General features: G+C 36.3%; 1 protein-coding gene across 1 annotated transcript; it reads left to right on the forward strand.

Annotated features, from left to right (window-relative positions):
• Positions 1 to 25,327: 25,327 nt before the first annotated feature.
• Positions 25,328 to 52,581, forward strand: LOC122793697 (nmrA-like family domain-containing protein 1). The gene is made up of 4 exons (XM_044061915.1): positions 25,328 to 25,582; positions 36,536 to 36,785; positions 44,007 to 44,197; positions 52,216 to 52,581. Exons 1-4 carry the CDS (start codon positions 25,328 to 25,330, stop codon positions 52,393 to 52,395), a joined length of 876 nt encoding a protein of 291 aa, XP_043917850.1. The 3' UTR covers positions 52,396 to 52,581.
• The last annotated feature ends 19,508 nt before the right edge of the window (positions 52,582 to 72,089 follow it).

Consider the following 72,089-nt stretch of genomic DNA (forward strand, 5'->3'; position numbering starts at 1 on the left):
CCAGGCTGCCAGCCCTGATGCCCATTCACGCATGTCTCCACGCAGACGACACTCTATCTGGGAATCACACCTACGTACTAGATGACCTCCATGGGCTGCTCCATTGCAACTGGTGCAACATACCCTAGCACTCCTGTGTCCATAATCGCATATCCATAGTTTCTCTAGCACACACGTGTTGAGTTTCCACGCATAACAGCCATTATCCACCTGATATCGCAGCCATGACACACCTTTACACATTGTCCCCTCGAGAGTGTTGGGGCCCTACACACATTTTGTACTGCCTCGTGTATTCACAGGGTCCCCATCCATTCATATTTGCACATACGTGCCTTTCCTGGTGTTATGGATTACGAACGATTTGCGGGTTACAAGTGTAGGTGGTCGCAACATGTACTACATTTTCTGTGTATAATGTTGACGTAGCACTTCAACGATGTTATGGCCACTGGTATAACCCTGCCTCTGGTGTGAATAGTGGTGCTCTACTCACTCTTGTGCAGCTTTATCTGACATACGCTGTGAGCACTTTATAATACCTTACTTGCTCTAGATTCCCTTCAGATTGCTTTCGTCTTTCGGCGTTCATTGTATATATATATATATATATATATATATATAATTGCATATTCCTTTCATGTCTGTCGATATTTATCTATACACACATCTATCTATCTATCTATATATATATGTATATATATATATCTATATATATAAAAGTTACAGCTGTACAAGACAACATACATTTGCTATGCTACAAGCTGATTACACCGGCGCAGGCGCACTTGCACCTACTTATTGTGAGTTACATATGTTTACTGCCACTCCTTTGTGATTAGATGTGCCTTATTCCTTATGAAAGTACCACTTTGATTGATGGAGTCCGGTTAACGGCCCCATACGAGACACACGTTCACCTTTACATGTTTAAATGTTGGCTTTACAGCTCAGAGGCATTCATTACACAATAAATTAATATGTGCTATAGTTGTACTTGAACCGGGAATGCCTTTACACTAGGCGGATGCTCTAACCACTACACTATTGTTGTTATGCTTCATTTATATGTATACCCATGGTTCATAGCTACTCTGACATACGCCTCACCACTTCACTTACACAGCAGGCATCCATTCTCCTGCTGGGAAAAATGCAGTACTACACTTCCGACATTCCCTATTTCATACTGCTCTGGACCCGTGCTGCATGTCTACTCATGCCAAGGATATTCAGAACACCTATGCTTATAGTCCTCGCAAATACGCATGTTTTGTTTGTCAGGGTGTTCATGTGCTGGTCCGGGTTTAGGCTTGTTCGACTGGTGACTAGAACTGCCCTGTACCTGTTCAAATATCAGACGTAGCACATGGACAGAGTTAGTCCAGATTTTAACATTCTACCTGTGTTTACAGACGCAGGTGTTTGGGCACCTCTGACCACATTATTAGGTCGGCACTACATAATATAGGGCAGGGAGTGGTTCCACTACATAATACAGGGGGGGGGTTCCACATGTTTCCCTTCACATTTGACTATTTCATTCATTTATATATATGATGAATATTATTCTGGACATCTGTGATACTCGGGGAATAGTTTCTACAGTGACAGGGACAAGGCTATGACAAATCAGGGACAATCACGGACATTTCTACCATATTAGTACTATTAACTTGGAACGTGTCGACAGATTCGTATTACTACTTATTTTCCACAGTTAAATGCATCTATTACTCTTATTTGTTGTAATTAGTCATTCTCATTCAACACCTTTCCTCCAAAGGTCACTGGCTTTGTGAGTGACTAAGAGCTGGCCAGTTCTTGTGCGAATGCTCTACCCGTTGGTAGGGTTGACACATTGTCATATGTACAGGTTGGGATATATTCTGGGGACACCAGATTGTTTAGGCCAACACATACCCATGGTCAGTGCAGGTTTAGAACATTCATTATTTTCCTAGCTGAGAGCCTATACATTTAGCAGTTTAGTTGTTAGTCTGTTTCTTGTACGAATTACATATTTTCTATCCTGACATGACTGCTTTAGGCAACTGTTACATGCAGTATGGTACATAGTTATTTCCTACAATCACAGGACATTTGGCATTTTATCATTGTTGGTCGGGACACACCTACCCACACAGTGACTGTCCCTCACACAGTGGATCAGGGGGTACCCTGTTTACGTCAGTGCCTGGATCACCCTATTTCCAAGTGCCACTATGCAAATGTGTACAATATATTCTCTCGGTTATTCATGTGGGGACACGTGCGTCACGGGCAGGTGTTTGATCCTGGGTAGTAGGTTCTGCATGACTGTCTAGGGCTGGACAGTCTCGTGCACCACTACTGCACATTCAAACTTGTGTCCAGATGTCTACAGGACTGGACATCGTGTCTTCATACCCATTCTGATGTTTACACATTACTTATCCCATGAGGGATATCCAAAAATTTAACAAGACCAATACCGAACATTCTTTTGGCTTTACGAAAATGTGTTGGGGGTTTTACATGCAAGGGATACATAGTTTGCAATCCTGAAACTGCCTAGGGTGACACTGCCTAGTACATATGAGTAGTGGTCTCTATGTGTAGATGTGGCTGCTCCAAGCTAGTAGGCCAAGTATGGCTGGATTTGGTGGATGTTCAGGTATGGGGGCGGGTTGTGTGCTGTGGGGGGATGCTGGGTATTCAATTATGCATCCAGGTGTGCTGCATTTGAATGGGCCGGTTCCATCAGGACCATTCTGTGGGTATGTGCCGGTGACATTTCTGTACATTTGTATCGCACATTTTAATATTCATATGTTTGTGGGATTGTGTTCTACAGTATAGCCTGTCAGGTTGTATTGCAGATGTGTATACATGTTCTTTGTGTTTCTTTCTAATTCACCCGCTGCTCCCTCATACACCTCAAGTTCACCTATTCTGCATACAACACAGTCTCGCCTTTGAGGATTATACCATTACTCATCACCCCCACACATATATTCCTGACACTCCATCCATCACTGCTTTGGTTGATGGCCCATGACACGGTCAAGATAACACATTGCATACACTACATATGTCAGGTTGTGTGGACTACCCCGGCATGTTTCACCTTCCACATGCTATACATCATGCAGATAGGTACACACCCATACTTCACTATCATGACATGGTTGGTACACCCGGGTAATACCCGTTCAACTGTGACACATCCTGACAAGTACAGCTTGGACCACATATGTGCAGATTTTGGCGACTGCTCTGATCATTGGTAGGGTGCTACCTTTTCCTATGTCCAGGATGGGATATATTACGGACACATATCCAATTGTACTGGACAACACATACCCACAGTCAATGCTATGGATAATACTTTTCCTTTAAGCCTACATCTTGCCTTATTGTTGTAGCAGTTTATATGCTCCTTCTGTTTCGTTTTCTTGCTTATTCTATTTCTTGTCACATATGGTATGTTACATACGGACATACCTATTGTATGTGACTATTACATGCATTGTGGGATATGATTCTGTCATACGGTCGATAGATATTTACATTTATTGTGGTTTTGTTATGGACACATGCCCAGCTGTGTACTCTCCCTCACAATGTGGGACAGCTGGTGACCCTGACCATTGGGCTGGACATAGCTATTGGCGGCGCGCTAACATGATGCGTTTCATTTCCACTTGATATAACTACCTACACTGTGTTGGACTACGGGCACACGGTTTCCAATGTTATTTGTTCGAGGGATGGGGACCCGTTATTCCCTACCGTGCATTTGTGTTTGCTTCTTAATTTTGTGTTCGAAGGAACTGTCTTGCATGCTTTGCATATGTTTCAGTATCCACGGACACTGACAGATGTGATTACTATTGCATGCAAATTGTTATATGCAAGCATTTTAGGTTGCATGTCGACAGCTGACATTTCCACGCCTCCGTGCGGCACTTCGACATGCCCTATGCACTCGCGCTCGTTTCCTATGCACGTGGCTGTGGTGGCAGCGCGCCTTCATTAATATGCATTCGGCGCTACTGCGCCATCTTCACGCCACACGGACAGCGCAAGCCTAACGCCGGCCTTGCGCCGAGCTTCATGAATCCCGGGGATTATCTTTGCAAAGCTCTAAGTTTCAATAAACATGCAATTGATATTTGTTCATTTAATCCGGGCCAGTGAGCTGCATCAAGGTGCACTTGCCACCATAATTCACATTTTTCTAAACCAAGGTCCATTTCTCATTCATCATTAAACTTTCCAAAACAATAAATTTAAAACTATGCCCTTGTTTATCCATACAATGCTTATCCCTAATATTTCTGTCTCTGCAGAATGAAATCATAAAACCAGGGCATCTGAGTCATTCAAATGAAGGCACAGAATGTAACTGTCACCTATAATCTTGCAAAATAAATGCAGTAAGATAAAACATAAAATAAAAAATGCAGTAATTCAAACATAAAATTTAAATATTGTTACAGTATAATGAATAAAAATAATATAACATCGATCATGCAACATAAAACACAGTAAGAAACTTAGGGCAGCAGGCAATATAAAGATCATTAAACCTTTGACAAGATACTGAAGCACAGGTAAGGTCTATTATTACCCATTAGTACATGAATTTTTGAAGCAAGTAGCCAGTCTTCAAAACTGCATTGCAGAGACCAAGATGCATCTTGTAGGGTGAGGTGAGTATATTATACTGATCGTCAATGATGAGAAAATAAACACTTGCAGAATAATCCATCTCACTGCATTTTGAAGAACGTATTCTGCGTTGGTATAGCGGTAGCGTTGTTACCTCACAGCAAGAGGTTCTCCCGTTCGATTCTCGGCTTGGCTTGGGAGTGCCTTCTGTGTGGAGTCTGCATGTCCTCCCCGCAGTTGGGTAGTGTTCGAAAGACATGCGTGCGTAAATGGGCGTGCCTTCATTGAAGGTTGAGTGTCGAGCTGGCACCTCGGTGTTTCGTAAAAAATTTACTGCCAATCATTAGCGGACCGGAGTTCCGCTGTGGCGACCCCTTACCGGGAAAAAGCCGAAAAGACAAACAACAACTGCATTTTGAAGAACAGATCACCAACAATCTATGAAATCAGTTAAAAAGGTTCAGACATCAACATGAAATCCAAGTCTAGAATTAAATGACAGAGCACCATGAGTGCTTGACTTGTCTTCTAACAGATGAAGCAATATTTTCAGTGCCAGTCAGTGTCAACAGTTCCAAAGGTATAAGAGTGTTCACTACACAGAAAGCCATCAAAATTACAATGAAGGACAGGCACTTCTAACATTTGCCTTACCATATTAAGACCAGACAACAGGCAATGGTAAAGGACCAGGTAGATGAAGACATTTAATTAATTAATTTATTTATTTAGGATCATAGGAGGTTATTAGGCTAATGGCCATAGAGCCTTTTTAAGCCTAGCCATTCATTCCCCAGTTTTCCAAATTATGAATGCCCATGGACTAGAGTGGCTTTGGTATATGCCTATGCCTTAGGGCATTTACAAGCTGCTCCTGTCCGTAAAGGCCACAGGCAAGAAGCCAGGGTGAATTTGAGATATCACATCCATTGGTTCAAACTGCATTTGAATAGGTTTAGGGAAGAGCTCTTTATTGTTTTTGTTGACCCAGAAAATCCAAGTTGGTAAAAAAAAAACTTTAAAAATATTGACACGATACATATGAATAGTCAACACACGAACATAGTATAATCATGATACAGGCATTGCAATGATATGAAATATCATTGAAAGGAAGATCAGAATGAGTACTTAATCTAACAAAGTTTAGACACATAGTATTTTATGATAGTAGGGCAATGGTAAAGTGAACTTTCATAACAATGTAAAGTTGAAGAGAGTATGGAACAGTGTATGTGGCCAAGTAGACACAATAGTACAGGATAAGACAGAAGATGATTGACCAAGTAGTGATTTCACAGCAGGATTGGATAAAGTGGATGAGGAGAGTTTAGGGGATTAGCCATATGTGGCATATGAGACCTTTAGGTGTTACTTCAACAGTAACTTAAATGTTTTGGGGGTGTTGGTTTGTCTGAGGTAGATGTGAGTGGAGTTCCAAACTTTAGAGACATGAGAGAAATACAGTGAATCACCTGCATTCATGTTTTATTTGATTGGGTGCAGTAAAAATGTGTCAGTAGAGTGAAGAGTCCTAGATGAGGAATAAGGCTGGATAATATTTTTTTCATGTTAGAAAATTAGACTGTAGACTGTTAAATATTATATAATTTAGGCAATTCTAACCAATTTATTGTTTTAGTACTATGCAGTGATGGGATCTATAAGCCATATCAGCTGTAAGTTTAGTTATTTTGTTGAAGCATTTCTCTTGCATGGTTATTTGGGTAGTTTGCAGGTTGACAGATATAGGAGCAGCATATAGGAAAGTGACCAAAAGCAAAGTAGAGGCCATGGTTTGGCTAGCCTGGTCAGTCATGTAATGTTTAGTTTGCTATAGGGTAACACATTTTTGTGCATTTTGCTGAGAGGTTGCTTTAGTAGTGGTCAGATTTCATGGCATTATCTATGATGACACCATTGAGCTTGATAAGAATTACAAGTTCAGTTTTGTGAGTTTAGCCAAAGTAATGGTGAAGAGTCATTTGTCATATGAGTATTGTTAAGGTGTGAACAGAATTTGTTTGGTCTTCTTAGGGTTTAATAGTAACTGAGAGTTACAAAGACATGTTTCAGTGAAGCTGAATGATTCTTGTGTTTGGGTTTAAAGTGGTTGTAGGTTTTTACAGTTGTTAAAGTAAAAACATATTAATCATGAAATAAAATAACGTCAGCATCTGCAGAGTTTAACTATTTATTAGAACTCACATGTGTGGGAGACAGAACCAAAGTCAGTAATGTCTCCACAAACAAATATGTCCAGGTATTTTTATAAGAAAATACAAGTGAAAATAACAAGTGTTATCTACCACCCCACTGCCAGCATACAATATAAAGTTGTTTACTACTATGCTCTGTAACTGCAGCTATTCATTAAAACAGTAGTAAATATCTAAAATGAAATACGTCAATGTGCTAGAGATAGGTTATTTAAAACATCCTTTTCCCAAGTCAGCATTAGTTACAATGGTGAAATGTTCTCATGAGGAGCTAGAAAGAATGCAGTCTTAAGCAGACTAGCTGATACATTTTAATCCATTCACATGTTTGGCTATCTACCAATTTCAGCAAAATTCATGTCCAGACCATAATATGTCACATGCAGTTTCACTTCCTGCTTAACTTCAGTATGAAGTTTAACCCCTTAGGCAGTGCAGCCATACTAAAAAATGGCAGTATGTTTACTTGCAGTATGTAGGTCACTGATGAAAACATCGAATAGCAAGGGACGAAGAATAGATCCTCAAGTCACCTCTACGTGCACTGAGAGACATGGAGAGATGTCATTTTTTCATTTTGCAGCTTGAAGTCTGTTGCTGAGGCAGCCATTGAACCAGGTGAAAGAGAACTGTTGAAGTCATAAGGTGTATATTTTGTAAGCAGTTTTTTGGTGAGACATAGTGTCAACAGCTTTTGACAAATCAAGAAAAATGTTGCTACTAGGTTCATTACATTCCTTATGCTGTTCACCATAGTAGCAAAACTGACTGGAGCTATTATAGTGCTGTGTGTGTGGCTGGAAACTATGTTGGGTAGGCTTAGTAAGTTGTTTGTGGTAACAAATTTAAGTAGTTGGGATTGGACACATTTTTCTAAGACTTTGGATGGGTGGATAGAATAGCTATGGACCTATAGTTGGAGATATCAGTAGAGAAGATACTTTTGTGTAGGGGAAGGATATACAATTAGTCCACATTTTAGGGATGAATCTTTCTGTAATGAAGCAGTTCATTAAGATGGAGATAAACTAGGGTGCCTGGTGCAAGTTTAATATACTCTGCTGGATTACTGTCGGGGTCAGTTGGCTTTAGTTTGAGAAAGTATTTCCTGATGGTGGATGTGGGAATGGGTTCAAAATCTAATGTGTTGAGATTGTTTGGTGACTCTTAAAGGGTGGAGTGTTACAAGTAGTAGATTTGTTTTAGAAGGAGATACTTTGTTAAAAAATATGCATTGAATTATCTGGCAGTGTTGTAATGAGTGTACTTAGTAGAAGAGTGTAGTTTGGTAGTGTAGCCAGGATATATAAGTTTGTTCATGGAGGACCAGAACATTTTGAAGTTACTTTTCTTATTGTACTGGATGTTTCTAGAGAATGTTTTTTTTTCAGTTTGGTCATATTTTTTGTTTGCTGTGTCTTGAAGTTTTTTTTATTTATTTTTTTATGTTTTGGAGCCTGGAACAAGTTTTAGTTTGTTTCCAAGTATTTCAAGCTCTATCTCTTTCTTTCACTGTCAGTTTTTTTACTTAAGTAAAACATAAACATTTAAACAGGAAAGGATGACCACAAAGCTAAAATTGTAAGCAGGTCTCATAAAAAAAAATCAGCAAAACTATAGTGAAGAAATCAAAAATTAAAGAAGAATATTTAGGCTAGGCAGTCAATAAATATGATTGAGCTCATAGAAATACTATAATTTATGTTCCTCCCAAAGTATTTGGTACTATTAATAGACCCCCTTGTATTACAAACTTTGAAATATTATGGACTCACAAATAAGTACACACAATTTATGAGACAAAAGAAAAGATACAATGATTTTAAATTAAAAGAAACAGCATACAATTATAACTACAGTTGAATAAGGAAGCCTTTGATCCATCATTTACTTATTCTTGGTTTATCCTCATTTTCCTACTCTTCAAAATGTATTGCATAGAATTCTAATCCAAAAACATAAGTATACGTGAATTTTAGATGTAGTTAACTATTTTTGCTTTTACTTAGTTATAAGAAGCCCTTTGGGATGTGGCTAGGATGCTGACCAAGTAGCAGTAGAATTCCTTTGCTCTGCCACTTTATATATTTCTGACAGGAAATTATATTCCTAAATCACCCTAATTGTTTATATGAAGTTAGTTTAAGTAACTTAAAGTGTTCTCTGGGATTGTATCAATGATTCTTTTTTAGTTTTCAAATATTTTCCTGTCAAACATTTATCTGGAAAATCATTCATTCATTCAGTCTGGAAATGAGTCATTTAAAAGCAACTTCACAAGACTCATTCTTTAAAAAGGAGCTTCAGTCAGTCTTTACAAATATCCAGAAGTTATCCTTGAAGATGGATAAAAAGGACTCTAAATTAGATAACTTCAAAGAAAACTGCTGTAAACAAATGGGTCAAATCCAGGAGGATCTACAGCAAAAGAAGTCACAAATCTGGTATCAAGGACTCTTTAAATGACATAGAAGGGAGCCTAAATGAAGATGAAAATAATATAGAATTTTTATTAAAACAAAATACTCTTTTGCTGAACAAAATTGATGAGCTAGAGAATAGGTCCTGTAGAAATAATATCTGTATCTTTGATTTACCAGAACTAGAAAGGAATACTATGGTAAGCCTTTTGTCATCCTGGCTCCATAAGATACTAGACTTACCTGAAGCAATGTCATATGGAATTGAGAGACACAGGTCTTTATCTACATCCTCCTCAAAGAATAATTCCTCTCTGAAATCTACAGTAGTGAGATTTTGTTTCTCCTCAAGACAAGGAATTAATCCTTAAAACTATCTGGGCAAAATCTCCACTCAAAATAGATGACAAAACAATTTGTTTTGACAATGATTAATCTGCAGCAGTCATCTGTAAAAAAAATGTTTCCTTCCCTTAATCAGATAACTTAACAAAGAACAAATTAAAGTTCACTTATTGTTTCCTGCCAGATTGAACATTTTCCTCCCTGATGATACCAAATTTTTCATAGACCCTGATACTGCTTTATTGTTTATACAAATAAAGAATATTTTAAAACAACTGGAAGATATGGACTGGAACAGCATATCCTTAAAGAGACAAGCTGAAAGAACAGGATGGACGGTTAATGAGAAGAAGAAGAAGTTAAGAGACAAATAATTTAACATCACTTATATTTAACCTTGGATAATATTGGTAGTTTTTCTTTCATTTTATTTCTTTCTTTAAAACATGTGAACAAGGTTCATTCAACTGATTTATATGAAGTAAAGAGGACCCGGATCTTCCCAATAATAAGTCAACTTGAGTTTCTTTATATTTTTCTATCTATAGTATTAAATCTTTTACATCTAACTTCAGTAATATTATATCACTTAATATCCAAAACTGTGTTGTTTTATCATGTGTAAAATACAAGTATAATCTTATTCTATTTTATTAGTCTTATTTGAGAACAGATATATAATATATGGGTCCTCTTTGCTTTGCTTTAATTGAGCTATAGCTATTTACCTTTGATTTTGGTAAATTAATGTAATGGGGTATTGTAAACATCTAATCTCGTACTTTTGTCTTGTTGTTTCAGGGTTCATTTTCTGGGTTTCTTCTGTAACTCCCATAATATATATGTTTCTTGGTGTAGCTTGCTTTTGATACTTTACTATTATTATTGGATAGTATAAGATGAACTACTTATTGATGACCCTGTTTATTTGTTTTTATATAAGAAATAGCATCTCAAGCATATAGTGTGCCTTTCATTTTCTTTCCTTTACTTGCTAGGATATTACATGTTATTTACTTGTTATGTTTGTGTTTACACTCTCTGCTGGTGAAGCATGATCATGAAGTGAATGAAAGAAGTTAAAAATTCAGGTATATTGTGTGAAAGGCTAGTTTTATGCTTGCAGTTTACACATGGATATTGCTTGGGTGCTTGCATCTATTTGTGGAAGCTGGATGGTTTCTGTGGGGGTGGCATGGTTTTGCTGTGGCATTTTGAGAGCCTTGTGCATGAGGATTTTTGGCTTGCTGCCATGATGTTACTTTTTGATTTTTTTCCCTCTTTCTCTTTCTGTGTGTTTGAGTGTCTGTGTTTACTGTGGTGGGAGGGTGAGGGTATATTTGTAACCTTGGATCTTTTCTCCTTCTATACATGATTTGTGTTGAATGTTTGATGAGACCATGGCTCGCTTGGCTCATGCTTTCTTTAAAAGTACAGATGTCTGGTATTCGTCTGTGCTGACTTGTCTAAGTTTCCCACCAAAGTTTTGAGTCCTTTATACTGACAGTTGATCCCTGGATATGGTAATGTGCTCTAGCTGTCAATCAAATTACAAAGGGCGGGTCTCATGTTTTATTCAATAGATTGTGAGGATACACCTGGTCTAAACGGTAAAAATAAAAAGAAAGTATTAGAACTTTTTCTTTGCAAAAATGATTTTATTAAAGAATAGCTAATATTAGGAATAAAATAATGTTATACTTAATTCTTTTTCTAATTGACATTTTTATGAAAAATGAGGGATTATGTAGTTGAATTTTTCATTTCATTTTGAATAGATGTTCTTACTGTTTGGCATCTGACTGAGTGAGGCTGAAATTTGTTACTTAACTAATTAGAAGTATAAATCTATGCTATTCATAGTAGTTATTTATTTGAATTATTACAAGCACCTGAATTATAAGGAACTAGATGTAAAAAGATCTGAGTTTGTAATACTACATAGAATTTTGCTTTAAGAAGTGTGGATTTTGATATTATAAGAAACATTTTGGCTTAGGTTAATAGATAACTTATATAACTGCATGTATAAATACATATATACACATATATATATATATATATATATATATATATATATATATGTGTGTGTGTGTGTGTGGTTTTTTTTGTTTTTTTTTGTCTTTTCAACTTTTCTTGGTTAGGGGTCTCCACAGCGGAACTCAGGTCCACTAATGATTGCCAGTAGATTTTTATGGTGCCAAGTTGCCAGCCCGATGCCCAACCTTCAGCGAAGGCATGCCCATTCACGCATGACTTTCAAACGCCACTCGACTGCGGGGAGGACATGCAGACTCCACACAGAAGGCACACCAGCTGAGAATTGAACAGGAGAACCTCTTGCTGTGAGGCAACAATGCTACCACTGCACCACCACAGCTGCACACACACACATACACACATATATGTTTCTATGGGTCTACATCTAAATTTCAAATTTTTTTTTTATTTTTACTTTTTTATGGTCCCCATACTCTGGAATAGACTGCCCATACATGTCAAGCAGAGCACCTCCTTGGCCCTCTTCAAAAGGAACCTTGACAATTGGATGGGAGATAGGAAATTCACCTCGGGGATTTCGTCAGTCACCCTGCTAGACAGGTGTCCAGGGAAGTAAATATTGTGGGAAGAAATATCCAGGGAATTGTTATGGCTAGGCTTGTATAAGCCCTAGGGCCGATAGCCTAGTACCAACCTATGAACCTTTGAACCTATAAGATTGAACTTGAGAAAGTTTGTACCATTTAAATGGAGATCACCATACAGCGTGGAATAGTATATTTGCTGTAATGCGATGTTTGAGTTGGTATATTTAATTAACAAGGGGTGTGGGAGTACAGGGGGGCTTGCCCCCTGCAAAAACATTAAAAAAATATTTTTTATTTTTTTTATTTAAATTTCAAACTTGCACAAGTTTGATCTAATCATTTCAACCATAACAAATCTGAACTTCTGAAAGTTCAAAATTTAGAAATAGACCCATTTCTACGTATGTTTATAATAACTTATAATAAGAAATAGAGCTAATATAGTTAGTGATATAGGATTTCTGCTTGGAATAAATAGGCATATCTGTATTGAGATGTTAATATAGAATATACTAGATACTAAATATTTCATAATCATTTATATGACTGGTAATTAATGGGAATTTCTTAACTGAGGACTTGTTTGCTACTCTGATATCTTTATATATCATCTTATTTCAAAGTAGCAGGGTGGAAGTACTCTCGCACTTGTTAATGGGTGGGAATGCTTGTGATGATTGTATATCCAAACTAGGAATTTTAGACTCCATGTGGAGTTTGAGGGCCTTTAAATCTGTATGTTCAACATTTTGGGAAATATTTTTTGGAGGTGTCTACTACTGTTATTAATATCTATGTAGTTAACAATCTATATCTTACTGACTATATATTTTCTAATATTCAGTTGCTGGTTTTGAAAGTGGTTCAATGTTACTGTTTTTATTTTGAAATTATAAAAACACTCCTAGTATATTTGTTAAACCTTCTAAGGGCCTCCGGGTCAATAGCCTAGTATCATCCTATGAACCTATGAACATGTAATCTCTTAAGTGCATTTCTTTCAACATTGATGGTTTAAATAATAGTTGTAAGAGAGGATGTTTAAATAGGTATTTAAAAATTATTTAATTTTCAACTTATATTTTTACAGGAGACACATTTATTACACGCAGATATAGACAGACTTAATACTAAAACTTATTCTGTGTTAGCTAGTTCTCACTATAATCAGAAAAAGAGAGGGGTGGTTATATTATGGCAAAATACTTTGCCTATAGCCAGTACTTTTTTTTTAAACAAAAAGGTGGCAGTACGTGTACGTTGTGTTTGGGTCAACCCCCCAAGAAACCCAGAAGTCCCCCCGCTCAACCCCCCAAGCAGCAATTCCAGTGTCCCACTATATGGCTATTTCTCCCCAGTTGCCATAGACACTGTTAAAAACTCTCAGTGTGCATACCATTTTCTCCTTTACTTCCACAATGATACAGATATTTGGATTTAAAACTTTTATTTCAAATTTTATAGCACAAACACTGATAGACCTTTGCTAAACAAAGCAATACAGTCTAACAATGAATGCATCTGGCCAGTTGCAGATTAAGCTTACTTTTGGGCTGTTTTCAATCATAGGCCCCTTGCATACATTTTAAGACCATGTAAACATTTTTTTGATTCACCTTCCTGATCGTATTAAATTATATACCTTGTATAATACAGCACTACTTGTTAGAGTGTGTTTAGAATTTATAGTTTTGAACATTTTTCCAGTAAGCAATGACACAAAACATAAACCAATAATGACAAAACTGCTCAGTTCAGAACAGTTCAAGCACAAATGGCCACTCAAATGTCTGTCATTACAATCTACCAGTATCAGTCAATTTGCACACTCTCTGCCAAAGTAAAAGTCATCTGAATAATTCCACATTAAAGAGATCTGTAACTAATGAAAAGGTTACTGCTCCCAAACAACTTTATATTTCAGTGTTTCATCTACAAATTCAGTGCCTGCTGCCCATGAAGAATAAATTGACTATGTTACATTAACAAAATTGTAAGCTGTTAATATTGCAATAGGAATCAGTGGCAAACTGAAAACAGTTTCATAGTTACTACTAGGCATCTCATCCAAAGGAGGACATACTCATGACTGCAGCACCCCACCCCTTAAAATACAAAACAGTATCAGCAATCCATCTACATGCTGTGGAGTAGAACCCATAGCCTTCTGCATGAAGATGCAAGTATGCTACCTGTTGTGCTACTAACACTGCCTTAAAATTCTATACCACAATAGTGATACCATTTGCTAGACAAAATTGTTGCACATTGTAAACAGACTTAACATAATTCACTTCCCCTGATTTTCACAATTCCTTGAAAATGCACTTGAAACTAAATGCCTTGAAAAATGCACCTCAAAGTCAATTCCTTGAAAAATGCAGCTTGGTAGTTGGGGTAGTGGATTCAGGCTCTTGTTTCCTGTAACTAAGGTACAGGGTCTGGGCTTAAGCAAATTACTAACTACCTGCTAACCCTAACTAGGGCATTTCACTCACACATACGCACACACACACACACACACACACACACACACACACACACACACACACACACACACACACACACACACACACCAAACACACACACACCTCGACCTCTTAGTGCAAGAAATCTGGACAAAGACTAAAATAAATAGGGACAGATTATAAATATTGCTCTAGTGAACTTAGAAAATTGCTAGAATAACAGGATTTGTGTTAGTATGCATTTTTCTAAAGGATATGAAACTAAAACTCAAATGTCTGTCATTATTTAGCAACTTCAATTCTTTTTATGAGGAACAGACAAAATATGGGGCAAAAATCTGTACATTCTGCAAAAACCTGGACAGTTGAGGAGTATGATACCTACCTCTTACACACACACACACACACACACACACACACACACACACACACACACACACACACACACACATAGACACACACACACACACACACACACACACACACACACACACACACACACACACACACACACACACACACACACACACACACTCACATATGCACACACACCATACCTCTCAACCTCTTAGTGCAAGAAATCTGGACAAATCCTGTTATAATTGAGGGTGGGGGCAAGACCCAAAACTAGGGACACATTTTAAATATTGCTTTTATAAACTTAGAAAGTTGCTTGAATAACAGGATTTGTGTTAGAATGCATTTTCTGAAGGATATGAACTCTGAAATCCAAATGCATGTCATCATTTAGTAACTTTAACCCTTAGATCATCCCAATGACTTGTCAAAAAAGACAACTTATTTTGAGGAACATACCAAAAATATAAGGCAAAAATGTGGACATTCTGTGAAAATCTGTACAGTTGAGAGGTATGAACACAGATATAGCCCCTACCTCCCTCTTACACCCAGATGTCATTTCAACTTGCAGATCAAATCTAAAACATGCATTTTTACTGCAGTCTAATCCTATATAGCCCCTACCTCCCTCTTACACCCAGATGTCATTTCAACTTGCAGATCATATCTAAAACATGCATTTTTAACTGCAGTCTAATCCATCTATCTCTGTAAATAAATGCAGATCTGCATGATAAAATCAAAGAACCAGGAAAGCAGAAGATGCATCTAGTAAAAGTATTTCTATATTTCATTCAGGTGGTACCCAGAGGAATGACTAAATATAAAAGGGGTAAACCAAGCTTGCTCAGATGGCACATCACAGTTTCAGTTTGTCTATTACTACTTAATATGTGTATATATGACTAGCATTTTTTTTACAGACCTTTGTTTTGATGGGTCAGAAATGATCCTTCCATAATCATGTAGCAAGATCTGCATACCAGCATTTAACATCTGTCATACTACAGTGGATGTGGTAGCTGCTATAACCACAAAGAAGGGGAAAAGACAGAAATATTTAACGTACACCAATACCCCACATTGCCAGTCCCTTACTCTTACAAAATACAGTCCTCTGTTATGTGGATTACATCACAAATAAGTAAAGATAATATGACAGAATCACTAAAACTACAACACTAAAAAACTTTTAACTGAATAGTTAGTAATTCACATATAGCACTATACGCACAAACAATTGTTCTTTCTTTTTGCTCACTTCTTGTTCCACTTTACTTCATTTATATCTTTGAAAGCAAGAGATTTTCTGCTCATGAATTATACAAAATGCTACTATTTAAAAAGGGGAAAAACAGTTTGGATTGTACAATGTCAGCTAGGCTACACTGTTTTATAAAGCCAAGAACACAGTCTTATACCAGTCATTCTTAACAGTACTCCAGAATGACACTCAGGATCATGGAATGGCAACATTTCAAGCATTAAATGCCTTCTTTTTTCCCCTCTGTCATTTATGATTGGCTGATCTACTTCTGATTTTTCTTCTTCTACTGTTCTGGCATCCCCTCCCCATCAGTAGAATGTTATATTAATTTAGACTGTGCCATGACCCTTACTCAGAATATCTTGGCAAGTGCCAAGGTACCCTGGGAACTCAACAATATGGATTGTTATATCCTAACAGCTCATGTCTCTGCAGCTTCTAAACTTCTTTCCACTCTTCTCAGAACTCATGAAATAATGCTTCCTTCTTTCTTAACTGCATTTGGAAGGGTTGGTGCACTCAGCAGCTGAACTTCCAGAATTTACTAAAAATGAGTATAAAAAACCCTAGAATTGCTGAAGTCCTCTAAAAGAAACCCACAGCTTACCACAACAACTTCAGATACTGGAAATGTCATGTTTTGCTGGGAGACGACTGTTAGAATCTTCCCTGTTTGAAATTATTCCGAAACATTGCTAATCCATAAAAAAATGAATTATTTCTTACATAACAAAAAAAATAGATAGATGGATAGACAGCTAGATACACTTACCTACCTACTTCTCATACACACACACACACACACACACACACACACACACACACACACACACACACACACACACACACACACCTACACACCTACTTCTTGCACACATGCACACACATCCCTACCTACCTACTTACACACATGCACACACACGCCACATACCTACTTCTTACACACAAAAACTCCTCTTAAACACTTAAACGCATACTCACACACCTACCTCTCACTTGTCCATTCTTGGTCCACAGTTCAAACATCTTCTGGAAATCAAATCCCGTACGTGGAAGACAAAGACGTAACAATTGGTCGCACATTCGCAACAGGTGTTTGCAACCTGTTTTCATCTTCTGTGTCTGTGTGACTGGAGGCACAGGGCATTCTTAAAGAAAAAAAACATAGTTTTTTTTTTTTAAATTAGAAAAACATTAATGTAGTAAATGCCACGACCAGTTGTCGCAGCCGAGGTGCCGGTATGCCATCTCAGTGTGTACCATCACAAAAAAAAAAAAAAAAGCTCTGCCCATACCCACAATTATTGGATCATCTAATGATGAGAAGGGAATGTTCTGTTCAGTAACATTAGAAATTAATAGATGAATATATACCTTCATTAAGGTATACTGGATCCCAGGAATAGGAACTAGTACTGTTAGAAATCATTTGAACCAAATTGTCCAAATTTCAAAACGTACTGTTATATTAGCAGGAGAGTTTAATTGTATATTAAAAAAAGATTATGATACTAATTCCAGTAGAAAGAGAAAAATATCTGCTGCAGCAAAGGAATTAATAAAGTTTATAGACGTATTTCATATTAAAGGCATAAGTGATTTTTCAGACTCAGAATCACTTTTCTTCACTCATTTTTCAAACAGACATGGAATTCAAGCTAGAACTGATAGAGTATATATCTCTAATGAGTTAACAGATAGATTAAATAAGGTTAAAGTAATATAAAACACAAAAATTCAACTTGCAGTCAAACCACACTAGTAGCCAGGAATAAAAAGTGAATACAGAAAAAAACACTAATGTGGAAACACAGCAGTCACAGTTCAAAATATTCAAAGGTAAAGCAGGCAGCAAACAGCAGGCTGCAGGTAAAATAAAATCCGAGTTTAATGCATATACAAACTGATAAGCACTTTGCTATGGAATCATAGCTTCTTCAGACCCTAATAAAATGGGTCTATATCACATAGTCAAAGTTTTATAACTTCGAACACAGAATGTTCGAACCATTCCGTTCAAAGTTACAAAACTTTGACTAGTGATAAAAAAAAAGTAAAAACAAAATAAACTGTTGTAAGCAGGGGGGCAAGCCCCCCTGCACCCCCTCCCGCTACTTAAATATACCAACTCTGAGATCGAAATGAACAGAAACCTCCCCTTACGGAGATTTCCGTTTAAATGCTCAAACTTGTACAAGTTCAAACTGATGGTCTCGACCATATGGGGTTCGAACTTGTACAAGTTTGACTATGTGATAGGAACCCAATAAAACAACATCTTCACTGAACATTTATATAAAAATGTCTTAATACACAAACCAATCAGAAGCTAAAACTAATAAAACAATTAAATAGTTAAAGCTGAACTCATTGAAGAAGTGAACCCAGCAAAAGGAGGTAAACATTACTTTTTCTTTCTTCTTCTGGCTTTTAAAACATGTTTCAAGTGTACAAATTCATTTAAGCCTAACCCCATATGAGAATGCAGTTTGGCTATCTATCTTGCTTCACATCTCTCTGTTCCATTTTCATTGTTGCCTAACCTAGCATTCTCATATATAACATTTAACACAACAAAAGAAAACACATGTGCATTACCTTGCATCTGAACATGTTTAGCTAAGGATTGACATTGTCACTTTTATTCATACAATATATATATGGTCCCTAATGCGTTCACAAAACCAACAGTTGGTATTGCCAACATAAAATGAGCTGCATTGCTCACAGTTATCTAAATAAACAACATTCATGGTGTCACAGTTAGCCATAACATTTAAAAAAATATTTCTTCCCTGTCTGTGGATGAACAAACTCATTACACTCTCTGATATACTGACAGAAATTAAAAGTGCCACATTTTTTGGTACTCTCTCCCCGTTGTCATTAGCCCAACTTGTCCAGAAAACACAACAACCTCTTTATATTCACTATATTCCTGTAATAAAACTTAGCAGATGTGCCAACTAATGCTTTAATAGATAAATCAAAAGTTAAAATATAATTGTATATATATATTGTTTTAACTACAGTTTTCGTTTGTGGTCTTTATTCATGGCTTACATGGCCAGTGGTCCTTCTGTTAACTTACCCAGAATTTTTCATGAGGAAAGTGGGGATCCAACACAAAGAAGTATAAAAAACTACCTTATTTGTACATGAGAATGCTTGCGAGATCATAGTAATAATTCTATTGGTGGTGAAGGGCTGCCCAAATTTTGGGAAAAGGTTTTGGAAGAAGACCAGAATAAAAGAATTATTAATCCCTTTTCATCAGTGGGTAAGCATGCCACCAATTTTTTTTCTACTGATGTACTTGAACTAATTGAGAAACTGGAACATTTAATGATAATAGAGGCAAGATATGTGGAACTAGACATAACCCCAAGGGGTTTAAGAGCCCTCAAAAATCTATCCATTCCTTTTGACCAGTCAGATGAAAATATCAGAAAATTTCAAGATAGATTGACAGCTGCAGCACATTATTGTGTGATAGCATGGGTGAACATTCTTATTGAAAGAGATTTGCTTATACACCGTAGATTAAAAGAGGAGATTTCTGCAATTTGTCTAACTCTCTCTGTTCAAATGAGTACCTCCCGGTTGGAGTCCCAGTTGGGAGAAATTAATGAAAAACTGTCTAGTTTTGAAAAAGACTTGATGCAAAAGAAAAAAAAATCAAAATTACAGCAAGACATTAGAGATTATAATAACAGAAAAGCATTTCTATGGAGATCTGAAAACAGCAAATGTCAGTGGGAGGTACGTTTCGGTGAATAGGAAGTAGACCAGAGACAACATGTAACTTCACAAGCTTCATTGGAAGCAATGGAAGATTTCACAGCTTGGGATAGTGAAGATAATTCCTATCCCACTTTACCTCCAGCTCAGCAACCACAGTATTTATCTAATCGCTTTCAAAAGGGCAAGAGTTCCACAGACCAGGACGGATTCCAGGATGGGATGTCCAATGAACATCGTGGGACGATTAACAACAGAGGACATTTTCAACAACATAATAAAAAGACTAAATGGTACTAATTTGTTTATGTACTCAAGGGAGGAATGTTGTTCTGATCAAGTTTCAATGCTAAGTCTATTTTCATTGTGATACTGTATTGCTTTGTTTAGCAAATGTCTATCAGTGTTTGTGCTATAAAATTTGAAATAAAAATTTTAAATTAAATCCAAATAATCACAGTAGAGATAAAGCTGAAAACATTATGCAAATATGTTTATGGTAAATGGGGAGAAACAACCAAGTAATGAGACATTGGAATGGTTGTGGGGGGGTGTATGGGGCTGGATTGATCCACTACCCTGCTTAGGGTTCCATTTGACCATGATCCTCCTCTGGATAAATCATAAGTGATGTATAGTGTTTACAACTAAAAATATGTCACTGTGGTTTGTTTTAATGTATATAAATGTATGATTGCCTATACCATAAGTGATAATTTAATAAAGATGTTGCTTATTTTGAAAAAAAAAGAACGCAAAGTGGGATTTTTAGAAAAGGGGAGGGGTAAATTACATACAAAAAATGGAAACTGTGGAAACAATGCATACAGAAAAATGTTTTTTAGAGGAATGAGGTTTAAGACCAAGTAAGAATTGAACAATTTATGTAATGTTGCTTTGACTTTATGATATAAAACAATATATGTGATATATAACATTTGCAAATGTGAACTTTTAATACGGCTTTATTACTTTTATATGAATGTAAATTTACCTATGCCGCAAATGATAATTCAATAAAGGTATTAAAAAAAAAAACAGATGTAGCTGCCCAGATATAATCAAGAGTAAATAAATGATTTTTTTTCTTTAAAATAACCCAGAGCATACTGATATAGTCTTCTACTTTTTTACCAAGAATGGGCAAACATACCTCTATTGAACTTTTTATTTGTGGTAACATTTCAGATACTACCATTTTGCATGATATACTATTAATAATGAAAAACAACACTCTCTAGTGTTTATAAAGTCAGCTTAACACAATCTTCTTTCCCCAATATAGTTGCAATTTGTAATCAACAATCCTTTAATTTAAGGTTAATGTCCAGAGTCAAAACTGTGGGGGTTTCACTACACACACTCTTTATTATCTAACATATCTGTTAAAAAATATAAAGCGATGTATGGTAGGCATATTTATTCTGTGAATTGGTAGCTAGTAAATTATTTACCCACGTCTAATCAAGCAACATATCTTACACAGCATTAGCGCTACTTGTGGACTATAGTAACCAAGCTTGGAATATGAATTTAAACTATGAATAAAATGTGCATGGCTGTCTGAAAAACTCTAAAAAGAAGTGCAATTTATATGTATTTTAGGTACATTGGTTAGTAAAAGGCCTGTATTAGTTAATTATATACTGATTCCATGAACATTCATTTAAATTATGAAATATAAAATTAGCATTCAGAGAAAGTTCCATAATTTCCTTTATCTGTTTTTCCCTTTCTTTCTCTATTTCCCCTTTCCTGATTGTTAACTGGATTATTTCTGAAACATGCTTTACTGAATATAATTTATTATCCAGGTTATTTTCTTTATTTTCATTTTGTTGTTTGCCAGATTTATTCTGTAAAGATTAAAGGAGCTGTATCCATTATATTGCTCCATGCCTGTTTGCACTTCCTCATCCTCTTGTTTTTTAATTGGATAAGCATAAAGACAGACTTGAGTAAAAAGGTACTATGCTTTAGGATTTCAAGATTACTTTAAGCATATCCTGTACTGACAATGAAATATAATTAGGAAACAAGAGTCTAATAATATATATGGCTTTTTGGATAGCAGTAACTATTACAAAACCCTAAGCAGGATTTTGGAATAATCACAGTGAAGAATTCAAAAGGGAGCAATAGATCAAAGTGGTAAGGAAAATGGGGATTTCTGAGGAATTTATGAAGGGGGATAACTAGTAAAAAAAAAGAAGACTTTTTTTTTGCCCAGAAATCAATTTTCACTGAAACATGGACAATCAAACACAATCAGAAAAACAGAATACTTTCATACAGGACAGTTTGTGGTACACTGGTGTACTGGGAACAGTTCTATATATCATACACCCCAAAACAAATATAATTGAAACTTTTAAGAAATTAATAACAAACATTATCCAAATTATGCAGCAAAGATCCTAAGAAGAAATGTGAAGCAAACCAAGAGAAAAGTTTGTTTAATGAAATACATTTTTGAATAGGCAGGACACCACTGGGATGCACTTGATTTTCTGGTTGATTTCTGGTTTGGAATGCCTTACGTACAGAGAGTTCATGGTGTAATTGTGTCCACATGTGTTTTTGTTCCAAATACTGCATCATCCCTCATCCCCCACCATCCCAAAGACATAATGGGAGTGATCAAACTTCCCCTAGATATGTGTGCCATGGTGTGAGTGTGTGTCATGCAGGGAACTGATATCTTATCCAGGATATGTTACTTTCTTAACCTTGTGACTTTTGCTGGGTGAATTAAGCTCCAGATTCCTGCAGCTGTGAACTGGAAATTAAAAATGAAAGGAAGGTGGATTGAATTCAAAGAAAAGGGTATGCAAAGGCTAGGAAGTACAGACTGAGGATAGAAGAATGTCAGTTATGAAAGTTATTATTTCTTCCCAGAAAAGCAACATTTGCATATTAAACATCCTCCCTGAGAAAGTTGTGGAGCCAGTAATAGGACTGTGCATGTCATAGATAAAGAATAAGCATAATATTACACTTTGGTTAGTTGGATTTTAAGTTTTAAATCTTAAATTTGAAGAAAGCTAAATAAACTGCTATATAACATAAGCTTCAGTGTTTATTCTAGAAAATAATAAAAGACACTAAGTCCAAATTAACGATGAACTGTTGTGGTATTAGGTTAAAACACTGTGTGAAACTTATGATAAGCTGATTTCTCATTACGAATGGGAAAAATCTGAGTGGCTTAAAAATTATCAAACATCACAGCACATTTGTGACTAAAAGATGTCACGCAGTTCCCTCCTAATTTTAACTTTTCAGAAGAAACAGTAACTGGTGTACAGTAATGGTAATAGTACGCAATAGTACATAAGGATTTTTAAATGAAATATGGGTCTATATTAGAACATCGAAGTTTCAAAACTTTGAATGTTCTAATATCGACCCCTATTCAGCGAAAGCTGAAAATATCGAAGCAACAGAAAACCAAATTTTTTCCTAGGGAAAGAATTTGGTTGTCCATTTCTGTTGCTTCAGTATTTTCAGCACTGTGGTGAAAAGTTACGGGTCAGGTTCAAGTAAGTCTGTGAATGAGTGCGGGTTAGGTTAGTTAGGGTTAGGGTGCGGGTTAGGTACGTGTGCGATCGTGTGGACATGAGGGTTAGAGCAGGTTAGGTGAGTTAGGGTTAGGGCGCGGGTCAGGTAAGTGTGCGATTCTGTGGACATGAGGGTTAGGGCGGGGTAGGTGAGTTAGGGTTAGGGCGTGGGTGAGGTGAGTGTGCGATAGTGATGGACCTTAGGGTTAGGGTTTAGGTTAAGGTAAGTGGATAGTTAGTGGTGTGTGTATAGTTTAGTGTAGGGTTAGGTGTAAGATTTTAGGTGTATGTGTGTGGACTGCTGTTTGTTTGGTGTGCTTGTGTTGTGTGTATGTGTTTTGGAACAGCAAATTTTTTCCCTAGGAAAAAATTCGCTGTTCTGTATGTTCGATGTTTTCAGCTTTCGCTGAATAGGGGTCGATATTAGAACATTCAAAGTTTTGAAACTTCGATGTTCTAATATAGACCCTGAAATATTAATAAAAGTTAAAAACTTCTTGTGAAAATACCAAAACTACTGCCATGTGAAGGAAAGTTAAAGAATTCTCTGAGTATTCCATATACTTCCCAGACTACATAAATAACTGCTTAATACTCATGTTTTATATCTATTTTTCCACTCTGGATTCTGATTTCCTTAATGCAGGGAAAAAGAGACTAGATCAACAAGAAGTATTTTGAAACACAGGAGCAGGAGTAAACACCACAACTGCTTTCAGATTTGTATGGACTGTGAGCTTTATTTATTATTTATAGCATTTATTAAAACTGTGACATTTATTGATAGGATTTTCAAGGGGAAGTGCCATAACTGTTATATCTGCTGAATATGATTTTCTTCTGGATATAAGTTCCCTTGTTCCTCATGTTCTTGAAGGTCAACCTCAGATCTTGTTAATATAACTGGGCATTTAAGTGGGCTGTATGATTTGCATGCTTTGGTGCATTGCACTAGTCCTGGGCACCTGATGAGCTGTGAAATACAAACATTAGTGTTGTCTGTTCTGACAGTGCTGGTTCATTATGCATTTTCTTATTCTCTAAAATAAATAATGGCACCCTTGTACTGATGGTGGATCAGTTTTATGTTTGAAGGTATATCACTGGACTTCACAACAAATAATTATATTTCACAGCTGGGTGAGCTGATCTTCCATAGTTTTGAAAATATTGCTAGGAAATGTATACACTGGTTTAGCATAACAAACGTCCTTCCCCCTGTAGTCTTTATATTTCTTTGGTTAAGTACACAGACAGAGCCAGCGGAAATCAACTACTGCTTCATTGATTGCCTTAAGTTCACTCATTGCTTAATTATCCTGGTTAGAACAGAATTAGAATGCCTGATCAATATCACCAAATAAGAGTTATTTATTGTCATTATTAAAAATAATTATTTATTTTATTTTTATTGACCAGGTAGCTGGCTTGGACAACATGAGTCCTTTTTTTAGCCATGGCTTTGTTACAATGCAAAGAAACAAACTATCCAAACATATATTACTATGATTATTTTGAAAACTTGAAGTATTATTAGAGATTAATAATTCAACACTAAGCAAAACATTACCCCAGTGAGCTAATAGATGTGTCTAGTTTGGAGGAGATGATTTTTTTTTCATAAGAATTGATAAAATATATGAAGTGTTTCAATAAGTTAGACTAACAATAAAGCCTAACTTTAGATGCATCTATAAATGAACATGCCTTTGTTTTCAGGACTACAAGGCGGAGCTGTTACACGAGGCCTTCTAGCACATTCTAGTTTTAAGGTTAAAGCTGTGACCAGAGACCCAAACAAACCCTCTTCAAAGGCACTTGAAAAACTTGGAGCTGAGGTTGTGAAGGGAGATTTGGATGACAGAGCAGTGGTTGAGTCCATTCTAAAAGGATCATATGGAGCTTTCTTTGTTACCAACTTCTTTGATCATTTCAGCAAGGAAAAAGAAGTCAAGCAGGTAAATGTGTATTTATTTCAGATAAATTCTGTTAAGATGGTTAAAAACATTTTCACTTAAAAAGTATAACCAAGACTAATGATGTTTAGAAAGCTGTTGATGCCACAAAGTCATCTGTGACAATTATGACAGTTTCATACCAACATAGTCGTACCTACATTGTTGTTAAACAAGCTTGTAGCTTGTGCCAATATGAACAGTTGAACCTAATCTGTTGCAGAACATTTCACCAGGAAACACTGCACTGTAAAATACTGAATTAGTTAACCTGATAATGTATGCAACTGACTTTAGCAGAAACAGGCATTTTTGTATGGGAGACAAGCATTCCCTGCTTATCCTATAACCCACACCTCTAAATATACTGACTGCCAGATCATGCAAGTTTGATGGGTGAAGAGAAACGTCCTACTCCCTCAGTTGTCTAATATCATATACTGCAAATATCTGACTAAATTTAGGACTTGATAAAAATGTTTGTCTGTTCTTGTCTCATGTTTAACAGGTGCATTCTTACCCATCTGTCCTAACCCCTCAGTCACGGTATACAATTTTTCATTATCCATGTAAGTACCAAGAGTCTTTTTGAATTCTGATAGTGAAAGGATAAATAAAGCCAGGTTATTCCATAGTTTTACCAACATTTAGTGGGAATTCTGTAAATCTCCTGTCAACAGAAGCCTTTTACCCTTAACACCACTTACCTCTATTCCTATACCCTCCACCTCTTCCATTCTCACTGCCTGTCTTCTCTTTGTAGCCATTGGCTGCTTGGATGCTTCTCCAGGTGGTAGCTGGGTCAGCAGGATAGGTTACACCTTATGTTCATGCCAGTTATACACAGGAAGTCCCATACGACTGGATTCATTCCACAGTCAAATTCCTCCCAGAAGGTTACTTATACTGGAATAACACAGGGGACACTGCCACAGGCTCATACCATTTATCCAAAGCAGGCAATTTAAGAATGGAATCCCCTTCAGTGAGATTCAACCCAGGACACCACTCAATCTAGGTTAAGACTGGGGACACTAAAGGAGTACATATTATCTGCATATATAACCTGCTTCATGCACATATATGATTGCCACACGTATGAGAGATGCAAAGACACTCACAGTAGTAACCTCAAAAGTAATTAATGATAAAGAGTATCTGGTCTCAGAAGTTAAATGCTTTAGTTACAAAAACTTTTTGAAAAAAATATTTTATAGTTCTTTCTGTGAAATGGCCAGGTCCCTGTACGGAGGAAAGAGGGCTGAAGAAGGGATACATGTGAGTTTATAATGATTTATCTAAGACACTTTCCATCTAATCACAAATCAACTAAAAATGTTTCTAATGCACATTTAATCTAAAACACATTCAGTCAAACCACAGCATACCTAAAACTTAATATATAGCAAATGCTTCTTCCAAACTTATTTTTTGCAGGGGAATGTCCCCCTGCAACCCTCCCCTAATTAAATATTCTAACTACACAGTTGCACAACCATGGAGAAAAGAGAAAACTCTCACATAATGATTCACTGGTGCATAAACACCAAACAATTGAAATGTAACATAATGTTGGACATTAGCAAGGCACAAATACTGATTAGCACTAATTTGCATTGTAATTTCAATGATCAAAAAACACACACCAGCAGTCATTTTCTGAACCTTACAAACTTTACTATCAACTGTTATTCAGTCATTTGTGTTTTAGACAAACTGTGTTTTAGATCAATTTTGACACTTTTTTGTAGATAAAATGTACTACACACACACACACACACACACACACACACACACACACACACATATATATATATATATATATATATATATATATATATATAGAGAGAGAGAGAGAGAGAGAGCTGTGGGTAGCACAGGGTTTCCTAATGTTTTGTGTGGATTGATCATGACAGTGTGAGAGAGGTGATGGAGAAGCTAACATCTCCATAGCAGTTTGTCTCTCTCTATTTTTTTTTTTGTCTGAACAGTCAGATGTAAGAAACTCTAATTGTTGGCATTTTTGACTTACAGAAATTCTTAGTAATTTACCAGAAAATCAAAAATTTTACAAACGATAAGACAAAAATATGAGAGAAACCAGAGATGTTCTGCATAACTCTGGAGAGATGATGGCTAAGGTTATCATCAGTACAATTGATCATAGCACCAGTAACCATATCTTTCAACTGTCCAGAATTTTGCAAAACGTTCCTAATTTCTCTCATATTTTGCTCTTAAAATGTTAAGGATGGCCTTACTGAGCATATCCCAGTAAAATGTCCAGCCGTTCAACAATACTTAAGCAGTCAGAAATCTTTCTATTAGTATATAATTGATTTGCATTCGGCACACTGATTGGGCTTTTGGACTGCGGTGGTGGTGCTGCGGTAGCGTTGTCGCCTCACAGTATGACGTTGTCCTGTTCGATTCTCAGCTAGAGCGTCTTCTGTGTGGAGACCTGCATGTATGGGCGTACCTTCATTGAAGGTTGTGCATCAGAGCTGGCAACTCGGCATGTAAAAATCTACTGCCAATCATAAGCGGACCGGAGTTCCGCTGTGGCGACCCCTAACCGGGAAAAGCCGAAAGACACAACAACACTGATTGGGCTTTTGATGAAAGTGCATATTTTTGAATAGTAATGATCCTTTATTGTATAATATCTGTTTAGTCATGATTGCTTGACTAGCTATTCCAGTGAAATTTGCAACCTTCCCCCAAGGTTACATGACTTCGAAGGATACTATATTAAAGATGAACATAGAGGGGACTTTACATAGGTGGTCTGGGAACTTCCCTCCACTTCAAATAGTACAACTAAGTAACTATTTTATTAAATAACAAAAGAAACTTCCACAGCTCTGAGAAGAAAAACAGAAGCACAAACTGATAATCGAGCACTTTCATTCTTTATTATATACAAGAACGTCTTCAGAATGTCTGATCTAGTATTGCACCTCTATAAAAACACTGAGGAAATGCAATGAAATAATCAATTCTCCTATTGGTAAAAGCAAAAGACCCTTACCTGCAATAAAACTAAATGGTGACCGATCTGAGGGGTAAAATATCAGGTGTGACTCACAAAAATCACAGTGTGAGCACACTTAAGCAAATTAGCTATACCAATGCGGTGCATACTTCAAAGTAAGATTATCATTTAAACCAGGTTTAATTTCAGCCACTAAAAGTAGTTGCCATCTAAGCTCTTTAACTTCAAGTAAAGCACTGTAGTCACCAAAAACACATCAATTTGTTCCAACAGAATAACTCTAAACATCTTGAAATCAATACAAAAATCAACATGCTTCCGTAATGTACTTTTGGGATCTTTGTGCCTGACTGCCGTGCAATGTTCCTTCATTCTATTTGAAAGTTTGCGGCTAGTTTTTCCTATATAATAGAATCAGCAGGTGTCACAGATGCTGGCATAAATGACATTGCAACTGTTACAATCAAAATATTTGGCATATTTAATAGTCAGGTTACAGTGTGTAAAAGTATATGTTTTCCCTCTTAAAATATATTTACAACAAATACATTTACCACATCTAAACATGCCCACTGGTTTAACAGTATTGTCCTCACTGTTAATAATAGTGCTGTTAGTAAGGAAAGGAGGGTCTCTGTTCTCAAAGGAGAAACGTAAAATTTTGTTTCTCTTATATGAAAACATCGGGTTACTACCCAAAGTTTTGCTCTAGTCCATACAACTTGAGAAAAACTTCCAGTTTGCATTTATAATATGTTTTATAACATACATTTCACAGCTAATGGGAATCGAGAAACTTGAGCAATGGTTATCTTGAACAGAGTCCTTCATACTATTAGGTGTAAAACCAAATTTTAGTATAGGTTTGAATTTAGAGTTCCTGGCTGCCATGACTTCATTAGCAATCCGCTCTATTAAAGTCATAGGATAATGTCTTTGAAAAAAGAGTTGTTTCAGAACAGCAGATTCCTGTATAAAAGGAATTGTCCTCACTAACAATATGTGAGAGTCTTATGAACTGGCCCCGTACAACATTTACCTTCATGAAGTATGGGTGTTGGCTCATGAAGTCCAAAAAGTTGTTTCTATAGGTTTCTTTTCTGTGTATGGTAGACATGAAACTGTTACCTACCTGGTCAATGGTAATGGTGGTGTCCGAGAAGGAGACAGTGTCTCTATACAACAAACTGTAAAAAGCTGATGCTTTTTGAAAGAGTCTGCATAAAGATGTCAAGTTCCTGTCTTGTTCCAACCCAAGCAAAAATACATTGTCAATATATTGATGATATCAATGTGTGTTGTTAAATCCAGGCAAGTGAATAAGTGTCTCACCTAACCAGGTTTAAAACTAAGTTTGCGTATGCTGGGGTCATCTTAGACCCCATAGCAACACCTTTAATTTGCTGATATATTTTTGAGTTGAAGTGGAAAAAGTTGTTACATTGTACTGCAAAAATAAGTTTATTTAATGTATCTATTTTTCTTTGTGTAAAACCAGTATATTTTTTCAGGTACAACTGCACAAATTCTAACCCCTCTGCAAGCAGTATGTTAGTTTGATGAATGTCCCCTTGGCTCTATTGGTCTCAAGTTTAATGTAGCATATAGATCCACAAGTAGTTACTCGGCTTGCAGTCCAGGAAACAGTTAAGGAGCCTAGCCATATTTCCAGTTGTCCCCAAGCACTATCTGGTTAAGTGACTTAATCAAGGTCACACAGTAAGCAAATGAGGGTTGAGGGAATCAAACCCTGTACCACAGGAACTACAGCTTGCAGTCTTAACTCTCTGCACCAACTGCCATCAAAAATTTAAGTCATACAGAGTATTTACCTTGGTTTGGATTTGAATCACAAGCATCTATGTTTACCTAACCATTGACTGCTGCAATCTTGCATGAGCTAATTATACAGATATGTACAGTTAAATCTAAGAAGGTATTGATAACGGGTCATTGTTCCACTGAACTCAACTGTGATCAGACCAATCACTAAGTACAACACACCCTTTGCAAAGCTCATCCCTAACCATATTCAAATGTAACTTGGACCAATGGATGTGAAATTGTAAATTTGCCCCTGATTTGGCAGCTACGTCCCTAATGGACAAGAGCAGCCTGTGAACGACTGACGTGTACAAGCCTATATTGTAACTGTAAAATTCCTTGGGATAGTGAGACATGTTATCAATATTTTGGTAAATATGGGGTAAGGTTGTCTAAGCTTAAAGTGGCTCTTGGGCCAATAGCCTAGTAATCACCTATAAACCTAAAAGAAACAGGTAGCCCAAAAAAGAAGCCAGCAAGTAAAGTCTACTGCCAGTGTGAACTTTCTAAAATGCAAACTTACTTGCTGTGAAGTGAAATTCATGCATAGTATTTTGTAGCCAATAAATTATGTCAGAGGAAAAACAATTAAAAACTAAACAAGAACTACAAAAAAATTATCGGAATAAAACTCATTTGCTGGATCAAATAAGCAGGTTTAAAATACCTCTTAAAACTAGTGAGCAATAAGGACATTCACAAGCACACAGGTACAAGATTTTAAAGCTGCAATCATTGATAAGAAAAAGAACAGTCACTTGAAGACTGAAGCTGCATACTCAAACCTCCAACAGTCCACCCCCCCCCCCGGGTAGATAAGCATAGGGCAGCAGTAGGCCAATACCAGGCCAGTAGCTCTTTAAGGCAGAAATATCTTAGTCATGGCTTCAGTGTTTGCAAGTCCCATGCCATCCAGTAAAATTCAAGTTCCGCTTGTGATTTAATACACTTATTGGTGTTAAATAAAACATAGTAAATAATTTCTGATATTATACCTTCTACAGCATTTTCAGTTGTTTAATGTTTAAGCTTATTCCTGTATATTTGCTTTATATTATAACGTTTAATTCTTGATTACTACCATATATCTGCTGTACCGTACATTATTCAGATTGATTCTTTTCTTCAATGTGTTGTCAGGTTGTCTTAGTAACTCTAAGTGATGCTTTGTCTTATTTACTGTATATAATTTGTCTTACTTACAGTTTATAATTTACATTTTCTTGATCAACTGTACTTGCCACATTGTCCCAGGTCATGACTAAAAAGAGTACTTGGACCAGCTCACTTACCGGGTTAACAAACTTAGTAAGCAAATAAGTAAATAGGTCTCAGTCCCTTTGCTTTAATTACTGCTTGGAAGACTTGCTCATTAGCCTCTCCTGTACGGCAGGCTAAGGAGAAAGGACATGCAGTACACTGGTCTTTGCTAAGTGGCTATGTGTCATCATATTGCCTCCCCCCAACCAAAAAAAAGGCTGTTTCTTGCAAAATTTCACCCTCCGTATGTGTGTCAGCACTGCCTTCATATGCTGAATCCTTACAGTGGTCCAGTGCCCAGGTAACCCTGCCATGCTCATTTTCGAACCATTTCAGAAGCCACTATGTGTTTTTCAGTCTTGTAAATTACAATAACTATATAATTCCAGAAGCTTATGAAACGGGTCTATATCATAACATCGAAAGGTACAAATCTCGAACAGCTGAAATATTGAAATTGACATTTATCAAAATCACTTTTGTGGGGGGGTGTACCCCCACATCCCCCGCTAATTATTGCACTACAGTGAGGAAAGGGCAAAATTCCCGATCTTCACTGTACTGCAATCTCACAAAAAACAAATCGATGAACGGCAATTTCGATATTTCAGCCGTTTGAGATTTGTTCCTTTCGATGTTATGATATAGACCCTTTGAAACAGTATGTAACAGCAATTGGAAATTAACTCTATGGCATACCTCTCAACTGTTACAAATGTTAGCGCATCATTTTCCTTTACATTTAAGAAGTTTATAACACACATCCAATTTTTCTGTTTTTTTTTCTATCAACTTTCTAAATTAATAGCATTGGTAATAAAAGGTGTCTCTGGGCGGCCACGGTGGTGCAGCAGTTAGCGTTGCCACCTCACAGCAAGAGGTTCTCCAGTTCAATCCTTGGCTGGGGTACCTTCTGTGCAGCGTCTGCATGTCCTCCCTGTGATCACATGGCTTTCCTCCGGGTGCTCCAGTTTCCTCCCACATCCCAAAGACATGCTGTAGGTGGTTTGGACACTCTAAATTGGCCCTAGGCATGAGTGCGTGCATATGTATGCCTTCTGTGAAAGGTTGGGCGCTGAGCTGGCAACTCAACACTATAAAAACTCCACTGCCAATCATGAGTGGATAGGTGATCCGCTGTGGTGACCCGTAACCGGGAAAAGCCGAAAGAAGAAGAATAAGGTAATAAAAGGTGTCTCTAATTTGGATCTATTTTCCCTAATTACTTTTGCATTGATGCTAATTTTGGGGATAAATGGTTGACAGCTATGTAAGGTGGTATTGCATAAAACAAAGAATAACTCGGTGGTGGTAGGTGAAAAGCTTTACATCTGCAACCTTATAAAAATCCATCAGTGTTAGATAAAGTGCTACCAATATCTGACAGAGAACTCAAAATGTATGAATAACAGTTCATATCATGATGACAGTGAAGATCTTGAAGCAGTATCCCTTTACTGTTACAATCTGTTACTCACAAGTAATACATACTAAACACAGGTGTGACTCATTAAGATCACACCCACTGCATTACGTATGAGAAATACAAACACTGACATCTTCACTTATATACAAATGTTGACATTAGAAATGTGTGGGGAGGAGGGAGCTGCACCTGGTCGGCAGCAGACTACGTCAGTACACATTACCTGAATTGATGTACATGTCACACACATAGAGGGCCCAACCTTCCAGTGAAACACAGGCTTGCAAAGTTTTACCTGCACTTTCTTAAATAAAGGGTGAAACAGAGGTCTGAACTGCACAATGTCCTTCTAAGAAGAAGGAAGTTGCATTACATTACAAACTTTACTGTTTAAGTAACTACTTGCTGTTTTGAGATGAAAAAGACTGCCTTTTTTCCCCCCTTCAAGCTGCCCAGGTTTCAGTGCTTACCTGTAAACATATACTTGTAGCATGTTCTAAAGTATTTAAGCAATGTAATACAAGTCATTCCAACAAAAGCCTTTCCAATTATGTCTTTCCACATGAGGCACTCCAACCAGGAAGCAAAAAATAAATAACACCTCTATTGCATCTCACGCAGTTAAGAACTGGGTGATAATGGTGACTATATACTAGACAAATAGACACACAATAAAACCATGTTCTTATTTTTAGAGCTATCCTGGTTTTGGTTTTGAAGTTCCTTTTTGGTTAATCACCAAAGGAAAACACATGCAACAAACTGTACCTTTTTAAGAGGGTCACAAACTTTTACCAAAACAAGAATTAATTTTAAAACTTTATATAGTTGAAATTGCTGATTTTGTAATCATATGTTTGAAAAAGGTACACTTTATCAAAGGTTAACAGAAAGCTTCTATACAACAGTATTAACAATTCAGTTGTTGTACAGGATATAAGTTAACAAGCAACATCCAGGACAACCATGAGTTTCTTTAGTATCAGTTCTGTACTGTAACTATTACTGAATACACACTATTTCAGCCTGGTGTATAAAGCATGCTGTAGTCTGGATACAGTAAATATTTATAGCCCTGAGCTGCCTGCATGCTATCCCCTAGGTGGTAACATGTCTGTAATGTGCATGGCAACCTGAACCAAACATCTGATAACCATGAGGTGGTATACGTCCCTGATATTCCACTATCATGAAGTATCCATGGCTGATATTTCACCAGCACGAGGTATCCATGCCAGATATCTCACCAGCATGAGGTATACATGCTTGATATCTCACCAGCATGAGGTGTCCATGCCTGATATCTCACCAGCATGAGGTATCCATGTCTGATATCTCACCAGCATGAGGTATCCATGCCTGATATCTCACCAGCATGAGGTATCCATGCCTGATATCTCACCAGTAAGGTGAAACTACAAGTCACATAATATTTAGTCAGGTTGCAAAGGCAGGGAGGGTTTCAACTGTTTAAGACAGGTGAGCACAGAAAGATATAACTAGAGTTTCAGTAAGTTAGTAAATACTATGTAATTTCTCCTGATCCTGGCAAATTTAAAACATTTCTTAAGTCTGGCATGCTACACACCATGCTCCACTGGAGTTTCTAAGAAAAAAGATATTTTTCAGTACATAGGTTTAACAATAGGTTCAATGCAATTAATTTAATCTCAAACATTGTTTATACATATGCATTCATATGTGTGTGTGTGTGTGTGTGTGTGTGTGTGTGTGTGTGTGTGTGTGTGTGTGTGTGTGTGTGTGTGTATATATATATATATATATATATATATATATATATATATATATATAGGGTCTACATTAGAAGAACAAAAGATCAAAATCGCGAACAATCTAAAGAGTGAAAATGCCGGACCTCAAATTCCTTATTGTGGGGGGCTGCGCCCCTCACACCCGCTGCTAAATATATATTCCAACTCCGAGATCGCACTACAGTGAGGAAAGGGCAAATATTCCGATCTTCACTGTACTGCTATCTAACAAAAAGCACTTCGAGGTCCAGCGTTTTTGCTCTTTAGAGCATTCGTGATTTTGATCTTTCATTCTTCTATTATAGACCCTATATATATATATATATATATATATATATATATATATATATATATATATAAATATATATATTGGTTTATGATCAAAATGAGGAAATGCAGTTTAACAAAAGCAGGTTGGTCGAACATGTGCTCTACCAATGCCTGTAACGTCAAACTGAAAAATATATGACTTCATATTAGTGAAAGTGAGTAGACATTCACTAATATAAAGTCGACATTTTGAATTGAGATTACAGTACAGGAAATCCTTTTCCTCACTGTAGTGCAGTCTCAGAGTTGGTATATATAATATGCAGGTGGGATGTTGCCCCCCTGAAAAATGTTAACATTAACACGGAATTTGACATTGGAACCTCCGGTCTTCAAATGTCGATTGCCATGGTTACCATTTCTGACATTTGTGGTAATTCAGTATTGCCAAAGTCAGATAAACAAGTTGGTAATTTTGTTGAAAACTGTTTTCATTTTCAACATTTTGATAGTAAACCATATATTTCTATCTATCTATCTATCTATATATCTATATCTATCTATATCTCTCTCTCTCTCTCTATATATATATATATATATATATATATATATATATATATATATATATATATATATACACACACACACACACACACACACACACACACACACACACACTCACACACACACGCACACACACACACATATATGTATAAAGGTTTACCAGGAATGAAGGCAATTTGTAACATCATATAGCAAAAAAGGGGGGCTGGCCGTATACTTTGCAATACTGCAATTAATTGAGCCTGTGGCTTATTCTAGGTGTCATTTATATTATTTTTTACATCTGCAATATTAGAAGTTTAACTGAAAAAAAACAAACAGTCACGCTTTTACAGTTTGTGTTAGGATGCTTGTTATGCTTGCAAGACTAAATTTTATGGTGAATTGTATAGCCTTAGTCTTGAGAAAATCAGATGGTTTACATTTTGTAGTCCTCTTCTTGGTGTTGATGTTAATTCTTGCATTGTAAATGTCTGTGATTTAGTGATCTTTTCATAAATGTTCTAGTAAAAAAGCCTGTTAATTGTTTTTGAGGTACGTTCTGGGTTTTCCATGTTTCCAGGATAAGTAGAGTGTTGTTTAGTGCCGTAAGTGGTGAATGGTGCATCATCAAAGTAAAGCTTCCTCTTAACATGTACAAGTAAGTCAGTGAAGTATGACATAATCTTGCTTCCAATTCAGAACAATTAACGTTGTACTTCGGAGACAGTGTTGTAAATTATGACATGGGATTTACTAACAGGTATCAGTCAGATAGGGAGATAGCCATATGAAGAGAAATAAAAAAAAAGATTATTAATTAAAATGCTGACATCTGTTACTTATGTTTTTCTTGTTTTCAACAGGGTAAAATGCTGGCAGATATATCTAAGGAGCTCGGCTTAAAGCATGTTATCTTCAGTGGTGTGGAAAATGTCAATAAAATAACAGGCGGTAAACTTGAGGTTCTACATTTCGATGGAAAAGGAGAGGTAGAAGAGTATTTCTGGGAACAAAAAGTACCCATGACCAGTGTCAGGATTGCTGCTTACTATGAAAATTTCTTATCCACGTGGAAGCCAGTGAAGGCAATTGATGGAAACTACTATGTACTGGGTAAGGAAAAGGCTTAGACAATACTGGCAGTCATACAGAATGGGAATAAACTTGAACAAAATCATATGAAAGGAGCATTTTCTTTAATAATTTAACAATTGTGTTACTTTTTTCTCATAATAATGTGATAAAGGTTTAAAAATATGTGCATAAGGAAAGCAGATGTTTTAACTGTTGCACTTGGTGGTCAGGAATTCTGAGGTACAATCTATTGCTTGTGCACCATTTTTCATACATTCCTCTGCCCACAGCTTCCCAGTATAAGTTGTTTCCAGAGAAACATGTGAAAGGGGATTTTGTTGCCTTGTTATAATGCAGTATAAGGCATTCTAGGGGCAACTAGAGTAGCCAGATGTCATTCGCTAGATCAAAACTCTAGCAGAGGTATCTGTACTAGCAGCAGTGTTAGCTTTTTTATGTTTTTAAACTGTACTCCTGCATCAGAAACTGTGTCACCCATGAAAGAGTTTAATAAACCTTAAAAATGATAAGCACTTTTGTCTTTTGATTCACTAAGGAATTCTTCAGATAAAATATCCAAAAACATGCAGCCATATAATTTTACTCATATAAATCACGTCAAATGTCATCCTATCAGCAACCTATCAAATCTCAATAAAAATGCTCCAAATAAAAATCTGTATACCAATAAAACAATAAAAACAATTAATATAAAATATATATCATCATGTCTTGTAAAGATGTGTTAATAAGGTATAAAAGTAATAATGTAAAACAATTAAGTTAATACTATACATTAAACTCACATATAAACCGTACTAGTGAAAAACGTAATAATAAAAAAATGTATATTTCTCTTAAACATCCATTAATGTCAATTGCAACAACCCATTCAAAGAGGTCTTATCATTAAGCCCTGGGGAGGATGTCACTTTCAACTTCATTTGCTAATAAAGTTCTTTATTTTCAATAATAGCACCCCAGCTACCTTCCAGCACAGGGATAGGAACTTTCTCTACTATATAAATAAAAATGTATTAAAACCTATACATCAAATAGAATGCTTAAGTAGTGCATTACTAGAATCTTGAGTTTTAATACCATAGTAATGTTTATATATCCTGGTCCTTAACTGCCTGTCAGCTTTACCAACATAAAAATTATCACAAGAAATGCACAAAGTAATGTAAACTACCTGAGTAGTCATACAATTACATTTAAAATTATTTATAATACTTCTAGGATATGTTTTAACTATAATATTTATTTTGTCATATGTAGACCTACTATGAGAACATATGCCGCAATTCACCATACTCTATTGCTGATTTTGCTTATATGGTCTTTCAACAATATTCTTCATGTTCCTACCTCATTTATAAACAAACTTCGTGGTGCCAAGATCCCCAACTGCTCCATCAGCAAACTCTTTAACTAAATTCCAATTTTAATAACAAGTTTTTAACTTGCTCACTCTTATTCGTGTATGCTAACACCATTGTTTTATCAAACCCATTACCCCTATCTAAAACTGTTTTGGTGGTTATTGTCCTTTCCTTTAAAATTGTACAATATCTACTATTCCTTTCACTTAATACACTGTTCTTAATATTATGGATCAGTTTTTCAGGATATCCCCTTTCAATAAACATACCCCATACCTTTTTACATTTTCTCAGAAACATAAATTATTAAATGTTATTTATTTATTTATTTAAGTGAAATATGTATATTTTATTATTACATTTTTCACTAGTACATTTTATATCTGTGTTTAATGTATAGTATTACATATTTCTTTTACTTTTTTACTTGCATATTTTATTAATATATCATTACAGAACACTGATGATGATATATGTTTATATTACTTGTTTTTATTGTTTTATTGGTATATATGTATATATTTATATTTAAATGGAGCATTTGTATTAAAATTTGATAAATCAAGTTAGGTTATGGATTGGACAAATCTTGACATGTGATTTATATGAGTAGACCTATAAGTCTGCTTCTTTTTGTATATTTTTTTTTCCAAAAAATATTTTATTATTCTACCATAGTGTATACATATAAGTTTGATCCATGTAGGTTAGAATCTTTATAAAAAACAACAAAAAACAGATCAATCATGGAAATGTAGAAGTCTAAAACAAGTAAATATAACACAAAATTCAAACAAACTGTATACAATATATATATATATATATATATATATATATATATATACCTCAATAAATCCTCATATTGCTTTCATTACTGAGTCGTGGTGGTCGTTTTCCAGTTTGTCTCTCCACTTGTGTTTCTTGTTTGGGAACACGACCTTTGGACTTAAGTGGTGTTTTTGTATTTGATATATATATATATATATATATATATATATATATATATATATATATATATATATATATATATATATATATCAAGTGCTACATGAACATCTTGATAAAAACAAAATTATATTACAAAGTCACAAGAAGAGAGAGCTATGAAATATTGACCTAAAAGATCCTTATTAATAAAAGAACGTAAGTTTCAATATCTAACTACCATCCTATTTTATTCTTTTAATATGTGTTCAAGAAAAAGTTTCCAATATTTCTGATAATAAGGCATTTATTAGTATTATTTGTTATAAGTTTATGAGAGAATACATATTTAATTGCCACATTTCTGAATCCTTTCCAAGAAAGTTTAGAGCTGTCTAGCCAATTCTGTGTTACATAAAGTTTAACTAATGTAAAAAGAGTAATAAAGATATGCAATTTTTGCTTAAGTAGTTCTTGATCAGTGATATGAAGAATGCCAAACTCCCACAACACTGATTTTTCATAACCCATTTTTTTTAACCTTACCTTAAGAGAGCACCAGAGATTATGTGCACATTTACACTACCATAGAATATGCTACAAATCAGCATTTTTTATATATTTTATCTGAAGAAGTCCTTAGTGTCGCAAAGGACAAAAACACTTATCGTTTTTAAGTTTTAGTAAATTCTTTTGTTGGTGACATCATTTCTAGCATTGTTTTTCTTTTTTGTTTGTTTGTCTTATTCAGTTCTGGCCAGAATTTGATTATTTGGTTAAATTGTACTCTGAATACATGTTGCCCACTATGTGCATAGTTAAAAGGTTGCTGCTTGCACTTCAACCTCATAAATGGCATCAGGAAAGATATTTCATTTAGCTTCTTAAAGAAAGATGAGCTAACCACTTAACATATCACTTTCAGCAGATGGGGAAAGTACTAGGAAAAAAAATGAAACTTACAGTAACAGTGCAATGATTTTATAATATCAGTCATCTTTCTTTCTTTGATTAATTTTCCAAGTAAGGGTCACACGGGAGATGGAGCCTATGCTGATACTCATTTGGTGCCAGGCAGAAAAACTATGCCTGTAAAAGGTGCCAGCCCATCAAAGGATGTACTTGTGTGCGCACGCACACACACGCACACACACACATGCACACAAGCACACACGCACATATGCACACACACACACACACATGCAAACACATACACGTACATACAAGCACACTAACATTCAAGTTGTAATAAGATTTTAAAGTTATTAGGAAATGAATAGCAAGGTATTTGTTTTAATTTTAGCTGCAGGTTATAGAAGACCACTGGGAGAGAATAAGGAATGATCTCTGAGGGTATTTGTTAGAAAGGAGAGTTGTTTAAATCTGTGTGGAATGCCAGTAATAAGTATGTCAATATCAAATGAGTTTTTGGAATCAAGGTTAGGTCTAGTTCCATCATTAATAAGCTATACAAGGTTTTATGAACAGAGTAGTTTACCTCTGATAGATGAGTTCCAACTTACATTAGTATCACCAGAGATGATTAATGTGACTTTTTTAGTTATGGCCATTATTTGTTGTAAGACAGTTTGTAAAATAAGCATTTTAGCTGGGGGAGGAATACATACAGTAGCCGAAAAAGAATTTAGTGTAGCCTCGACTCATTAACTGAATCAGAATCATTAACTGCATCAGAGTCCATTTAGGATCACAGACGTGGAAGCTGTTACATTTAGCAACGAGAGTTGGACAGGAAAAGAATAATCAAAATAAGTATGTCCTTAGTTAACATACTGAAACGGGCTGTATCCAAAGAGTCTGTGCAGCAAAAATAGTCCTATTTCTTTAAGGGAGTTGGAAGGGTGTAGTAAAATGAGGTGTAGTGCAGCTGTTATAAGTTAAGGATGTGGGGACAGGGTGACTGGGAAACCAGAAGCAGGAGAAGAGTAAAGTGGAACACCAGTCAATAAACCAGCAGTAGCCAGTCAGTGCACTGACATACACTGTCAGTCTCTGCTTTCATCAGATTGATACAAAGAAGACTGTACCATAAGTATGAGTTGTTCACACAACTGAAATACCTATCACAGTGCAATAGTCTAAAGTCAATAAGATAAAATAAGGCATGGAAAACAAGAAGGAAATGGAATAAAGGCAAGCTATTCTCAGTTTTGTTCGGTCATTTGTTTATCATTACAATAACAAATGAAGCAGAAGTCCTAAGATACTGCCTGAAGAGATGCAAGACAGTTGTTTAAATTAGCAAAGATAGCAGATAAAATTTATGTACAGTAACCCAAAAGGTTTAAACCCACCTGCCTGGCTAAGGAGTGTGGCAGCAAAATAAGTGTGTTAGTTGAGCTCATTGTTTTTCATTCTGAAATCCTGAACGACTACCCCCAGGGCACTGTACCTTATACACGCTTACAATTTACTTCATTCCCTCTTATTCTGATTACCTGCATGATTTCTGCACTTTGTAGAACTACAATGATGTCTATGGATCAAGCCAGCAGTACTCAACAGTGTTTTTTTTTTCACTTTTCCTGCAGTGGGACTGTGAAGTTTGCTTACATAAGTTAGAGGATGCAGGGAGAACCAAGTACCCCACCATCAGGGTAAAATGCCATTATAATTTCTCAAATCACATAATCTAATCAAGCCATAAGCTCCCACTCGCTGACACCTTCCTTATTTCCCCTACTTTACCATCTTTTTTCTTTAAACTCTTATACTAATGCACTGCTAAAGTACTTCAAACTCTAGTTCTGTGTCAAATGTAGTCTCAGCTATCTATATAACCCTCTGTTAAAAAGATATAAGTTGCATGAAACTGTATGTACTGATGCAATGCATATTTTATAAACCTGTTCAACTGTCTCTATAACTCTGTAAAAAATGTATATATATATATATATATATATATATATATATATATATATGTGTGTGTGTGTGTGTGTGTTTATCTCTATTACAGTTTATAAAACCTGTATATTCTCAACAACTGTATAATTTTATGTATATATATATATATATATATATATATATATATATATATATATATATATATATATACATATACACATAGGTACTAGGCTATCGGTCCTAGGGCCTGTACAAGCATAGCCATAACAATTCCCTGGTTATTTCTTCCCACAATATTTACTTCCCTGGACCTCTGTCTATCAGGGCAACTGACATGATCCCCGGGGTGAATTTCCTATCTCCCATCCAATTGTCAAGGTTCCTTTTGAAGAGGGCCAAAGAGACACTCTGCTTGACATGTATGGGCAGTCTATTCCAGAGTCTGGAGAGTCTCTGGGTCAGGAACCTATCCCTCCGGCATGTTTTGTTCATTGTGATGACAAGGTTTAGATCCCTGTAGTATGTGTCTCTGAGGGATTGGGATTTCTTTAAGTGTAGCATGTCCAACAGCTCTGGGTTTGACATGGCCTATCACTGTAAATGTCAAACCTTAATGCTTTCACAGGCTGAGACTGAAAATGGTAATTTGTAATCAGTGTTCAAACCCAATTAACAAATTTAAATAAAATAAAATAATTTCTACAATAAGATAGATAGATAGATAGATAGATAGATAGATAGATAGATAGACAGATAGATAGATAGATAGCTATTGATATATGGACACATATATAAATATGGGTTCCTGTCATTTGGTTAAATATTTTTTTCTAAAGTCAATTAATCTAAGAGAAAAGGTTGAAAGTCAATTTAACTGAATGGCATTTTGGCTGAACTGCAATTTCAGTGAATGTGGCAGAAGTAGGAATATGTGGAAGTGTATGCAGAAGCTTGTGGTTACCTATCCTTAATCACTGGCTGATGTGGTTTATATGCAGTGGCAGAGATTCCCTGTGTATGGCATTTTTACCTTTCTGCACAGTTGTGCAACTATGGAGTTAGTATGTTAAAGTAAGTGGGTCTGGGGAGTGCATGGGGATTGACCTGCAAAACCCTGTTTTTGAAGAGTGTTCTTTGTGTTTTTAATTGTATCATGTTTCAGTTATTTTATATCAGATTAAATTGTTTTTCAGAGAAATCAACTTTCAATTATTCAGAATGCGTGAGTTTCTTTAGACAAAAATGTCATTCATCCAATTTACCTCTAATCATAATTTCAACAGCAGCTGGCATCATGTCACTTCTTTTATGACAAACATACATAGCAAGTGCCACAGAGATCTTCTCTACTAACCTGTGACTTATCTCAGCCTTGGCATTTGCTTAGGAACCTGGATGTATCTATTAAGGAACTTAATTCATTTCTAGAACTGCTCAAAAACTCAAATTCATTCCCCCAGCCTCCTAAGATGCAAATGTTATTGCTTATGTTTTGGCTTTTATTTGTAAATGCAGGCATGCTGCTTACCATTTTAACTCGGTAATATTGTCATTCTGTTACTACATGTAGCCAGCTACCCCATTCAGCTTGCCTTCTAACTACTCCATCCTAGATTACTGTTACATCCAGTGTCTCTCTGTTAAATTTCTGCTTTTAAGTTGTTCACATCTACCTTTAGCATTTAGCCTAAAAGCATGGAAAATATTTTTTTGACTTTCATCCCATTAAATACGCTTTGTCACATCAACAACTTTGCTTGCAACCTGCTGGAATTGGTTCTACTAGTTTCCCTTATTTAACAAAACTCTGTTACAGGATGCCTCCTTCGTGCAGTATGATATTCCACGTAAATGCTTACTTAGATGGCTTACTACTGATTCCAAGATGCACCAGTAGCTTTAAATGCAATTTGTCTGAAAAATGTATAAATAAATAAACAATTCTATGCAATCAGCTTTTTAGTATTCATTTGCCTGAAAAGAGTTTGTACTGCAATTATGTTGTTTCATTACTAGTAAATAGGAATGCAACCCATTGTATCCAATACTAAGTAATATGCATTTCCTTTTATTATCTTTTTTTCAGCAATCCCAATGGGAGATGTTCCACTGGATGGAATATCTGTAGCAGACATTGGCCCAGCAATAGCCAATATCCTGGACCACCCTTCTGAGTACATTGGGAAATGGGTTGGTTTAAGTGCTGAAGCCCTTACTATAGAACAGTATGCCAGTGTCTTGTCAAAGCACATGGGGAAAACAGTGAAGGATGCCAAGGTAAGATTTAGTACATGTAACAAACATTAACCATTCGAGACACTACATCCAGGTGCATCTGCAGTTATCTCCTACTGCTCCTCTAGGCGTCAAATAGTACTTGCTTATACTTGCATTAATAATTCCAAAACTATGCTACATACATTTCAGAATATTTTATCTTTAAGCATACATGATGGCAAACACAACTGTATTGATATTTGACCTCTGTCTATTTTTAAAGGCTCAGGCCACACCCACTTACTTTTAGGTACACACTCAAAAAAAGGTTAAATGAGTTGCTGAAACTTGTGTTTGCTGTCAGAGCTTAGACTAGTTAATTTGTCCACTTACTCAGTGTTTAGGTGTTTTGACAGTTCCCTTGATTTGTAGTTTCTAGGCTCTCAGTACATCCTGTTCCTATGGTGGACAAAGTGGCTTATGTTCACCCCCGAAGAGAAAAGCTGCCCAGAGCAGCTTGTAGACTAGGACAGACAGAAGGATTAACTGGTTTACATATAAGGAAGGCTGAAGTTTTGTAGTATCTCATGATCCAACTTGAAGCACCTGTGGCCATGGAGTATCTATACTGAGATAGTCAGTACTCAGGAGATGGCCATAACAGGGGCACAGGAACATACACCACTGCACTCCACCCATTACACAACAGCATAGATGTGAGGCTTAGAAAGAAAAACATAAATATAAACCTCATACCTGATAAATAATATCAAGCTGCCAGGTTTTCAGCCACCTGAGTAATGCTGTTCTTCACTGATATGTGTGAAAAAGAGAAGTCTTGTCTTCTCCAACAATTGTTTTATACAATCATGGCCTTCATCTAGTTTGTAGGGCACAGAAGTAAGATAAAGAAAAAATGGAATTGGAGCAGGCAGCCTATATATATAATATAACATATATATATATATATATATATATATATATATATATATATATATATATATATATATATATATAGTCACACATACATGCCCATGCCAGCATGCACATACATATATAATATAAATCTAGAATAGTTTCCTTGCCATTCCTTAAATGCCTCTCTTTTTTAACCGGTAGGTAGGAAAGCACCAGTGTTGTATTTTTACTTCATTGCCTTGCATTTTTATCTTAGTTTTTATTGGTGCATGATCTGAAATAGTTACTGGATGTGTGTCAAAGAAGTAAATGCACATGTTCCTGTGAAGTACAATTCTATCTAGTCTAGCCCAGTTATTATACTTTGGGAAATAATATGTAAATTCTTTCCAAGTTCCTATTACTGAATTCACATCTTCCATAGCAAATATTTTCATAAATTTCTTCAGAAATATACCTTCTTTTGTTATATTTCCCTTCCAGGTCCCCAGATACATCCTCACTGTTGCAGATCAAGTCCCAGTCCCCACCTGTAAGTATTATTCCCTGTTGAAAGATGATTATTTCTCCCAACATTTTCCTAAATGCCATAATAGTAGTTTTTGGTGGAATGTAAACACATGCCATTGTAATCCTCCTCCCTCGCCAATAGCTCCTTACTACTATAAATCCACCATTTTTGTCTTTTTTTTCTCCTTATCTATTACTATTGGAGCCCCTCTAGCAATTAGTATAATTACTCCTTTTTCTTTTGTCCCTGATATTCTGCCAAATATCCAATATTTAAATGTTTTTAAGATTTCACCTAGATTTAAAAATAAATTTTCTGATTGGAAGAAAGCTTGGTTGTTAGTACTGGCAATATCCTAGGGCCCACTGGACAAGGGAGCTTTTTAATTAAAAAAATAAATTACAAGTCTTCTTTAAGAATATCCACTGCATCTGTGCATGCAATGCAGATTTACATCTCTGCATGCATCTTAAGACGTTCCTGCTACAGAATAAAACTGACAAGACAGATGATCGTTCCATCTGTGTGTGTGTGTGTGTGTGTGTGTGTGTGTGTGTGTGTGTGTGTGTGTGTGTGTGTGTGTGTGTGTGTGTGTGTGTGTGTGTGTGTGTGTGTGTGGATGTGTCTGTGTGAAATGCCCAAGTTAGGGATGGTGGCAAGTTAGTTAATTTGCACATGCTCAAACCATGTACCTCATTTACAGGAGACAAGAACTTGAATTCTCTATACAAACTACATGACAACTCAAAAAATATGAGTTTCAGTGATTTTCAAGGACCTGTGAGCTTCAGTGCATTTTCAAGGAATTTTGAGCTTCAAAGGAAGATAAGTTATTGTTGCTCATACTGAGCCTGTTTTCAATGTACAATGTCACTGTTTGCGCTAGAGAATTTGAAAGCATTGTTAGTAGCACAACAGGTGACATACTTGCCTTAGATGCAGAAATCTGTGGGTTTTGCATACACACCATGCAGATGTTGTACTTTAAGGGGGGTGGGGGTGCTGCAGTCCTGAGTGTGTCCTCCTTTGGATGAGCTACCTAGTAACTATGAACCTGTTGTCAGTTCGGCATCCTTTCCCCATTGCAATATTATCAGGTTATCATTTTTTTTAATCTAACTTATGCAATTTATTCTTCAAGGGCAACAGAGACTGAATTTGTAGATGAAACATTAAAATATAAAGTTGTTTGTCAACAGCAACTTCTTCATTAGTTACAAATATCTTTGATGTTTTAATGTGGAATTATTCAGATGGCTTTTACTTCTGCAGAGATTGTGCATATTGACTGATATTGGATTATAATGACAGAAGCTTTAGTGGCCTTGTATGACTGAAATGTACTGAATGGGCAGTTTTGTCAATATTGGTTCATACATTTTGTTTCATTGCTTACTGGAAAAATATTTAAAACTACAAATTTAAAACACACTAACAAGTGGTGCTGTATTATACTAGGAATATAATTTAATACAGTCAGGAAGGTAAATCAAAGAACATATGCATACATATATGCATGGTCTTAAAAATGTGTTGAAGGGGCCTATGGTTTGAAAACAGCCCAAAGGTAAACTTAATCCACCACTGTCCAAGATGCAATTTCTTTGAATGTGGGTTTCAGTGCCATTTCAATGAATGTGAGCTTCAAGGGCGGAGAAGTTTACTGTTCCTGCTAAGTCTGTTTTTATAGTGAAATTTTATTGTTTTGTTTAGCAAATGGACATCGGTGTTTGTGCTATAAAAATTGAAATAGAAGTTTTAAATTAAACCCAAATATCTGTAATTATTGTAGAAGTAAAGAAGAAAATAGTGTGTACACTGAGAGGTCTGAACACTGTTTATGGTAACTAGGGAGAAATCGCCAAGTAATGTGACACTGGAATGGCAGGGGGGGTGGCTTGGGGCTGCTGCATTTTGGGGGGTACCTGCTGCTGTGGGCAGCTGCTACGTGTGTGTGTGTGTGTGTGTGTGTGTGTGTGTGTGTGTGTGTGTGTGTGTGTGTGTGTGTGTGTGTGTGTGTGTGTGTGTGTGTGTGTGTGTGTGTGTGTGTGTGTGTGTGTTTGTATGTAAATGCAGTCTGATGAAAATAATGCAATCTGATTCCATGGCCATTAAATATTAATCAGTCAAACATCTACACCTAATAGAAGCTATAGCAGGTTACATAAGCCAAGACTTGATAAGCAAATCAAAGTCAAGAAAGTTTGCCAATCCAAATCAAAGGCCCGTGCTTACATCATCTTAAATTTTCATTTGTCAGCTGACAGCTGTCAACTGTCAGATGTCATTGATCAGTGAAACAAAGCCAAATTCCCAAAAGAAACATCAGAGAAAAGTAGGCCCAGCCACTCAAAAACAGTCAGAGCAAAAGTGGAAAAAGATTAACCGTGAAAGCCTTGAGCACATAAAATTGGAAGATTCTCAGAACAACAGAAAAGAGAGGAAAACATTAATCAGCATTTTAAATCATCACAGTGAATGGAAAGAATGATAAGTCAACTATAATTGACTCAATCTATAAAAAACAAATAAAAATAAATAAAAGGAAGATTTTGTAAAAACTTAAGATTCAACAGAGATTGACTTCAGGGTTAGGTAACCAACTGCTATTTTCTTGCTCTTTATAATTCCTGTAATAAATCACTTATAGTATCTGCCTTGCATGCACATTGAGAATGCTGGCTATTATATTTCAATAACAGCCTTTGATACTTCAGAATGATGTTTTCTTTTTCCCAAAGTGCCTCTATAGTTTCCTTTTTCCTTCTGTTATTTGTGATAACAGATATCTTTTCATCATACATTTTTGTCCAGCAAACTTCTGTTGTTCTGTTTACAAGCTGCTCTAACTTCATTTTTCTTCTTCTTCTGAAGTACTCTTTACAGTTGTTTGGCTCTATCCACCAGCCTATTTCTCTCTCGCTCTCTCTCTGTCTCTGACTTTCTGTTTTTACATTCTCTTTACAATCCATAGTCGAGTCTCACCAATGTTTATCAAACATTCCCATAAATTATATAAAAATATGCTCATTAAATTGCTCTTTTCAAAGTATTCCATTAATGAGTAAGCCAGATGTGTTTATATCCTGTTGCTTTTTTCAACATGCAGTTCTATTTCCAATAGGTTATGAGCTCTTTTTCTACACCTATTACTATTTTAATATGCTGTTATCATGTACTAGCTGTTTTTATGCTAGGTAGTAATGTTGCAGACATCCAAAAACAGCTGCTGTTACTGAGTGTTTCATGTTGTTCACACAGAAAAGCTGTAAACAGTGATATACACAAGCTGCTATACTGCCACAAAATTTGACATTTGGGCCCACTTTTTCTTTCAGTTGCATTCAAGTATTTTTTGAAGATGCTGTTTGCTGTCTTTCGTGCAGTCAGTTATCCACAGAAGTGTCAGATACAAATTGCGTCTAATATGTTATCACAGTTCATATTTCAGTCTGTTCATTTCTTTTTCACCATTTTCATTCATGCTTGAATTCAGACTGCAATATTTTTTTTTAATTCACTGATTCACCACTGATCAGTATTAACAGTGTCAACTTTGATGTCTATTAACACTCCCACTCAATCTGGACATTATTAAATTCTTAATGTGCCAGAAATTTTAATCTGTGTTTAAGAAATGACAGTAAATCTTTTCTAGGTCAGCACATCTCTCTTGAACTTTCATAAGATTATGTTACATTGCTAATGGTATACTGAGTGTCAGGTAAAGCTCTCAGTAAAACCTCCACCACCATGTGGCAGCACTCTGATACTAATAATTCTGCAGTGGTGTTTGGTTCTCTCTCTTTTGACAACAATCTTCTGTCATCACCATTGGCATTAATGACAGTGAATAGATACAAGTGTTCCATTCAGTCTTTTGGTATATCATGCCTAAGGCTAGCTTATGTTTTTTTTATTCAAAGCTTGTTGGAGATCTAGGTTCCTAACACAGTTCCTAGTCTATGGAATAAGTTATCCCTACAGGTCAAATAAAGTATTACATTGACTTCGGTAAAAGGTAGTCTTGATGACTGCATGGGTGTACACAAATTTATACTAGCATTGCCGTGTACAGCTCTGCTTGATTTGGAAAGTATCGACTATTAACTGCTTGAAAAGGGACGTATGAATTTTAAGTGTGAACACTTAAAGTCGTATATATAGCTTGGCATCTTATGGTCTTCATGACCACTCATCTACTATTGTTCTTGTGTTCTATTGAAGAAAATCTGAGGATGATGACCAGTGTCATCTCTTTATGAAAAGAAATAAAAACAGGATCTCTTGGCAGTCTGCAAGTTATATGCTTTCTCACATAAGACATAAGAGTGAATTGAGAAATAAAAGAAGGATTGCAGAGAAGCTGAAAGAGATACTTAAAGTTAGCAGACCTAGAAAATAGGACATCAGAAATCCCATGCATTTACACAAGGTCCCATACATTTAGACTGTTAACTCTCACAACATAAGATATTATCCAGCATTTAGCTGTGTGATTTCAGATCTAAGACAAGTAACCTTGCAGTGCTGCCCTTATAAAGACTGTACGGAAGTCACACTCAGACTATAGTATGCGTACAGGCTATGGTACAAACGTTGTCTTGGCTTGGTAGAACTTTCCTAGTTACTAAGTAACAATGAACAACAGAGTAAGCCATCCATATTGAGATGCATTAAGTTTCAATTTGCATCCTACAACAGCAACAACCATCACATACCACATGTTGTACAATCCATATTTAATTCTGTTGTCAAACATTGTTACTATTTATTATTATAATATGAGTTATTAATTTCAAAAAATAATAAAAGAAATTTACAATGAAAAATCCATCTGTTTGAAACAAGACTCCATCAGATAAGACAAAAAGTTCATCTCATTGCTTTTATATTAAACCATTGTACAATTGCAACTTTACTATTCATACTATTGGTTGAACGTATGATGAATGATGAATGATGAATTGTATAAAGTAGTAGGGAAAGAACCTATATTTTCATTCAAAACAGGAAGGAATTTTAAAAGAATATTCGGACAGACAGTGTCAGTAGAGAATTACACAAGAAGGCAACTAGTTCATGTGGGAATTGCAAACAATGCTCCCACATCATTAAGGAAGACAGCATACGTTTAACTAATAGTATGAATAGTAAAGTTTGGTTTTGTAAGGGCAACTGCAATACTAAAATGGTTGTTTATCTGGCCACCTGTGTAGAATGTATGAACATTTTAATGATATTAAAAATAAAAAAGATAAAAGTGCATTGTACAAACATACTCTTGAATGTACTACCCCTCCGAGTGAAGGTTTTAAATTTGGGATTATAGACATTGTCAAGTTTAATCCTAGGGGGGGAGATTTTAAAAATATATTACTTAACAGGGAATTGAAATGGCAACTGAGGCTTAGATCTGATGTTTTCCCTGGTTTAAATGAGTACATAACAATAAAGCCGGTGCTAATAGCAAAGGCATTTGAAGCATAAACATCAAATATTAAGTATGCACTGTACTTGATTTTTAAACACAGTTTTAATATATAGTTTTTATAATATATTCAACATAATACATAAGGATGTTATTTTTAATATTTTAAGAAATATACATGTATGTATTATGAAACTTCTATTTATTTAGGACTTCTGGGTCTTTAAAAAGTTAATTGCAATTGTACAATGGTTTAATATAAAAGCAATGAGATGATTTTTTTTGTCTTATCTGATAAAGTCTTGTTGTTAGGAGGAAAGTGCTCAACTTCTGTTTGCTTTAATGGTTAATTAAATTAGTGCAATATCATAATTGACAGTCACATGCTTCTTTTGCATGGGCTTGGTGCTACCTCAATTTGTTTTTGGTTATATCTCTGATTTCATACATAAATAAAAAATGTGGGAGATTCACCATTCTCAGCTTAGTAACTGCATTTTATATCCCATGTCTTTGTGATATAAAATGAGATCCTTTAAAGTCTATGACCTTGGAACTTTAAGGCATATTTGGCAATACTAGTGACCCCATATAGACTTATAATTCTTTTGCACCACAAAGGTGTGTTTAGAGTTGGCTCCATAGCACAGAAGCATGAACCCATGACTGCAGATCAGGCAACCCAGGACTGACTATTGAGGCACGGAGGAAATACAGAGGGAGGACGGGAGTGAGTAGTTATCTCAGATTCACCCATCTTGTGGGGAAGGAGACAGCAAGGCCTATTGCTGTACTAATATCTAGTATACTGTAGGTACACCAGCAGCATTTAGCATACCTAGTATTGTACAGTGATAGCCAGAGTAACACATTTCCTGAGGAGCAGTATGATGAGTTGACCCCTTCAGTTCCTGTGCAGAATCATTTGTTAGAGCACATAAAGAAAACCCTAAGGGCTGCCTGGGTGACAGCCTTTAGTAACTGTCATTTACCCTACGGGTAATGACTTGGACAAATGAGTCATGGAAGTGCTGATAGTTGGCAGACAGTGTAAAGAAAAAGTATATATTAAAAAAGAAATACTCTGACACTACAGTCTTTATATTCATTCAAAAATGAATACACAATCAGTTTGGAATGTACATTATTACATTAGAATGTTGACTGCAAATCTGCTATAAATGTTACAAAGCTTACTGACACTATTGTTTTTAATAGATCACCATGGAAGCTTATGAAAAACTTGGATTTCCAGGAGCTGAGGAGTTAGCTAATATGTTCCGATTTAACTTGACAAGACCACAACGTGATGTTTCGTTAACTCACAAGCTAATTCCAAATGTCCGAACCTTTGATAAGTTTATTGCTGATAATAAAGAAGCTTTCAAACACCTTTAAATTTTTATTATGATGTCACTCATGGTTTGAATGAATAACTGTCACTGTTACTTGCCATGTGATATATGTGCCATGGCTGTTTTTTGGTTATAGCATAAATCAAAAAGTGCATTTTTTTTACATAAGATATATGTTTTTTTAAAAAAACTGTTTGCTAAGAAAGTAAATAAAATGTTTTACTGATATGGACTATTAAAGTGTTGTTTCTGCTTGACCCATTTACTGTCCAATTCCATAGTGCCACAGTTTAAATCAGAACACATGTGGTGGCTTTCTTTTAGGTATTAACTAACACAATACATATTACAGATCATATTGAAGACTGTTTATGTAACACTGCTAATATTATGGAGTTCTGTGTCACAAACAATGGTTACACATGGGCAGCGAATAACTTAAGGAGGGTTCAATACCATATACAGCTCGAGTGTTGTAAAATGACTGAAGCTTCATTCAAAACAAATTGCACTGGTGGAAGAAACTGATTAGGCTTACTTTGTCCCTTTAATGTAGCAGCCAGAGCCATTATGGTGCAGTAACAAGCTCCACACACACACACACACACACACACACACACACACACACACACACACACACACACACACACACACACGCACACACACACACACACACACACACACACACACACGCACACGCACACGCACACACACACACACACACACACACACACACACACACACACACACACAGATCTGCCCTTTCCAATTGCTTACATGAATATACGTCATCACCTTGCTTGATCTGTACTACACATCTCACTGCACCACCATCATATTCCTTAGATCAGCCATCTGCACAAAGAAGTGGTTCTTCATCGCCTTAGTTTTGAGATAGTTTCTAGAAATATACATTTATAATGCATCCTTCTTCCCTATTTCTTTCTCCTGAATTTCATCCATCCTCCAAAATTCTGTGAAGCTAACCTATATTTTCTGCTTGTGCCTCTTTTCTACTTGACTGTATATTCTGAGGCTCTTTAACCTGTTCTTCTAGTGTTATGGCCCAGTTCTCTGTCCACCTTAGTAGACGTTCTCTGATTTTATATCATCCAGCAGAACCACACATTCATAGCATGACTCAAATACTTCATCTCTTCTGCCTCTTATGTTAACCAGAGCAATGACTTCCTCTTGCTATTAAAATTTTTATAGCTGTCTTTTACACTAAATTAGTTGCCACAATGAAGAACATCTAATCAGATTAAATGTATGTCTTCTTTAATGCAAACAGCCTGGCACATTTAAGCTTAATACCAATAATTAGAAAATTAAGGAGGCATCTGAGATACCTCTTTGAGGACACATCCCAGAAAGCTATGCCTTGTGTGCCTTTCAGCAGAGACTTCAGGTAAAAGGAACTGCCTTCAAACTATGCGCCTTAAAGACTACTCCTACCTTACTGGTGCAACAATTCTGGTCTCTGGACTTTGTGATAGTCAGCATATTGTAGTAATGTTCTCTTCAGCAGAGTCAATAGCCCAGTCATTTTGATTTATATATTTATCTACCATGAAGCACAATAGGCAAGACTTGAATTTAAACCCTTTAGGTGATGTCCCAAAGATTTTGAGAAGAACTGACTTGATCAGCTAATATCATCATTGCAACTCCCCTGGATGTCATGTGTTTTTACTCTCAAATCCTTAATATCTAGGAGAAGGCAGTCAGTCCCCTGCTTCTATTATTTTACCTTTTCCTTTATTTAACTCGACTGATGGCAGTTCATTTGTGCTGCTGGTCTTTCCAAATGCCATGCATGATTGTTTTATTTTTTATTTATGATTTTCATGCTGACAAAGCATTTATTTTTAAGGGTAGAATATATAATGGTTTTAATGCTCTGGTTTTACTTGCCTACTCAGATATTCTATAAGGCAGAACTCAGAAAATTGTGTCTTGCAATGCTTTAGGGATTGATTTACGTTCATCAGCAGACTCTGGATAATTAAAGTTATTTCTTTAGAAGAACAGTCACTTTCTTTTTTGTGGTTTTTAACTATGTATTGTATCTGTAAGAAATAGTTGATAGAATGTATTATTTCCATGAAGCAATTATCTCCCACTGTTGAAGTTAATTTGAAAAAAAAAATGGTAGCCTGTACAATAATTTAGGTGTTGAGTTACTGTTAAACCAATCATAATATGGCAGCAGGCTGTAATTGCCAATAAAATAAAACAGAAAAGTGATGCATGTTTTGCACCAAAAACAGTATAATTTGGTAATGTATATGGCAACCAGGTCAGTCCTAACTCCATGAGGTTCCTACTTACATTTCCCCCTAAATGCCCACTTACTTACTTTAATTGCTCAGACCAGTCCCTTAAAGCAGCTTTGAGTAAATATACTTCTATAATAAAGCCAAAACACATAACATGGCCTCAATCCCACCCACACTGAAAGATGTGATAAAAAACAAATAAGAAAATGAAAAGCATGGCTAAATTAGTATTGATTGCTTTTTTTAACCTTACTGATTCTCACCAAACTATTGACCTGTTTAATTACCCAACATTATTGCCATGCAGCTGTCATTGATTCTTATGACATTTAATAGCAGCGCTCCTCCCAGAAGCAACCCACCATCGTTATTTTGCTTACTCCGATCTGCATATGGAAGACACCTCCTGCCTACATAAGACATTGACTACAACATTATAAGATCTTTCACCTTCCCCAGGTTAAGTATTTCCTGCCCCTCTGTCCTAAGATGAAGGACCTGTATGTCACAGGGTTAAGGCAATCACCGCTAATAAGATTCACTTCTACTTCTGGAGTAGATTCACTCAGTTACCACTTGCAAATTGTATAACTCTGAGCAAGTCACTTAATCAGGCGTGCTCCTGGGTTGCCACTGGAAAGGGGCCCTTGTGCCCATTGGGCTTGCTGGGCTACAGATACAATAAAAAAAATATTGCCATCGTATGAGCAGGTCTGCAATGATGTCTCACCTTTTGATGAATGGACATGCCCAGTGCCACCACATTATGCAAAATGAGTAAAAAATGAGAAAAATGGCTTAAACCCATACTGGCTATTTCACAGTTAAACTAGCATAACCACATCCCTGGGTATGAAGGCTCACTCTAGGCAGAATATCCAGCCATCTCAGAAACATGGATGAAACTAGATCCCTCCTGAACTATCTTCTAACTTCTAATGCATCAGGAAAGACCGATCAGGTGACAGACTTGGGGGAGATGGTCATATCTCTTAAACAATTAGGGACAAATCTCAACAGAATCAGGCCAAATCAAGACATAGTCAGGGACAGCCAGAAACACCTTTAAAATATTAGTACTATTAACTTGAGACAATGACAAAATTAGGGGCTATGAATTAATCTACATTTTCTGAAGTAAAAGAAGTCTATAATACTAACTACAATCACTATGTATTAAGGGTATTTCACTACAAGTTACTGGCAGCAAATAACTAGAGAGGGAAAGGTAATGGAATGGGAAGACGTCAAGAATTTATATGGATTGCAAGTTTGAGATTGCCTTCTGTATTAAGGATTGATATCAGAGTATAGGCAAACAGAAAAGAATCGGAGAACAGAAGCTGCCATTAAAAAGGGTATACTTAGTAGAGCATATAAAATATTGTGTGATACTTAGAAGAATTAATCAGAGGAGGTTAGGAAGGATTGGGGAGAGATACTGGATAAGCAATTCACAAAGAAATAATAGGGGATAATTTATGTCTCCCAAATATGCAACAAAATCTAGGAGATTTAGGATTTTTGCTTGGAAATGTGTAGATATTTGATACCCAAAGTAGAGTCCAGAGAATTTTTCCTCATTTAGACAGCAAATTTTGTAGGTGTGATGAGGAAGAAAGAAATAATTGGGAACATAGTTTCTGGGAGTGCTGATTGACTTTAAAGATTCCTTGCAGACTACTCTGTCAGAGATGCTGGGTGAGCAAATTGGTGTAACTAGAGAAATGAGTTTTCTGAGCTATGATACTGAATCAGAATTGCCTAGACATAGTAGGGCCTTCCTGAGTCTAATCATGGTGGTGGCCAAAAAAGCAGTTACTAGAAAATGGAAATCAAAATCTAAACCAACTGTAATAGAAGTAGCAAATATAGTAACAGAGATAAAACAACTGGAACTCTAGAAAAGGGTAGGAGCAAATCACATAGGAAAGATTGAGAATTGTAGGAAAAATACATACATGGGAAGAATGAAGTTTAGAAGAAGGCAGGACTTGAATGAGCTATGTAATGTTTGACTGAAAATGATTGGGTAGATTATAAGTGATGTATAATGTTTGTAATTATAATTGTGTTACTAAGACTTGTGATGTAAAATGCTTGCAGCTGGGATTGTGTTAATGAGATTTGTTTTCATTTATATAAATGTATGACTGCCTATGGTATAAGTGATAATTTAATAAGCATGTTTCTTGTTAAAAAAGGTAATTCACTACCTTTTCTCCCAGTCATTAGTTTTAGGAGGGAATAAAAGGGACATAGCTAAAACATGAGTAAAAATCGTCAAAATCAGAGACAGTTGAAAGGTATGGAAGGGGTTACAATATGTGTTAACAAGAACAATTAGGCCATCAGACTCTGATAAACAAGGAATCCTCTGTGACATGGGCCTGAAATAAACTATCTGCCTGCCAGTTGTCTGCCCATCCATCCCTTCCACACTGGAAATTGACCTCATGACCTTCATTTGGGCAAGCTCATTCTACAAAACTCTCATCATAATGCATGATAGCAACCTCTAATGCACATGTATGTACTACCTGCTGATGAAATGCGTACAACTAAGGCATCCTCATATGGGAGCTGTACTCCATTCAGGTTGCTCCTAATCCTTTATTATGAAGGTGTTGATTTATGGTTTATAGGTTTATGTTTTAGTACTAGGTAATTGGTCTGCAGGCAATTTCAAGCCTAGTAAAAAAAAGCCTATTCAAAATTTCCCTCTAGCCTGAAGGAAGGCAAGACACGATAGATCAGGAGAAAATTTGAGGCTACCCATCCAATTATCTTCAGGTTTACCTTGAAGGTGGCAAGGGTGCTACTCTGCTTGATATGTTCTAGAAGTTTGTACCAGAGGTAAGGGATATGTTGGGATATGAATCTTTCATGCCAATATTTCTTATTTATCTACTGATGAAGGTTTAGTTCCTTTAACTGAATATTTAATGTACCATTCTGCAAAGGAATAGGAAATCAAATAGGGTTGAATCTTTCGTGGCACGAAAGGATAGACATAGATTTCCACAGAGACTGAGTACAAAGAAAGGGCTTTCATTGTCTCCTGATAACCAAAATTCTTGAAACCACATCTTTTTAATTATAAATCTCTGAGGTCTCTCAAGTTCTGGTGATATGTTTAGATAAATGCATGCCAAAAGGATTACTGTATTCAATAACAGGTCTGATAAGATATGAGTAAAAGGGAATAGAGGAATTAAGACTTCTTTGGATCTAGTGGTGATGCCTTTGGATATTAGATGGGCCAAATGAAAGGCTTTCTGAACTACTGTGGATATGATGGCCAAATGAAAAGGAATTATCAACAAGAGTACCCAGATCCCTTACAACAGTGTCTGATTGGAGGGGTGCATCTCCTATTTGATAAGTGAAACTGTTTTGTTTACCAAAATTAACTATGTTACATTTTTTTACATTTAATTTGCGACATTATCTTTGCACTAATGTTAACATGGTCTAAGCCATGTTGGAGCAATTGTGAGTCAGCTGAAGATCATATAAAAATACTCAATTTAAAGTCATCTGCAGACTTAGTTAACCATAGGCCAGAAGTGCTAGCCTGAAGGTCTGAGAAATATATGCCAAATAGGAGGGCCGAAAATTGAGCCCTGTGGTACACCACTTGTAACTGTTTTGCTTTCAGAAATGGCACCTGTCACTCTAACCACATAGGTTCTGTCAGACAGCCAGTTAGCTATCCATTGCACAATATAAGGATTTATATTCTGATTTCCAAGTCTATCAATAATGCTTGCATGGCCTTTTCCAGGTCTAGATATGCTGTATACACTAAATAACCACTATCCACTTCTTCAGTTACTTTTTTAAAGAAATTAATTAGGTTGAAGAGGCAAGATGTTTCTTTAATAACGCCAAACATATTAGGGTCCAGGGTTGAGAGATTTTCAATGTCCAAATTAATGAATTCTGAGATAATATGCTCCATAACATTACAAATGAGGATAAGGAGACTAATGTCTTATTATTGTCTGTAGTTACCAGGGTCTGGGGTTCAGGCACCCTTGTGTAATGGCATTCCCATAGCTGTTTTCCACACTTCAGAAATATTAAGAGTGGAGAGGCTTAAACTACCGTGCTTATGTAGGGGTTCAGAAAGGCCATATTTGGCACTGATAATCAGGTAACCTGGATAAAGTATTCTTAGTGTTTGAAAGGGCTGAGAGGACATGTTCCATAGTAATTAAATGGGGGTGATTGGGACTGTGGAACCTGTGGAATTACTATAACTGTGGGTGGAGTAAAATTTCCACTAAAATTTGTTAAAGTTAGCATATTAGCTATTTCATTTCGGTCACAGATTGGAGTATTGTTGTAGACTAGCTAAAGACACTGTTTGGTGTTATTTCTTAACTTCTGACATAGTTTAAGAAAGATTTGCAGTTATTTTTTTATTTTAGTAGCTATTTTAAGTTCATACTTAGCTTTGAGCTTCTTAATGGTTCCCTTAAGCTCTTTGTTAGTTTGCTTAACTGTGTTCTTAAGGTAGGTAGAATGAGACATCTTACAAGCTTTAAACAATTTCTTTCTCTTGTTATATCATTTATTTATATGGTAATTCAATCACAAGGGTTTGTTTTTAAACTTCTATACATTTGTTGCAGATAGGAACTGCCTTATCAATACAACTATTTAACTGGGTCTGGCAGTAAATGTCAGAGGCATAAGTAACAACTTCAGGGGAGGATTACAGTAGGATTTATTTAAGTCATCAAGTAACTGAAGAATAATGCTTTTGAGAAGTCGCTAAACACAGAGCTATTTACAAGGGAAGTACCACCCATTTTAAAGGAAATGGTCACTAAATTATTGTCTTATTTAACAATATATGATAATACATACACATGGCACTGGCTGCCATCAGCTCTATTTTAGGCAAATGACTGTCAGAGAAGTTACAAAAGATTCTCAAACTTTTATCCACTTAAAACCTTGGATAAGGTAGCACACGTTGGCGTTTTTAGAGTCCCACACTAAAACAGCTTGAATGTTGGCATAAATCTTTAGCCTTTCACTCTGCATGGCCATAGAGCACAACCCTTGTGTATTAAAGTACAAGTCCATCTCCAACAAGCTGTGAACTCTCTGCTTCTTCTATACCTATTACTATCACCTCAGTTACGGTAGCCTCTTTTATTCTAGGTAGCAGTGTTGCAGACACCAATACCATTTAGTGGTGCTACTGTATTTAAGATTGTTGTTGACAAACAACTACAAAGAGTACTATGCAGAATCTCCTGTGCTGCCATGAGATTTGACATTTAGGTAAAAGTTTTTCTTTCATGCTTTACTGGATGCACTGCAGAGCTGTCTCTAGTGCAATTATCCACTGAAGTGTCAGATTAAAACTGCTCCTAGTATCATGTCAGCTCGGTTAATATTTCATATTTCATATTCTTTGTCATTAATACTAGCTAGCTTTGCACACTTTCTAGTCTTTTATAAGGTACACATTCATGCTTATTTCCAAATCGCCAATTAGCTGAAACACCTGATGTTCATAAGGGTCATTTGCATATATCCCATGTGCCTCTGATACAAGAGGTTTGGGAGGTCACTTAGTGGAAGTTCTAGCTTTGCTGAAGTTTTCATTTTGTTTTTACTGATTGGTTTTTCAGTGACCTTCCTCACTTATTGTTTTAGTTTGTTCTTTGGGATATTTTTGCAGTGACCCTAATGATAATGGACATCAGCTGGGTATGAAAGCTCTGTGTCTCTTATGCTTAGTCAAACACTCTGCTTGTGCTGTCCTGACAAGGTCATAACAAGGCTGAAATATGCATATCCACAGCTAGTGGAGTTTGGCTTTATTCGCCTGAAATTGTCCATTAAAACGACGAAACAAGTCATGGGCATTTAGAATTGCCACTTAGCTGAAACACCTGATGTTCATAAGGGTCATTTGCATATCCCATGTGCCTCTGATGCAAGAGGTTTGGGAGGTCACTCAGTGGAAGTTCTAGCTTTGATCAAGTTTTCATTTTGTTTTTACACACCTTATACTTTAAACAAATTCATAATACAGTGCTTTGTTAATAGCTATTATATGTCTATTCCTCTTTTTAAAATTATTCAAAGACTTTTAATGTACTGCATATATTGGTAGGGGGGACAGTAGTGGGATTTCCTGTAATTATACAGTGTTCCATTCATACATATCATAATAAGTCACTAATGTGATATTGTTCCATGCAGCTGTTTTATGTCTAAATTGTATTATATCACTGTTGCACTACTGAGTATTATAACATTGCCAAAATAGTACTGATGGAAATATTTTTATGAATCCCAACCTAAGCCTTAAAATGTTTTGAATTGCTTATTAATATGTGACTTAGAAATAAGACATCATTGCAAAAAAGCTGAGTTTTTTATCTACTTTAAAATTGAAGACCAATCTTTTCTATTAGTTTTAATTTTAATCATTTCCATGTTTTATTTAATTGAGGAGATAACTATAAGAAAATGCTTACCTTTACTGCTATAGAATTATAGATTAGGGAACTAAATACCACCTTCATTCCAATGTTTGGACATTTTATTTGAATTTATTCTAGGATTACACTGTTTTCATCAACATTTTAATAATGTATTTGGCCAGAAATTTGGTAAGTTCCTATTAGAAAAAGTAGTACTCATAAACAAAATATACAATATTTTTGGAAATTAAAAAAATATATATATAAAGTAAGGCATAACTTACTGTCAAAATTTAATTCTCAAGTAATCTCTGTTAACATTGTTAAATTTAGTTTTATGCCTGCTTCAGCTTTTAAATATTTAGATTAGATGTAAATAATCTCTTTGTTTAATGTGATTTTTATTTTTATTTATCCTTTGTTAGCCAAATTAGCCCAAACTATGCTAGTTTCCTCTTTTCAGGGGAGACCCCAGGTGGTATTTATACTACTAGGGAAAATTTTGGCCAGGGCATCAGGGAACTTCCTCTATTTTTTCAAAAGGTGTGTTGAGAGCTTTTACATCTACCTGAGCAACTAGAAATTCAAGCAGATGGGGCCTCAGTTTAACATCTCATCTGAATGAGAACAGCACCCCCTTATGCTGCATTAGAGTGTCAGCAATCAATCATCCTGATGGGGGAATAGAACCCACAGCCTTCTGCCCCAAAGGCAAGTGTGGTCCCCGTTGCTCCACTGACATTGACGATATATGCAATGATGGTACATGTAATAGTTAATTAATCACACCTTTGTTTGAATTATTGTTAAGATGGCTGGTCAGAGCAGGACAATCTCTTATCCTGTACTTGTGAAAGCTACATCAACCATACCAGTCTGTTCTGAGAATGTCACTTTAGGTAGTATTGCAGAAGCCAGCTGTTAATATAAATTGCTAACGTTGCTCTGTGGTTAGACTTCTGTAATATTTAGCTACCCTTTAAGAAGCTCATTTCTACCAAATTTTGTAGCAATTTGTCCAGTTCTCTACTTAGTTCATTTATTTTCAGTTGGTATTCCAACTTGTCTTCTCCTTGGATGTCTAAATGCAATCTGTTTATACAATATTTTTCCACAGGAACACTTATAAAACTCAATACTGGACTTCTGTGCAAGACTAAAGGCTGCCCTTCTGCTCTTCTGCTCTTTAAAAAGGGAATTTTATTCTTTTAATTTTGACTAGCAAAAACACAAGGCAGGTTATGCAATACTCAGACATTACTATTGTTTAGTTGCTGATGTTAGTTTACAGAAGCTGAGTGCTTGAACTATACAACTCTCTTCTATGCTATATGGACATACAAACTGCCTCCACTCCATATACTAAAATGAAGGAGAGAAACACCATCTTCTTCCAGTATTGAAGTTCTGCAGTAAATTTAACATGTTCTAATTGTGTAATACTTGATTACTATTTTAGCAGGTCCCCTTTCGCAGCTCCCAACATACCTCCATTTAGCAAACATATGTAGCCTCAAACAAAGGCAATAGGGTAATTTATTACATTCCACTCTGTAGGCTGCATAAACATAAATATAAAACAAGCACTACAGTGAAATAGCAGTGAATTCACTCACCAGGCCAGGGGACTCCTCCATAGCTAACTTGATTTTTTCAGGCATTGATCATTCTATTCATCCAGACTGATTGCTTGCAGCTACTGTGACAACTGTTACCTGCTTTGCTCCCATCCCAGCCCCAGTTCTATAGCCACCACCAAGCAAACAAATTAAAAACTCTGTGCCACTCCCACTAATCTAACCAAAAGACCACCTCTTAAAGGTACAAACATAAATCTCATCTCCACCAAAAGTATAACTTATTGATACTCTCTTCAGCACTGAAAAAACAAGAGTAGCATACCTACGCCAGGTAAAAGAATACTATTGCAAATAATTCTACCTCCTGCTACTAAACCCACTTAATGCAACAAACCCTATCACCACAAACACCCTAATATACTCCCTTTTCTTCAATAAATACTTCCTACAAAATACTTCTCTCACTCTCCCTCCCTCCACTTCCTCATACTCCTTTTTACTGTCCATATTACAACACTTCATCTCATTCTATCCATTATTATAATATACTCTATAATAATGACCCTCCCTCAAACTTATACAGGATCGCACTCACGCCCGTCTAACTTTAACTGTCTCACCTGTGCTCTATTCAATGCCAAATGTATGTGCAAAAAGATGGATTATATCAGCATCTTTCTAGCCTTCCATTCTCCTAATGTATTAGCCATTTTAGAATCATGGTTCAGAAATGATCACAAACACATTCACCATTTTTCCAGGTTTCAGCTAGAAGTTTGACTTCCAGTCTCGAACGGTGGCCATGCAATTCTTGTCCATAAACTTACATTCAACTTTTCTATAGCCATCCAGTACAATCTGCTACTGATCATGAGTCAGGCTAGATTCTCACTAAACTGTCAGTCAATTTATTTTCCTCTCTACAGATAGTACTTGCTTACCTTTTCCCACCTTCCACAATCACAAAATTCAAAGCTCTTCTGCATGGCATTCTAGCTGGATCAACTAGTAGCCAGGCCATCATTATCCTTGGCGACTTTAACCTTAACTTTCCTGGAACCATAAAGAATGATATGTCTGAATTTTGGTAACCATTTGAAATGTTGGGACTCTCTAAAGCAAGTCCCAAAAACACAGAGACTGATGGGCCAAATGATCAGAGTTAAATATACCAAGTCTGAGAGGCCATTTCTCAAAATATTCCCTTTTCTCTAAGGTATGTTAGTCTTGGAGTTGGTATATATAAGTTGGGGGGGGGGTAAGGTGGACATGCCTTCCCCAGCAAAAAGAAGTTTTAAGGAGAAGAGCAATTTTTAAGATTCGCTCTTCTGGTTTTCGGTATTTTTTTCAGCTTTTCAACACTCAGCATTTCAAGTGCTGACATTTCAATAGGAGTGCTGAACTTCTTGTCAACCTAAATCTACTATTAGTAATGAAACCAACCAGACCTAATCATAAAATGACTCACCAGTCACTCCTAGACTTCATTATAACCTCCTGTCTTTACAATATTGTCTCTATCTCCACTTACCCACCAACTTTCAGTGACTACAACATTCCACATGCAAACATGAAAATTAGCTCCCCACTCCCCCTGAAGATGGCCTGAATCTCCAGAAAGTTTCTAGAGTGCAAGCCCAACTCTCCACTGTGGACTAGTCACTCATACTTTGCCTTACTGATCCCAACATCATTGCTAATCAATACTCTCAAACTCACTTCCGCATAGTCTCTCAGATTATTTAACCATACCAACAATGAATGGCTCACCAGAGAAGTGAAATCTTGATGCAGGGTCAAGATGAACACTGCAAAAACTGAAAAAAGGATCCTAAAGCTATAATTATGGAACATTAAACAAACATTTGGAATATCACCATGCAAGGGATCTGTAGGCACAAAAATCAAATACCACAAATCTGAACAAACCATATTACTATACTCTTCTAAACAGTTCTGGCATGAAGTAAATGATATCTCTGAGAGAGCTCCTCCCAAAGGAATTTTCCTCACAGGCACATATTACTTGTAATACTGGCATCTTTATACCTTCTTGCCTTTTGGAAAAAAAATCCAGTCTCCTATACACACACAACATTCCTTCCTCTCCTTTCTAAATACAGACCAAGCCCCCTGAGGACATTCCCCATTCTAGTTTACAAAAATTACTACCAAGCAAATTATTCCATTACTTGAATGAATCCTACTTAACTCTTCTTCTGGATCAGACAACTTGGGCCCTTGGTTTCTTTATCACTATAGAGACTACATTGCCACCCCCAAAACATAACTTTAACCTTAGCCTCCCAACTAACACCATGCCCACAATCTGGAAGATAGCCTTCATAATACCTGTTCCTGAAGATTCATAAACCTCCTCCACCAGACACTACAAGCCCATCTACATACTTTCTATCCACTTTAAAATACTTGAAAAACTAGTTCATAACCAACTTAACCCACATTTGAATAAATACCATTTGTTTTCCAACAAATAACAAGGTTTTTCTGCAGGAAAGGAGTACTTTGGCTGCACTCTGGACTCTAACTGGCACAATACTCACCAACATGGATGAAAGAAATCTTACCCCTGCCATTTTCATTGACCTGACCTAAGCTTTTGATTTAATGAACCACTTAATATTACTAGACCACCTCCTAGACATTAACATTCAAAGACCTCCTAACTAATAGTTCCTTTACTGTGGACTTCCAAGAATGCTGCACAATGATCAACAGCTTAACTTCAGCTTTCCCAGTGTGAAAACAGAAACTGAGAAAAAAGAGTGTTATTAAAACATTTTTTTGGGGGGTAAACTTTAGTTACTCTACAGTAAGTACATTTGCTGAATGCCAGCAAAGAAGAAATTGGGAAGCCTGGAACAAAATCAACCATAAAATGTTGAGAAAAAACACTGGGAAGGATTCTGCAGCTTCTCAGCAAAAAGTTCAAGCTTCAGCTTTGGTTCAAGATATGATTTCCAGTAATGTTTAGGAAAAAATAAATCAAATGTAATCAGATGTGATTAAAATAAATGAAATATTGAAGGAATATATCATCTCAAATAAAAAAGGCTGCTCACATGAGCTGATAAACCTGCAAAAATCAGAGGTTGAAATGAAGAAAAAAGCTAGCCGAGTATGAAGCTTCTCAAGAGCTATCTCAAGAAATAGTACAGTGAGAAGACAGAGCTCGCAGACCTGAGATTTTCTGCTGTACCAAAGAAACTGGAAAGAACAGACTTTATTAATTTTATGAAAGCACAAATAAGCAGTTGGACTGGTGTTCCACAGCAGAATTTGTTAATTGAAAGGGCAGACTGAGTGAATGTTCCAAACCTGGACATGAGAAATCAGCCAGACCTATATTATTATTAAAGATGTAATCATACTAACTGAAATAGCTGATTCTGACAAAAAAGTGTGGTAGAAGGGCAAAATATTAAAAACTGGAGACAGCAGAATGTTTGTAGAAAATAATCATTCACTGTACGCCAGGCAAAAGAGAAGCAAATATATCCCAGCAATCAGGAAACATCAAGAGGCAGGTGTAAGATTCAAGCTGCTGTATCCAGCTGCCTTCAGAGTATTTTTCTTGGAGGATCAAATACATTTTTGGATACAGAATAGGCTAAGGATGAATTAAAAAGTTTATCCAACAAAAAGTGAGCCAACAAGCAGAAGGGGACTCTGCTTCTCAATCTTCTGATAGTAAAGTTTATAGAGAGACTTTGTAAGTGAAACATTTTCCAGGCAGGTGAGTTAACTAGAAGAATCAGGAGTAGCTTGGACTTAAATCAGAGTCTAGTGTTGAAATATGGAGATAAAATGGAAGAAGACCATCAACATTAAAATTAGCAAATAATTGGGAGGCTATAAGGCATCAATCAGATTTGAGAAACATGGCCTTCCAAAGAAAAAGTGGCAGTAAAAGTAAAGGATATTTGTGTATTGTGTAGTTAGGGGTATTTTAAATGTAGGCCAGTCTTTTCAGTGAATGTTGTATGTGTTAAATATATTAAAATAAGCATGTATCTTTCCTTACTTGTAAGAAATATAAGTTTTACAGTATAACAAGAGAAGAAAGGGTAGGCAAAAGCAAGTCTAATACTACTATATTGTGATCTTGGGCTGCTGGGGTGGGGTGGATGTGAAAGTACACTGATTATATTTAGATATTTCCACTTATTTGTACAAGGGTATATGTCTAGATTAATGCCCATAGCTTAATTTATAAAGAAGTGTTTTTTTTATAAACGGGTAAGATTTAAACATAACACAAGATGAAGAAAGCTATGAAAAATGCTAAATTTCTTTCATCTGCATAACTATTAGCTTTTGTTTGTCCATTAGCAAATGTTTAGTGGGAATCATGAAGTTGGTAGCTGAAGGCAGCTGTACATTCTGTTCTGAGTGAAATTTACAAAAATTCATTGCTGGTAATTTATACATGGAGATTAGCTGTCTGCACATACAAGCAATTAATCTTGAGAGTTCTGAGTATTTTTGCTGGCAAAATGCAAAATGTAAAGGTATAATGGCAAGCAGTTCAGTGAAAAATAAAGTCTGAAATGATGCAAAGTGCAAAATAAATTCCAAGGCTATGTCTGCTTCACACTGCCTCTTTTTTGGTACTCCTCTGATTCCACTTTTCCACTCATAAAATGTATAGCTCAGCATGGTGCAAAGTTTGCATTTTTGATGACTAGTTTGAATTATGTTTGCTTTCCATTGTTGGTTGAGATTGTTAAATTTATGTTCTTACTAAGCTAAGCCAACAACTGATCATGCTATGATCAGTGCTCTACCCTGGTAATCAACATTGAAATAAATATCTCTCACTCAAATATGCAATACTTTATAGCTATTTTAAACTATTATATGATTTTTGGTCATACTTTTTCCAATGTCTTTCTACTGTCTGGGTGCTTCTGGCATGTAGTGCACCCTGAGTATAGTGAGCCAGCGTGCAATTTAGTGTGATCTACTGGGAGCAATAGCTGCAGTAATAAGTCCCAGGAAAGCTTCATATTATCAATTGCATAATAGGAGCATCTCTTCCTCTCTTCTCTCTGCAAGCCGGTGTGCAATGTAGTGTGAACTGCTGGGTGCAGTAGGCAAGTTAATGTTCGTTGGTTCTCCCTAACTCTACTTGGAATAGTGGTGTGCATGCTACTTGGTCACACTTTCTTATATGCCCCCCTCCCATGCACTTTTTATTATTTTACTCCTTACTGTCCTTTCTCTTGTAGCCACTAACTCATGGTGTACAGAATCTGTCCATTCCCCCCTCTGTTAATCATATTTGTGCTTAGTTAGTCTAACGTCACTGAAACTGTACAGACCATCCCACTGTCTCTGTCCCAACTTGACTTGGGTATTGCTAGGCCTACTGATTGTTTTTTGTCTGTCACTGCCTGTGCCTGCTGTTACCTCAGTGCAACCCACTCCATTTGCCCTCACTTCACTTGGGCTCACTCGACTCCCCTACCCTACCCCCATTCCCACCCACCCCTTTCCTCATACGTATATACTCACATTTGCATAGCCCTCACCCACTACCCAATCACATATTTCTCCATCTCAATTTAAACTCCCTCCCTCTCACCTACACCCCTCACCCACCCCACAATCATCCTACCCTCCTATTATTCAGCAACTCACAACTGTTTTTTTCTCCTTCCTACAATTTTTTTTCCTTTTATCTTCCCTTTTCTCCTCATAGACTAAAACTTAACTAATACAAACAGCCTCTTTTCTCTCTTTCACACTTACAACTTCTTCGCCTCATAACTCTCTTCCCAATCATGTTTCAACTCTACCTCATAAGCTCTCCACTGTTCTATTTGTCTTTCCTAACTTATCATGTACAACTGCATTATCTACAACTATCACCCTCATGCACACATCCCATAACTAATAAAAACACTCTCCTACCCTTCTTAATCTCTCCTTCTCTATTTAATATCTCGAGTATACAACTCCTTAAACCCAAAATATTCATACTGACCCCTACATCACCTAAACTCAAATACAAATCCCTCAACTACTACAACTACCCTTGCAAACCCACCCCACTAACAGCTCTTCTACTTGATGGGGACATCCACCACAATCCAGGCCCTTCCACCCCCAGTAATCCCACCATTAAACTTTCACTCACTAGTCACCATCTCCCCCACTCCGTGTGCTACCAAACACCTCGCTATCTATTCAATAAACTTACAAAGTCTACTAAACAAAATTACATATTTACACTCTTGGATAGCCCATTACTCTCCATGTATTCTAATCATATCCAAAACATGGCTAAAACCACATATGTCTAACACTGAAATACTACCCCCCACTACAACATTTACCATCTAGAGAGGGATGCCAAAAAGGGGGAGGAGTAGCAATAATGTACTCTGATAAGCTGAACTTATCCCCCTCACCAATAGCTCTCCCAGATTTCCACTCAGCAAAGCTACTGATCCTGAACTGTCCCCTGAACCCACAAAAAAAATTGCTATTGCAGCCATCTATATTCCTCCTGGAAATAATAATCCTATCTTTGAACCCATCCTTTCATGGATTTCTCACTACATCCCCTACTAGACTGTTATCCTTGGAGATGTCAACATTGATTGGAAAAACCTATCAACCACCTCCCAGAACTTAACATCAATCTCCATGGCTTCAACCAATTCATTACAACAGCCACTCACTTTAATAAAAACAATAATAGCTACACCCTTGACTGGATCCATATCTCTGCTCCAAACCTTTACCAAAACTCAGGCACACTCCCCAATGTCCTGAGTGACCAGCTCCCCATCTTTGGGCATAGATATTCACTACATATACCCAAGGCCCATCTTTACACAGACCGTCGTAACCTCTCCTCTTTCGATGTCCAAACTTTCAGTAATAGGCTCTCATCTATAAACTGGTCCAGACTCAAAAACCTTCCTCTCAGTGATGCTATTCTAGATTTCAGTCATACATTCCTTGATATCCTTAACACCCTAGCACCATTAAGGAAAGTTAGGATTAAAACAACCCATACCCCTTGGCTCTCTAAAGACACCCTCACTCTTTTGAAAATTCAGGATAGCGCCTGGAAACATTGGCTAAAAACTAAATCTGCTGTATTACTCCAAAAATATAAAGAGCTCAGAAATCTCACAAAAAAGCACATTAACAAAGACAAGAAAAAAATTCTACTAGGAGGCCCAATTCACCCACAAATTTAACCATAAAAAATTCTGGTAGACCATTAACAAAATCCTACACCCTGGAAGACCCACTACCTCAAACCCCTATCCAAACAATACTCCTCAAGAAACCACCACTTTACTAAATTCTTATTTTATTGAATCTATTGACAAACTAACTCACACAGACCAAAGTAAAATTCCCCCACCCACCTCTCCCAATACTACCAGTACCATCCCTTTTTCTCTAAACCTTATCCCCACTGCTTGCATATAATATCTTCTACTTAAATTAAAACCATGCTCTCCCTCTGCAGATAGTCTCCCTCTCGTCTTTCTTAAACTCACACCTCACTCAATAGCCTACCCTGTCTCTATACTTGTAAATAAATAAATCCAAGAATCTTCTATCCCCAACATCTGGAAATCCTTCTACATCATACCATTACACAAAGGAGGTAACTCCAGCAATCCATGAAATTATGGACCCATAGCCTTTCTCTCGCCACTCTAAAATCCTAGAAAAATGCATACACAATCAGCTTCTTAATTATCTTATTGACAAAACATTCTGACCCCAACTCAACATGGCTTTAGGCCAAACCATAGCACATCCAGTGCCATTTTGTCTTTTACACATACAGTAGAAGAGACCAGAAACAACAACCTATTGGTGTCATGTCTTTTCCTTGACCTGTCAAAAGGTTTTGACACTGTCTCACACTCTAAAGTATTAACTAAACTAGCTGATCTCAACTTCTCCTCCTCTTGTATTCTCTGGTTCTCTAACTACCTTTCCAACAGGCTACAGTTGGTCAGTTGGCTTTCTATCTACTTCTCATTCTTAGTCATTCAGACTGGCATCCCCCAGGGCTCTATTTTGGGACCTCTCCTTTTCAACATCTTCACAAACAACCTCCAGTCTTCCTGTACCACCTCCTCCCTGATACAATACGCAGATGACTCTACCCTTATCACCTGCTCTGACGGCATCTCTCACCTCCACTCTAACACTCAAAACACATTTCACAACATCAAACAATGGCGGATAACCAGCTTTTCCTTATCCCCCAAAAAACAAATTCATCCTGTTCTTCCCTAAATCTCTCTTCCAGCATAAAACCACCTTTTCCATCTCATCACATGACAATACCCTTATCAAAGTTGATTCTCATATCATAATTGATGACCAATTAAAGTTTGACCTCCATATATAACACTGTATTAAAAAGACAAATCAAAAAACGGGCCTACTCTATAGAAACAAAAAATTCCTTGCGTCTAACTCCAAACCATCTCTGGCACAGGCTTTCCTCCTACCCTGTCTTTTGTATGCCTCTCCTATACTCACATTTCCACAATCTACCTTAACTACCAAACCTGGAACAAGCTTATAACAACATAGCTCGATTTCCCAGAGATCAACCATACAAATCCCATCACTGCCTTGCTTTAAAACAGCTTAAATGGCTTGAGTTCACCCAGCTTCTTCTCCTTTCCCAGCTACAGTTTACTCATATATTTCTATACAAACCCTCAGCCTGTCCTTCTCTCTCCTCTCTCATATCTCTCTCTCTACACCCCGTCTCGAACTCTATGCAGCTCTGATCAAGGCCTTCTTAATATCTATAAAACCAACAAAAACATTGGTAAACTTCTCTCTATGTGTCCCAAGCCTGGAACAACCTCCTACCAAATACTTGTAACATGAATTGTGTGACCCACTTCAGAATTGAGCTTGAAAACTACCTATATAATACTAGCTCCTCTCCATGCCACATCCTACTTAATTCCCCCAACACACACCTCTCCTTACCTGCCATTACTCTAAATCTTTCAGCCTTTTACTACCTGTACTCTCTGTTAATAGAAACAATATCATGTATCTATTAATAGTCTAGCTCTGTTTTCTGTAATATTATGACATACTAGGGTGAACCTAAGTCCGACTTATTTTCTACAAACTTTCATCTGCTGTTCTCTCAGTATTTTTATTTTTATATATACTTTTCATGTAACTTCTGTTACTGTAAATAAGTGCAACAATATAACCATGTAATTTTTCCTTTTTAATGTATGCTATAGCTATGTAATTATTTTTGTTTTTTGAATTTATGCATGTTGATACCTTGTTCTTTCTGTAGCTTTTCTCCTCGGGTCTCCACTGAAAATGGGCATTTGGCTCAGCTGGACTAACCCCGTTAATAAATGACAAAAAAAT

Source organism: Protopterus annectens, chromosome 2.part0, assembly GCF_019279795.1.
Source record: "Protopterus annectens isolate FY-2018-M chromosome 2.part0, PAN1.0, whole genome shotgun sequence".
NCBI classification, from domain to species: Eukaryota; Metazoa; Chordata; order Ceratodontiformes; family Protopteridae; genus Protopterus; species Protopterus annectens.

Bases quoted from the DNA above. Each gene is read 5' to 3' on its own strand.
- LOC122793697 (XM_044061915.1), top strand. From the start codon at position 25,328: ATGCCTTTGTTTTCAGGACTACAAGGCGGAGCTGTTACACGAGGCCTT. The intron at 36,786-44,006 runs GTAAGGAAAAGG...TCTTTTTTTCAG, and splicing joins TGGAAACTACTATGTACTGG to CAATCCCAATGGGAGATGTT. The intron at 44,198-52,215 runs GTAAGATTTAGT...TGTTTTTAATAG, and splicing joins AAACAGTGAAGGATGCCAAG to ATCACCATGGAAGCTTATGA.